Raw genomic sequence first — 70699 nt, forward strand, 5'->3', positions numbered from 1 at the left:
TTTTTTAATTTCATCTAGTTGTGCCTTATGAGCACGACGAGCATGGAGGGCGAAAAGTCTCTACTAGAATCATAGTTGATGGAATTTTTTTTGAAATACCAGCGTTTGAATTAGCTATTTTTTGGGGTATTTTTGAAAAATTTTGTTGTAACAGAGTTTTTAGAGTATATTTTGAGATATTTTTAAAAAATATTTTAGAATATTTAAGAGTAGAAGAGTTTCTGAATATATTTTGAGATATTTTTTAAAATTTTAGAAAAATTTAAACTAATTTTTAGATTATCTTTTAGAGTACTTTTTAAAAATTTTTATTGTATTTGAAAAACTAATTTTTGAAAAACACTCCCGTCCAAACAAAGTCTCATTTAATTATTTTAAAAAGTGCCTGCGGTGTTAGACATGGTGGTCACAAAATTGTTTTTAGTGGTAAGGACCAAAATGTAAATAAGAGTGAACCTTTTTTGAGCGCGGCCAAGAAGCGCTACCGTGCGACCAATGGATACGATGGGCACTTATGTACATTTTGATCCCTACCGTCTGGCAAGGAACTAAATACAACGGGCATGTTTGGGCACTTTTGAAAAAATAAATAAATCAAATATCCCTAAACGTGAGCCTTGCATGTGGGATTACAATAATTCACATATATGTGAGGTGATGTTGGGATTTTGGCTAATTTTTCTATATATTGGCAAACAAAAAAAAGAGTTGAGATCTAGTTCATTTTTTTAAAATATAAGATCTGGCTATGGAATTTTTTTCAAATTCCATAGCAATTCGTAAATTATTTTAAAAAATAAAAATAACTTCTTGTATCTTATCAGTATGTCGGTATTTCTTATTTGGTTGTTGTGCATGGTCACCATGGCAGCCAAGAATAATTTAAAAGAAAAAATATAGCAGTTGGACTAATCGTTGATCAATGGCTAAATCAATTGTTAGTACCAACGGCTATTATATTATGGGCTTGAGGGCAATTTTTATAAAAATTATTCTTGGCTGTTGTACTTGTAACATGGTGACCCATTAAAATTTAAAAAAAAAAAGAAAGAAAAGAAATAGTCTGTCATATTGATAAGGCATGGATAAGGCGCGGTGGGGGTAGGGCTAATTACTCGGAATATTGATGAAAAAAAGAAAAATCGGACATATATTCGTTTGACAAGTATCGTATCTAAAATTATTGCTATCGAGTTGACATAATCTGGCAGCAAAAGTGGATTTTTGTTTTTAAAGGCTGTCGGTCCTGTCAATTTGGCAGCACTTAAAAAATTTTAAAAAAAAAAACTTGACTGGCTGTCGGGTTGTGTCAACCTGGCAACCATTGTTGTCAATGCTAGCCATTGCTATCAATGCTGTCGGGCGGAAATAGCCTGGCAGCATCTGAAAAAAGTTAGAAAAGCTGGTTGTCGGGCTGTGTCAGCCTGACAGCCGGTCAATTTATTAAAAAAAAAAAATTTCTTTCACTACTGCCGAGCTGTCAACCTGGTAGTAGCTACTTGAAAAAAAAAAAGCTGGCAGCTCAATTAGACGTTAACAGTCGTAGCTACATAATTGGACAAAAGAAAAAGGCTCTTTTTTTTTTCTTTCCCCTTTTGTGCTTTTTTATTTTCTTTGCTTCTTTATTGTTTCTTTAATTGTTCCTCTTTCCCACAAAAATCTTCATTTTAAGGATTGAAATTTAAAAACAGTAATTGTAGAAATCTATCTTTTTCTTAAATGATTAAAAAATTTCAAATTATTTTTGTAAAATACAATTATTTAACATTTCAATTCTTTTAATTTTGGTTTTTTCCTCTTTCCTTTCTAGGTTCTCATTTTATTCTCAAGAAAATATCATAAAATGAAATTATGATTGATTAATAATTATCAATTGAAATTTGTGACACGTGGCATCATACAAGAGATCAAAATTAGTTTTTGATACATTTTAATACTTCACCTAGAAATGCAATTACAGCATCAAGATTTATTAAAGCAATAATTATTCTTATCTTATGTTAAACTAAAAAAAGGTTTTGTAAACAAAAAATCTCATTCAATTTGCAATCAGATGCAAATCTCAAATCGTTGCAAAATAATCGTTAAAATTACAATGTATAAGATTTGATATTAATTTTTCGTTATAAAATGTATAGAAAAATTGGGAAAATGTATAAATTTATTTTGAAATATAAAAACAAAAAAGGCCAAAAAAAAGAAGAAAAAATTTTTTAATTAAAAACTTACGCTACCTGACGTATTAAACCCGACAGTCTTGTAAGTTAATTAAATCACGTTTCAAAGTTGAAACGTGATTTAATTAACTGACAAGAAAACGTGATTTAATTAACTTACAAGACTGTCGGATTTAGTACGTCAGCTAACATAACTTTTTAATTAAAAAATGAAAAAGATGAAAACAGATTTGTTAAATCAATAATTATTCCTATAGGATATTAAACAAAAAAAAGGTTTTTTAAACAAAAAATCTCACTCATTTTACAATAAGGTGCAGTTCTCAAATTGTTAAAAAATTATTTGTTAAAATTATTATGTAATTTTTAATATACACTATAATTTTATAAATATAAATTTATTGTGCAATATAAAAACCAAAAAAAAGGCAAAAAAAAAAAAGAAAAGAAGCAAAACATTTCAGTCGTCTCACACGTCCAGGGCAGCTTTTTTTTGGTCCAATTATGTAGCTACGGCTGTCAACGTTTAATTGAGCTGTCAATCTCTTTTTTTTTGGTCAGGTAGTTACTGTCGGACTGACAATCCGATTGCAGTGCAAAAAATATATTTTTTTTTTTATAAATTAACTGGCTACCGGGTTGACACAGCTCGACAGCCAGCTTTTCTAACTTTTTTCAGATGTGCTGGGTTGTTTCAACACGGCAGCCAATCAATTTTTTTAAATTTTTTTTAAGTGCTACGGGACTGATAGGGTCCGGCAGCTTTTTAAAAAAAAATTCACTTTTACTGTTGGGCTGTGTCAGTCCGGCAGCAATATTTTAAACACGGCACTTGTTAGATCAATATATGTCCGATTTTTCTTTTTTTCATCAATATTCCCAATAATTAGCTGTACGGTAGGCTATTTTTACTGAAAAAATTGAGGCCGTCGACAAGCATGGCGACCCTTTATATTTATATATATAAAAAAATTATCTGTTGCATATATTCAGATCAACTATTGTCCAATTTATAAAAGAAAGTTTTTGAGGTCAAATTATAATTTTTAAAAAATTAGGGGTTAAAATTGAATAAAAGATAAAGTTTAGGGATCAAATTGTAATTAAATAAAGGATCTAATTGAAAGAATTTTAATATTTATAGGATCATAGTGAAATTATTCAGAAGATCAGGGATTAAATTGTAATTTCGTATCAGATTTCTTAAGGAACTAGGTCTTTGGACCATTTTTGTTAATTTCTTGGAACGGAAACAATCTTGGCTCAACTAAAGTCTAAAGAAAAAATACGGCCAGTCTATTCTTTTGATCAAGCAAAACCAACAAAAAAAAAAATCAAATTGGGATTTAGCCTCCTAAGCCCATATCATAATTCAAAAATAAAATCAAATTTTTTACCAAAAATTCAATCAAAATAACATTACCCAAATCTTAAATTTTTTTTACTAAAATCCAACAAAATATTAAATCTTCCAAAAATTATTAAGCCTTAATTTTGTTCTAAAATCCAAAAAAAAATGCTTAAAATATACAAAAGAGGATTAAGGCTTGAAAGGGGCAAAATTGATTCAATTTCACAAGTTTTGGGGCCATAGCGGATTTATTTAAAAGGTCATGGGTCAAATTAAAATTTCAAAAAAAATTCCATGCATCTAGTTCGAAGCATTGCTACATTTTTGGGTTCATTCATCAAATAAAAATACTATCAACAATTATCAAAAATTTGGACCAAAACAAGATTATGTAGCCTGGAACTCAAGCAAAACTCATCACTTGAATATCATATTTAATCACATACAAACATGATAGAAATCCCAAGCCAACAGTTTACAAGAAACAAAAGAAAAAGCAGAGAGCAAAAATGGGAGAAATCTGTTACAGATTCTAGCTTATACGAAGGGAGAGAGTTTAAAGGGTTACCTTTGATGTTTTAAAAGGCAAAACAATGTGTTGCACCATAAAAGAAGCAGATCCCAACATGGGAAAATCGCAGATGGAAGCTCAGTTTTTGCTGCGAAATTTCTTTAAAGACTGACGACACCACGACTTTGGGTCTCAAGTTGATGGACTTGGAGTTGTTTTTCCTAAATTGTTTCTGAACTTTCCTGTGATGGATTGGAATGAAAATTGTTCCAATTAGGGTTTAATAATTTTTGAAAGATTTAATGTCTTGTTAGGTTTTAGTAAAAAAAAGTTAAGATTTGGGTAATGTTATTTTGATTGGATTATTGGTAAAAGGTTTGATTTTATTTTTGGGCTATAATATGGGCTTGAGAGAATAAATTCAATTTTTTTTGTTGGTTTTGCTTGGTCAAAAGAATGGACTGACCTATATTTTTTCTTTGGATTTTCGTTGAGCCAAGATGGTTTCTAGTCCAAGAAATTAATAAAAATGGTTCCTTAAGAAATCTGATGCAAAAATTGTAATTTAGTCCCTGATTTTTTGAATAACTGCACTGTGATCCTAAAAATTTTGAATTTTTTTTAATTAGGTCCCTAACTTAATTGCAATTTGATCTCTGGATTTTATCTTTTATTAATTTTGACCCCTAATTTTTAAAAATTATAATTTGTTCGTTAAAATTTTCTTAATTTTTGCAATTAGGTCCCTGACAGTTTTGATTTCTTAAACATAATTTGTCTATCTTCTTTAATTGTTAATTATACTTCATTTAAATACTTTTATTTGGTAAATTTCATGGTTATTTCCATTTTTTTATAATAATAAAGTGAATTTGCCATATGTTTACATTTTATTCTCTTTATTTGTTAATTAAATTGGTGTCTTAACTATTTTGTTGAATTGGAGTATAAATAGGGCAAATCCAACCTCATTTAACCACTACTTCAAGGGAAATATCTTCTAGTATCATTTTAAATCCTTTTATGTGCTCCTATGTGTCTTTTATGTGTGGTTGCATGTTTTGAGTGCTTTTTCTTGTATTTACTCATTTTTATTCATTTTTTAATTTTCCATTTATTATATTTAATTTTTAACAATTATTTGGAGGGCATTTAAATGTCAAATTGTATTAGATTGGTACTCAAGACATGTATTTAGTTAGATTATGTAATAGATAGTTTTTTTATTTTTGACAAAAAATATAATTAGTTGGATGAATGTAATAGTTAGGTTAATATTTTTCAAATTTCCCTCTTAGATTGTAGTTAGGGCATCGAATGTAATAGTTTGGGTCTTTATGTGCATTTATTTGCTTGTGTGTCTGTATACTTGTGTGCTTATGCGTTAATTCATTTTTTTTAGGGTTTTGTATCTAAACATCATGCTTATGTGTTTATGTATTATGTGCTATATGTGTTTTATGTGTTTACTTGCTTTAATTATGCTTTGTTTATTTATAATAAATGCATAACATCACTACACTAATCCAATGCTAATTATGCTTTATATGTGCTCTATGTGCATCTAGTTGTGGATTAATCCAATGCTTATGTGTTATGTGCCTATATGATTTACACCAATTAAATTTTAAAGAGCCATTCCGACCTTGCCGATACCCCCTAGGTCTAGATTCATATTCATATAAAAGCATCCTAATTTGATAAGTTTTATAGGTTAGATTAGAAAAATTTTTGACTAAATCTCACAACTAGTCTTGGCTAGATTGAAATGGTGCTTTAGGTTTTAGTCTATCAAATCTTTGCTTTCCCTTCTTTCAATCGTGACTCCCGAACCCCCTTCTCTTGTTTTCAAAGACCTGGAATCGTATAAATGTGCTCTATGTGCATCTAGTTGTGGATTAATCTAATGCTTATGTGTTATGTGCCTATATGATTTGCACTAATTAAATTTTAAAGAGACATTCCGACCTTGCCGATACCCCCTAGGTCTAGATTCATATTCATATAAAAGCATCCTAATTTGATAAGTTTTATAGGTTAGATTAGGAAAATTTTTGACTAAATCTCACAACTAGTCTTGGCTAGATTGAAAGGGTGCTTTAGGTTTGAGTCTATCAAATCTTTGCTTTCCCTTTTTTCAATCGTAACTCCCGAACCCCCTTCTCTTGTTTTTAAAGACTTGGAATCGTATAAAAGGAATTTTATTTATTTATTTATTTATTTTAGATGATTTGGTACACCTAAACTCAATATCAAGTGGCGATTCATATTTGTTCTTAAAAAAATCCTTTTTAGACTATTATTTTGGGGCAAAACTGTCGCATATTTTAAGTCCTATTTTAGGCCTTTCTTCTTTGTTTATTGTCTAAAAATCAAAAGACTCTTTTTTTTCAACTTTGAATTTATTATTTTTCAAAAAAGGGGCGCGAGAGTGCCGCCTGGCCATCAACCTAATGGCTAATAGTTACAATCATCAGCCTCAAAGCTGAAGGCAAGGTGGCATGTACCTACCTAGCTGGTCACGGATCGAATCTAGCTAGTTAGATTTCGGTGGGGAGGGAAATAGAGGAACGGTTAAAAAAAAAAAGACAAAAAAAAAGGCTGTCTTATGAAAAATTTCATGTATAAATCCGGTTCATATTGATCATATCATGCAGAGGAGGTGGGTAAGGTGGACCATGCATATTGACCCGGTTTTCATGTGATGTGGATCATGGGGATCATGATCTAACTCAGATTCTTCCAATTTCCTTGTCAATGGAAAGAGTATGTTTGACCAGGTAATGTTTTAGGTTCTCTTTATTGTGTGGTAGTGCCAAAGTTTCAACTTCAGTAGAGAAGAAAGTTTATAGCATGTTTCATTTTATGGCTAGGTGTCTAAACAACAATAGTAGGTTGTTAGTTTTATGAAAAGTTTGTCCAGCTATTAACGAGTTTCTTGAGTTCTCATTATCTCCAAATTCATGCTTGTGAAGTTGGAGGGAAAAACATATCAAAGGAGACTGGACTGTATCACATAAAATGTGAGCCCCATATTAGGGCACCCACATGGAACATTTTTATGGATGGTCCTAACCTAAGTCTGGATTTTGCTTGCAGGCAAGGAGGTATGGTTCCTTTACAGTTGTCATCAGAGTAATTGCACAGTACAATTGATGGTTCAGATCTGGTCACATCAAGTTGGCCTGTTCTGGACCGTCAATTGTATGGTGCGATTGTTCTGACAACCACAAATATACCACTCCTATAGCTAAATCCCTCCCAATAGACACTTAATGCAGTAGTCAAGTCTGCTAGCTAGGAATTGCTAGGTTAATTACGGTGGCTAATTTCTATGAATATTGCTGGAAAAAAATGTCGTAAAAATGGAGGATTTGGGGGACTTTCCTCCTTTTACTTTTAGGGGTCACCACATCTTCTGGATGCAAGGCCAAGATTTTTTTTTCTTGAAATGAGTAAACTACCTATGAAACCCTTAAACTACCTCAATTGTCTCAAATTAGTCCTTCATCTATTTTAAGTTTCAAATTGGCCCCTTAACAATAAAAAGTGTCAATTTTTAATCTTTCAATCTATTTTCACTGTTGGATCCATCCAATTTTACCCTTAGATCCATCAGCTTTACTGGTGGAGCTGGAATAAAGGATCAAAATTTGACACTTTTTATTGTTGAGGGATCAATTTGAGAATTGAAATAGATGAGAGACTAATTTGAAATAATTAAAATAGGGTCGTCTAAGTTGTTTACCCAAAAATTTTTCCTATAAAAAAAACTGGTATGGCCATTGCACAAGAGAGATGTGCTGGCCCTAAAAGGAAAAAAGCTCTCTCAAATCCCTTTATTCTTGTGACATTTTTTTCCATCATTATTTTGAAAAAGTTGCCGACTATTAATTCATCATGGACTAATTGGAGAAATTATTGTCGTTGAAACAGATGAGCATTTTGCGTGGCTCACGCATGGAATTTACACACTACCAATGCGAATTTCTTGAAATAATGTTGAAAAAAATTATCACAAGAATATGTCAAATTAGGGGACCAAAAAATATATTTTTTTAAATAGGGCTGCGGCGCATGGAATGTTTGGCGACCAATTTCACAAATCCTTTTTGTAATCTAGTACCTGAGGATTGGAGTGCAATTTTTTTTTTTTTAATAAAGGGAATAGTGCCACACAATTTCATAAATTTTTTTTGTACTCTAGTTCCCGAGGACTGGAGTGCAATTTTTTTAATAAAGGCAATAGAGCCACCATATGTGGATGTGGGCGGTCGTGTTGCTTAACTTTTTTTTTTTTTTTTTTTTTTTAGAACTATGAAAGCCGAAGATTAATTCTCTTGAAGATAATAGGGGTACTGCACATGAGATTTATAGCAATATTGTTGCTTAGTTTTTATTAATTTTTTTAGAGTTCTCAAAGTCCCAATTAAATTTTTTTTTTTAAGTAATAGAGCCCCCTCACATCCCTCTTACAAAAAAAATAAATAAATTTTAATTGTGACTTTCTTTTTTTTAAAAAATTAATCAACAGGGCTACTGCACATGGATTACCTTAAAAAAAATAATCTTTGGTTTTAGCCAAGGGATGTGCGGCGGCCTTATTCCCTCTGTGAAAAAAAAATTGCAATCCAGTTGTCGGAAACGATGAAAACTCAGCTCATGCGCGGCGGCCCTAATCCTAAAAAGAAAATGAAAATTTTGGTCGCAGCATCTGAAATAAGAAAACGCCAATTCAACTTATTCTTGCGATATATATATTTTTTAACATTTATTTCAAGAAATTTGCCCACTATCAAGAAATGCACCCACCCGGTTTGTGGAATCCACATTTTATATGAAGCATGGATCCGGTCGAAAATTGATCAACGTGGAAAGTGGACCTGGATCCCTTAGAAGTTTTTCCTTGTAAAGAAAATAATTTTTTTTTTTTTTTAGCAACGACATTAAACAATTTGCTGTACAAATTGGGTTATGCCTTGCATCATCTGGTTTGTGCTGTTTATTTGCATTTTCAAAATTTTGAATCCACGGTTGGAGTTGAATTCAATGAAACGCAACCTGATGTGGATCACAAATTGTCTAGTGCATTTTTCACATCTTTATACGCATGAATTAGGAGCTTTTAGCCTGTGTGTGGATGATTTTCTTTGCCTCGTGTGGTTCTTGATTGATCTATAAGTGGTAAAAAAACACATGAAGAAAAAATGGAGTCTTGCATTAAAGAAATGGCACTTTGCATGTTATCACACGAGTTAGAGGGTTTTAGAAAAGCGGTTATGAACTTATAGGATCTCGAATTTCATGCAACCATGCATACGATTCTATTTTGGGAAGAAATAAAAGCATGCAAATATTATGTGTCGAGAGAAAAATGGGCATTTCTTGTTTCATTCTTCGGTGGTGTTTACTAATGAATTTAGCAATGGCGGCTTAGTCGAAGGAGAAAAAGAAACAATTTTCAAAAAATTTTCAACAAGTTGATAAACGTAATCATGCCTTGAATTCAAGCACTAAGTGACAGGAAGGGGAAATCACTATAATTAATTGCTAATTTTGTAAATCTCCTCTACCTTCAGATTTGGTGCATCTGGAGTTATAGGTGCGACTTAGGAGTATTTTTCAATATCTAAATTGGATGATATGAGTTCGATTCGATTTGGATCGTTCATTTTTTAAAATAAATTACTCACATTGAACCGAATTAATGTAGTCTATTTTGGACCATGAAAAACATGATGTGGTTGCACCGGCAACCGTGCCAGCCTCGCATTCGCCTTCTTGCTTTCTCGTATCAAACAAGTATTAACTTACATAAAGTTTCTTTATCTTAGGCATCTGTTTCCCTCGCTGTTTTCCCACCAAATGCTTTCTGCAGACATGGTATAGTAGTGAGTCGGGTGACCGAAGTTATGACATGGAGAGGACTGCAATTAGTGCTGTTAATCAAGCCGAGTATTTAACTGTCGAGCTCGACTCATGCTTAGCTCGAGCTCACTTGACTAATTGAATGAGTCTTGAAGTGTACTCGAACTCGGCTTGTCAATAGGACATGTGACTCGAGTTCGAACTCGTGCGAAGTAATTGTAATAAAAACCTATAATTTTCAGTTTCTATTCTTTTGACTTGTGAAATGATATATATGCTTTTCGTTATCAAGTCCAAGCGAGCTAATTGAATAACAAACAATTTGAGATTACTCGATTCGTTAATTAATCGAGTAAATTTCTAACTTGAACTCGACTCGTTTACAAATTCGAGACTTATCGAGTCAAGTTCAATCAAATTTTCGAGCTGCTTGTTTTGTTTAACGGCACTAACTGCAATATTATCACATCCTTTTATATACGGCTATAACGAACAAGCTAAAAGAAGTTTACAAACCTAGCTTGTTTCCTACTTACATTTCGGATGGATATACAAGCCATCCATCCTCAGGGAAGTCCTGTTTCTTATTTCTGTGAGAGATGATCAATCCTACTGGATAATACCGCAACTTGTTTCTTATTTCAGCCAATGCATGTTGACAGTTGAGGTTCCCAAATCTGTGACGCAATCTGCTCATACAATGGCTGTAAAAACTAGAACCGTACGTCGTGTCGAATCTGCAGTTTTCTCACTCGAGTAAGAACTCAATCCATCTCTTTTTTTTTCACTTGGGTCGAGATTTATGATAAACTTTCTTAAACGTTAATAATTAAGAAAATCCTGTAGTATGATACAGTTGTAGGTTTATTTCACATTTAAGTATTGTATATACATCATCTCCATACTGAGAACCAGTGACATTACTGGATAAAAACACGGCAACTCCAAGCCAAAAGTCCAGTCTTGACCTCCCCATGTGGATGAAAGATCACAACAGAAACAAATAGAAATTGAAGTGATGGATACCTTTCCATTGGTTCATTCAGTTTCTGTTTTGTATGGTTAAACAAGTAAGGGTTCTGGTGAGTCTGTACAAAGAGTATAAGCTTCACTCTGTTGTAACATACAAGTTAAATGGCATGGCAACAAGACGAAAGGAACTTAGCCTCAGTTACACAAGTTGGCAGTCTCCAAATTGTTTCTAGTGGTGGGCAATTTAGTACAAGATGGGGGGTGGAGGTTAGCAGAATTATCCCCTTTGAGCAGCTATTTCAGAAAAGATGAATTTAAATGTTAAATCCATTATCAAGGAAAACAGTATTTACAACCAAAATTGCTATCAAGCAGCTATTTCTTGACTGATAGATAAATGCCAGAAGCTATGGCCACTCCTGCTACTGCAACTCCAATGGTCGTAAGAATTTTCCCCACAGAAACAGCAGGTTTATGCGTAGGCATAGCCAAGAGTTCCGCTACCTGTGACAGGAAAAAGAAAAAGTCATGACCATCAGAGAGGATGCGCACACCACAACCCTCAGGGCAGGCCACAAAGGACTTAGGGGCACAATTATCAAAAGATAAAGATGGATGAGTAACGCAAAGGGGTAGCTCTTCATTACCTCAAAATCTAGACTTCTCAAATTCAAAGTGAATTTATACACGAATGGCATAGGGCTTAAAGGATATTTATTGACAGGGAATGTCATCAGAAACCAATTATGCCGTGCTTCAACTTTTAAACCCTTCAGCCATGTTAAAAGCTGATCTATTGAAAAAGCTTACTTTACCATATATGATATACCATTTCATTCCAACACATTATTCTAATACATCATTTCTATGATAACCTCTGGTAACCCCTTATACCAAACATCAGAAAATAATTGCATTTCTGTGTATATCAAGTAGAATGATGCAAGTAATCAAAGAGGTGTGACGAATGAGCTAAGCATGTGATACCATATGTCTTTTAAACACAAATGTGCAGGTTAACTACTGACCTTGTTGAAAGAGTTTATTTTATATATCCATACACCTTTCTTTCTGTAAGTCTCAAGTTTTATTGCTTAAAACAGTTACACAAACTGAAGAAAACCACTTGCTGATCTACAACCCACGATTCATTCCACTGGATGATGATAATAGGGAGACAAAACAGTTACAGAATTGAGAAAGTAACAGAGGAAAATTTTACAAGTCTGTTTAGCATCCATGTAGTACAATATATGTTTGGAAACAACACCACCTCAATTGATTTTAGGATGGAAACAAATTGAAAAATTTATGCAACTTTCAGAAACTAATGAGCAACCCTATACTGTGTGAAAATACGAGTCTATCATCCAAGAAAGGAATTCATAATAGTATTAGATTTCTGAGTTTCTACCCATGTTTAGAGATAGAAAATGCTTTACAATTTATTTATTTTTTTAACAGTATACGCTCATAACTGAAATATTGGCAGTGCTTATGCACCATCTACTGACGAAGGATTACTAAGCAGGTATTATCTTGGTCCACTAATCTACTATATGAACCAGGGGAAACCTTCACTAGGCAAAGGCACCATGTTTTCGGCTCTAACACACAGAAGTTACTGACCTCTATGGGTTGCCTCCAATGCTTCTTAATCCCTGGCAAGTGCCCCTTACCAACAACCGCTACAACTGAATTATGCTCACTGGCAAGTTTTAGAAGTGAGGATGACATGTACCTGAACAACCACAATGTTCAAACAAGTACCAGCAATAAGGACAAAAGTTTAGGTGACAAACATAAGCAGTAAAATTTAATGCACAATGCTTCTGCCTCTGTGGTAGAGCATTCAGGAACTGTGAGGCATATAGCTGTGGCCTTGCATGCAAAAAGCACAAAGAAAGAGCTCAATTTTGATCATATATAAAGTTTCTTAAACAACCGTACAGGAGAACTTCTCAAAACCATCTGAATATCATTCGCTTATCGGCATTACAGTGATTATGCCAACGAAAGTTCTCAGTCAAAAATGTGCCCTCAATTCATCCATTATTATGCTTCATCTCATCCTTTAATATCACCACAACAGAGAGTTTTACATGAAATAGACAGGAGAAGATTATAATTCCTAGGAAGAAAGTGATTAGACTTGGTTCTTACTTGTACTAGTGTATAACTTAAGTAGACAGGATGAGAACACGATGGCTAAAGCCACAGGTGAAAATAGTTTTGCTTGCTTGCTACCTGTTTGTGGAAGTTACTTTGAAAAGATAGGAAATTATCATGACTGCAAGAGGAAAAATGTTATGATCTGGTTCTTGTTTGTACAGAAATGACAAGCATACGAAGCACCAAAATGATCACTTAGCATTCTGGAAACGACAAGATTTTATTGGTGTTAGTTGATCAGTTAATCGACAAACGATTCCACTGAGTTAATTGTAATGCATTCCCGTGTTGGTTGATCACTTAATGGACAGATCATCCACCTGCAACAGCCAACCAGCACTAAAGGAACATAAGAAAAACTTAACAGAACTTTTCAATTTCTGTACGAGAGAGAGAGAGAGAGAGATAATGGGTACAAACAGGAGATGAGGAGAAAGAGCAAACAGTAGATATGAAGGTATTTATTTTTGTCCATAACAAGTATGCATTCAAAAAACCAGGTCTTCACATTCCTACGTCTGACCGAACAAGAATTAAGCATCTTAAAATGAATCCCATTATTAACTCATTTGGTTCTCTTACTAATAATTGCAAAAACTCACAAGAAAACCAGTTTTGATGATTAAAACCATTAGTATATTTCTAGGCATCTCCATGAAGCTACTAGCATATTTCAACTATCAAAGAAAACCAGTTTCAGGACATCAGCAATTCAGACTGCTCAAAATGTCGGGCCCCTAATACAAACTAGTAATGATGAGAAAACAGATCCTGCAGTCTGTCTTTCCATTTCTCCTCTTGCCCTCGTTTCCCTCCATGACAAGTAATAAGCAGGTCAGGATTGTGAACTGAATTGCGGGGATAAAACAGGACTTCTCCAAAAGGTATATGATATGTAAATTGTGGGAGTTAGAAATACTAACTTATCGCGCTCATGCACAAGTGTTTCCATAAGGGTAGGGAATTGCTTGCTCATCTCCTGAATAACGAGAGTTAACATGTCAACATCATCCATTTCCTTCATCTGCAAAATTGAAACCAATAACATATGAGACTCAATAATATCATATGGCTGGTTTTTCTTTGAGCAAACTATCTTGTCATTCAGATAAAGATCATAGCATAAGGAGACCTACCATTCTAGAGAGGTCCTCAGGGCTTGGCAAGGAAACTGCCTGAAACAGCAGGGAAGACAGCAATTTCGTCTTGTGCCAAAGAGGCATTTTTGCCCATGTCCTCCGCAGTGTTATCTGAGAAATACATGACAAAGAATACAACAGTTGCATTAAATCAGTCTTTGCAAAGCAATTTTACATATTATGAAACCCATTCAGTGCATTGCACAATTGAATATGAAAAGATGCAGTAAAAGACAGATGTTTGACACTTCCCGGACACAAGTAATAGACAAAGGGGAAGAAACAGACAGCAAAAGAATATGAATCTAGGTTAAGGCTGCAAGCTGGTTTCATGAATCTCGAGAGGTTTACTTGAAATAAATGAGGGATTAAATACACCAAATCCATCTTGAAGAAATAAGAATGCCATGGTCAAAGGGCCTAAACATAAAATGGATTGTGTGGATTATCCACTAAATCCACCAGATTTAGTAGACTTACATGAAGGGACCATGAATATCCATGTAGCGTTTCTAGGACATGCAAATTAATTTAATTTGGGTGGTAGGATTAATCTATATGGATTTAAATTGTGACAAGAGCACGTGTTGCTGATTTTTCCTTTTTCACTAAAACCTTCAGACTGCCACTGCCAAATGCAGTCCTAGATTTAAAGAGGACTTGACAAGAAAAGTATAGTAAAATTAACTTGCACAAGAGGTCTACTTGGTGGTAACGGAGAGAGAAGGCTGAATCCTATTGGGATTAGAACCACAAGTAATAAACAGAAAGACGAAGTACCCCATAAGTCCACAAACCAACTTCTTACTCCCAATACCTACCTCAAACCAAGGGCCACCATTATGGTACTAGCATCAGTGACTAATGTTGATGAATGAAATTAAGAGAGTCCTACCATCAAATATGTTCTGGTTCACATACATCAAAGAATAAAATAATCATTGGATAATAACAAGCAGAATGCATCAGAAGATAAGAGCAATTTCGACATCCAAACTAACAATATCTCACTTGGACAGGGCGATCACCAAGTATAACCTTGGCTCCATACTTCATTGCTTCCTCATATGCCACACGAAACTCTGCCCCAGGTAAAACTGCAAGCTGGCTGGCAACCTAGCAGAATTAACCAACACACATAGACAAACAGTAAGCAAACATGAACAAGATCAACTGCAACAAAGCCAATCACGAAAAGTTTTAATCCTAAGTTTAGTGATCAGTTCATGCCTTTGCAAGAAACCAGCCATAAAGAATTCCAAATAGATTATGATTCTTCTTCCACATTTCGACCATTTCTGCCAGAGTTGGTACCTGACAAGTTAACAAGTAGTTCTTCAGATTAGAGCTGAACTACTTTTTTGTATAGATAAAGCGTCAATATCCAATCCAAATCAAATTGTATAACTGAGAACTCAGAACACAGTAAACAACCAACTAATGTTTACTTTTTGCTTACAAAATCAAAATCTATTTGGGTAAAGCACTACAACAGATGCCAATATGTAAAAAATACGTCAAACTTCAAAACAATCTCCAATCATATCAGTTCAGAAAGAACTTAAAATTATTCAATGTGTCACATAGTTTGAACAGTCTCATAACCTTATCAGAGCTAAACATGTAACCAATCACATTAGAAAATGATGAATACATTTGACATGGATCAGTATTTAGTAAATATTTTCCAAGTTTATGTGAATAGGGCAACCCTCGTTTGTGCATTAACTATAGCACCCTACAAGACTTGACACATCATCCCAAATCAACTAATCCAGAAAACTCAGCATTTGCCTGCAGCTTGAGAGACACTTCTTCAGTATCATTAAATGAAATCTTGCATACTAGAAACATTTTTGTAGCACATATTAAATTATGAGAAGCAAGAGATCAAACATGTTCTTCCATGGGACAGCTTAGGAATTTATTTCCTTTTTCCCCAAGTTTTAAGTGGAAAAAGAGGAAAACTAAAATTAAGAGAGGAAAAAAGAAGAGAAGCACATCAAATGACTTGGTTCAAGTTTCAGTCCAAACTAAGATAAACATCTCAGGAGGACAGACAATCATAGCATGAAATATCTGATGATAGGTGGTGTGCAACATTTTTTTTTTTTAAAAGGGCCATAACAAGCAACTTAGGACACTTTTATTTGCAAAGTGTGATTAGTCTGCATGGCCAGTAGTTTAATGCTAGGCAAAGGAAAAATTGGTTATTGTACAAGTATATAGCAAATGAGCAACCTGAATAAAGGCTATAGCAAATTGATAGGAAACTCTTTCTAAAGAAGAGAGGGAATTGTACAAACTTCGTATCTCAAGGTTAAGTGGCTTACTACTGGGACATTTTCTCATTAGTAATAGCTAGGGGAAAAAGAAGAAGAAGAAGAAGAAGAAATCCTTATTCAAATAATCTGCTCAATACAGAAGAAAAACAGACAAACCTTCAAATTCTGTGGTTGAAGTACAGTTATACGACTAGAGCATAACTCTAAGAAGACAACCTGCAATAACAAATAGTAAATGTGCTGGATAAGCAAGCAACAAGCATGATAAAAGAAAGAAATTACAGCTCAACTGCTAAAATGATCATTAGATCAGGAAAAAAAAGTTTCAGATAAAAATTCACCTCTGGTTTTAAGAAATTGATCACAGCTTGAACTTCTTTGCAAGATTCCTGCAAAATTTTATATCATTTGGCTTCACTCAATTAATTATTTCTAGCATAAAAAGCCTTTGCCAAAGATAAATTACCAAAACCCCAAGGCAAAATGCAATCAAGCTTCGACCAATCTACACAAGATAGCGTGCAAATGACCCTCAAGCAGATAATTTTCAAGAAACATGCAAAGTTCAAACTAATTTGAAGAAGACAAATTGTGTTTATCAGCTCATGGTCATGGATCCAAGAAGCTATTAACAGTAGGCCCTTCTATTTGATTTGGATCACTTAGCTTTCCATTTGGATTTAAGACTTCTGATCTCACTTTTGAAATCTTGTTTGTCATTCTGAAGTAAAGAAACATGTTGTTCACATATGCCGCTAACCTCCATGTCATAGTTATTCATGTTGGAGCCACTCCATGCGCCTGCTGGTCCTCCAATCAAATTGTTTTACTCATAACCTTAAACAGATCTACCCAACATCTGCATCAAGAATTAGCATTCTTGGGTCTGCCCAACCAGCTTGATTCTTTAAAAACTTTCTTGTGTTCATCTAATGCAAAAGCTAACTAAACCAACCAAGGCCTGTAATGATATGCCATTTTCTGTATTCTAATCTGCAAAACCAACTTTTTTATCTAACTGTACATATACCTCACATAATCCTAGATAACACTTCCATTGCACTACCTTAACCACCAGTTTGTGAATGACCGCATCCACATCTTGGTGAAATCCTTGTGTACTTCTGACCACCAAATAGCCACTCTACATTGATCCCATGTTTTACTATTGCTTATAGTCCTTAACATTCTTACCTCTAACTAAACCAATTTCATCATGAAAAACAAGGCATATACTGATAGAGATAAGTGGCAAAAATCCACGAAGGTTTATAGGAGGCATGGGAAGGATGTGTCGAATGCCCAAACATTGATTTGGCATGCTTTTGATCACAAGGAACCAACTTGGGAGTTGGTTTGAATCCTATGGAGTTGTTTTTTGATTTTCACCAGCAGGGGTATTTTAGTAATTTGGTAAGCTACAGGAATTTTATGTTTATAGCAATTTTCTGTTTAGTAATTATTTTTAGTAATTAGTATTTTAGTTGTTATGGGGAATAAGAAAGCTTAGCCTACTAGCTTTCTACTAGAATTTTATTCTAGTTAGGAGTCCCAATTAGGATTGGAGTTGGCTTTGTTCTAGTATTTATAAATAACCACTTCTCCACGAAGAGAAGTCAGACTTTTTGTCATTAATAAAATTTTCCTGCAGACTCAACGTCTTTCTTAGGGTTGTGTGATACATCCCAACTTTTGGTGTTATGCCTAAAGATTCCTAGGAGTGATTCCTAGAATTATTAATCAGTTTTTCACCTTCTTAAGCATATTCTCTAGTCCTATTATAAGTTCGGGTGAAATTCAATATCTAAGCTTTTCTACAAAGCTGTTGTATCTATCAAGTTTTCGTGCTGCGTCATATACTTTATCCAACTTTGATTTCTACTTCCAACGAAAGAATAATTTTGGGGCTAATAACAAGGTAAATACATGTTCTAGATATAAGTACTTACACTTTAACATCACAAAATCATAAAAAACTAAAAGAAGGAAAGAAACTTTACTCCATAGCAAAACATAAAGGCATTACATCGCCCGATACTACTTACAAAATATGAAATTATAAGTGAACCAGCCCTAGAGACATAAACTTCACAAATTTTCTTCCCCTAAACAATTCAATGGGAATTAATTAACACCAAAAAATATCACAACCTCTACAAATACAGTAACTTTTTCCAATAGCAAAATATGAATCTCACATTACATTCCTCCCAGGCCCCGAGAAAAAAAGGACAATTAAGCATGAATCAGCCCTAAAAATGGGAACTTTACACTGTTTTTCCCTAGAAAAATTCAAACAGGAATTGTTTAGCACTTAAAATTTTGGTAATCTTCAAGAAGATTTTGACATACCGTAGAAACATGAGCAGTTCCAACTAAATAAACATCGCAAATTCCCCCCTCAACGGCCGTCGATTCACAAGTAAGCTTCAAAACACTCCTCGACAACTCCTCCGGCAATTCCTTTCTCTCATCACCACCACCACCACCATCTCCTCCTCCTTCTCCTTCTCTTTCTCCTTCTCCACCACCGCCACTACCACCGTCAGCACTCCTCAATACCACCTCATCGTTCTCCTCACCGCGCCACTCGCTATCAGTCATACTCGCCACCCCGAAAAAGCCACTGTCAGCAGCACCGGCATCGTCCACGTGAACATAGTCTTCTGAGCCGTCACCGGCGCCGGCAGCAGCGACCGAGTCGGAACGTAAGGGCTCGGATTCTGAATCCATGCGACTGCTGCGGTGGCCGGAGAAATAGGTTACTCGGTGGCGGGGGGGAGGATTATGATGGGCAAGGTGGTTTGGATAAGTGGAGAAAGGGGGGAGGGATTGGGTGTGGTTGAGGTGTAGGATGGGGACTACAGCGGGGACAGATCTGACCGTTAGATGAAAATGCAGAGGTTTTGCAATGGCGAAGAAGAAATAGGGGAATGATGAGAAGTGGCAGTGGTGGGACTCTAGCCCGCGAGCCGCGCGAAGCATTAGAGGATTTGTTTACGTTTTCTGGGATTTTAACGTTTGGGCCATTAGGTCAAATGTCATTGACACGTTACTTAGGCTCCAATTAGGATTGCGGTGCATTTATAAAAGAAAAAACGGATTTTTATATACTAAAACCGCTCTTTTAGCGTGTTTGGTAACTAATTTTACACAACTTAAGTAGCCAAACTTTTAGTAGCTTTAAGGTTCCATTTGAGATTACGGTACTTTTGATAAAAAAAAAAATACTTTTGGTACTTTTAGAATGTTTAGTGAACATTATATCACAAAATTAGGAGTGGAGTTTTGATATTTATTTTTTTAATACTAAAAGCACTTTTAGCAAAAACTCAAATTTGGTTCTTTTAGAATAACTTTTATATTTTAAAAAATTAAACATTAAATTTAATCATTTTGTACTATATTATGAACTAAATAAAGAGATAAATATATTTAAAAAGTTTTCAAGTTACGCATCATCCAACACAGTAAATACTTGCTAAACTATGTATCCAAACAATACTAAGCTTAAAGCATTTCAGCACTTAATAAGTGTTTTTATCTAAAATTTTATTGGTGAAATACTTTTCAATAAACTATTGCAACTCCAAACGGGTCATGAAGCACTTTTATTAAAAGTACATGTGTCAGATGGATTTCTTGAAAAACCACCGCAACCTCAAATGGGACCTTATAAAATCTTCATTAGAAAATGTTCATGGTTCCTCCTTTATTTGTCCCAAAAAAAATTTAACAAACTTGAATGTTTTTTGGTATGATAGAAACATGGTAAAAAAAAATTCCATTATTGGGGGTTGTTTTATAATCACAACATTTTTGTGGAGCTTAAGGCCATGCTTGGATTGCTTGTTTCCATCGGAAAATATTGTCATTTTTCGTGATCACATTTCCCTATCACTTTTTTCCCTCACATATATCAAATCGCAACAGCAATTTTTTCATGAAAAATGACGGAAAATGCAATCCAAACACAACCTAAGTTTCGAATCTCATACATGTGGAGTGGAAGTCTTTTGTTAAATATATAGAATAATGAATTCTACTATAATGCCAAATGCAAGATTGTTGAAAGCCAATAATGATATACTACACTAATGTCAAATGTGACATTACTAAAGGTTAATTATCATTCGCTATATGAGTAACTTGTCATTATTGAGTAGGGATGGCAACGGGGCGGGGTTGGGGCGGGGGACCCCTCCCCCATCTCCCGCCCCGCTGCCTACAAACTCCTCCCGCCCCCCGCCCCATCCCTCGTCCCCCGCTCCCCCCGCCCCATCCCTGCCCTGCCCCGCTTCCCTTGCGGGTGCTTCCGCGGTGCTAATAAAAAATTATTATATAATTTTATTATGGTTAAATTTTAGCAAATAATCAAGTACTAAAATATCAACACATCATCAAATTATTATTCATTGTAATTTTACAATTGAAACTTATAAAAACAATCAAATAAAAATTATTTAAATACAATCCAACATGATGAAATAAATATAACTAAAGTAGTCAAGTTTTCACTTTTGGCACAAATACAATACTAATTCATTATTGTACTTGTGCTTTTTTTAAGAAAAAAATGTTATTGTATTAAGTGTAATTAGGGATTTAGTATAAATGTATTAGTAAATTTAGTATAACCAATTAATAATTTGTATTAGTACACATATATAATTATTAGTATAATTAATAATATCAATTATATTAGATATACTAATAGACATTATATAATACATATAACTAATAATATTATTATCATAAGTTTGTAACTTATTAAATTATATATTATATATATAATTATATACATATATATTTTATATATTTATTTTTTTAAAGCGGGTGGCGGGGCGGGGTGTTCTCCCGCCCCCCGCCCCGTTTCTAAGCGGGGGGAAAAAAATTCCCCCCGTCCCCGCCCCAACCCTCTCCCCATTAGCCCCCCGCGGGGCGGGTGCCCGCGGTCACCTGCACCCGCCCCCATTGCCATCCCTATTATTGAGTAATTGATTTTAACCTTTGCAACGCTCATTTCTTGGCTTTCTAATCTACTCAATATCACTTAAAGCATACATTTCGACGCGAACAATTTTTCTAGAATAATATAATGTGAGTATAGACTATAGACGACTCTATATCATCTTTCGAACCAACATACCACACTAAAAGAGCTCTTTAACATGAGTACAGCAGTATACATGACCACGTCGCTGTATAAAAGTTTTTTGTGCTCAATTAAAATTAGGAATCTTGTACGGTAAGATGTATACAATCAGCTAACTTGGAGCATAAAATTCTTGGAAATTAGCTTGTAGATAATCAGACTTACCCAATTATAGTATTGGTGCTTAGTGAGGATCACCAAGTGACATTAATCAAACAGTGGAAAACTAACTTTGCATGCCAAAATTTTACCAACAACAAATAAATGTCACTTTAGGCCTTTTTGATACCCAAGTCAGCACTTAAATTTAATGGATTCAGATCTTAACATACTCAGACACGTTTAATAATAAAAAATTGAACATTTGAATAAATTAAATGGCATTGAATTTTTTTAGGCAAAATTTGTTCCCAAAAATATGCAATAAACTATTCACCTATTATTTAATGTGATATATGCTCAAATGTATCAAATTTAATATTTAATAATTCAATAACTTAATGGATTCAGGTTTCAAATTTCACACTTCAATTTTATCAAATGCAACCTTAGATGAGAACTAGCCTCATGAAATGTATTGTATGTTGGCAAAATATATCGATTCTTAGTTATCAAAATTTGATGATGTATTGATCAAACTTGTAGTGATGTACTTGAGATATGTACACTAGAGGTCAGAATTAGTATTCGTGAACTTGTCCAAAGGCAAATACCTATTTGGAACAGATCAAAAGAAATAGTACCATTAAATTTTACCAAGTGGTTAGACATGAATTTCAAGCACAATAGACCAATTAAACAGCTTTTTCCTCTTATAGGTATGCTCAGACTCGGTACAAATGGGAGCCTCCAAAACCAAAACCAGCCCAAGTCTAGTGGCATCAGAGAACTAGTAACCAACGGCTAAGATGCTTATAGAACTATTGCATCCGATTTCAAATTCTGAACTATAGAGCATCTTCATGAGTTGGTAAGTGGTAAGAGAGGAAAATGCCAATAGTCACAGGTGGAGACAGATTCCGAAGTTGCTCTGAAGGAGCATACAAATCTTGGTAGAAAATGGCAAAACTTTGGACCACCTTTTTCTATTGGAATAAAGCACACCCTAGTACAGAATAATTATTGTGAAAGTCTTGTGGCAGAGAAAGCTGGATTCAAGTGACAAATTTGATTCTTGAAAGACCGCAGAGGCATTGAGTATCTTTTGTTGGCAGACCAAATTAGGTTCATTTGTGTAAGGGCGCATTCTTGGCCTTGGATTACCCTATTGGTACCAAAAGAACAATGGAATAAAGAAAGAATCTGCACATTTCAACTTGTATTTTTTTTATGGTAACGATAACATTTATATAACCTAATCTATTCTAATCTAGAGAAAGGAGGGTCTAAAAAGACTGTATAAGGGACTAGTAAGTATAAGAATCTGACTAGACTAAAGGAGTGCTCTATTACCTTCTTAATCCCTTTTTAGTGGCCACTGAACCAAAACTCAGTGGTTCATTTCTACTTGTATTGTACTACTAGTTTTCTAAAATGTGCACAGTCCATTTAATGTGTCGAACCATTTAATGTATTATGCCTCCAATAGTGTGGTGAATTGGATTCTCAATGTAAATCCATCTACGTTAATGGATGCTAAATTAGATACACCTGCTTACCCCAAAAAAAAAAGATACACCTAACATACGTATTATCAACGATTTTGAAATTAGACCAAACATGCTGCAATGATATCTTTAGTCATTTATTTAGTGTAATTCGCAACAAATTTAGAAACATGTGATTCGTTATCTTGGATCTTTTTAGCATTCTATCTTTTTTGGGGTTTCAAACATATTTTTCTCCATCTAATTATTGATTTATTATTTAAATTTTTATATCAAATTCAAAAACATGTTCTTAAACTTTTTCTTTTGCGAAATATTAAACTTCTTGGAATTCTTTATGCTATTTTTAGACTTTGAAGTCCAGACTTTGAAGTCCATTTTCAAAAAATCAACTTAAAATTATATGAAAATAAGAGCTGCAAACAACCCAAATTGGATCAAGATTTGGCTCAATTTAGCCAAACATGACTCAATTTTACCAAGTTTGAACTTGAGGTTAAACTCAAATTGAGACTAGTTGAACTCGAATTCAAAGCTAATCGAGGTAAAAAAAAAAATAAAAGAGTAATTATTATATTTGCAAAATGGATAAAATATATAGTTCACCCTACTAGATAATAAAAATATTGAGGACATATATGTAATTTTACTTCATAATAAAAAATATATAGATTGAGCTACCACAATATTTCGATTTAGGGTGCGCTTGATAAAATTAAAATTTGAAATTAAAATCCATTATGTCACTGAATTGTGAAGTATTAACATTCGACTGCATATCAAATTAAGTGATAAGTGAATAATTTATCATTTATTTTTTGGAGCAAGTTTTGCCTAACAAATTCAGTGTCATTTAATTAATTTAAACATTCTATTTTTTATTATCAAACGTATTTGAACATGTGAAGATCTGAATTCATTAAATTTAATTATTGAATTGGGTTATCAAATAGCGCAGTCTACTCGAACTTGATTAACATTGAGCTCATATCTAGCTTTGATTGTGCTCACGATCCAATTTAATTATTTTTTGTAGTCCTAAATGAAAACAAGATCAATTTGCTTTTGCAATAACCTTCTATCATGATATTCCTAATGAGAGAAGTTTAAAACAAGGATAGTTAGGATACAACGGAGAATATCAAACAAAGATAGGCTAGGTATGGAGAAGGAAGAACGGAGAGAATTTGGAAGCAAAGAAAGCTGGAGGAGGAATTCATAAACTACCTGTTTAGTTAAGCACCGTTTGATAAACTAATTCAATATTTAAATTTAGTGGATTTAGATCTTGATAAGTTCATATGCGTTTGATAGTAAAAAATAGAACATCTAAATTAATTAATTAGCACATAATTTTTTAGGCAAAACTTGCTTTAAAGAATAAGTGATAAACTATTCACTTATTATTTAATATAATATATACTTAGATGCATAAGATTTAACCCCTGTTTGATAACCAAATTCAGTAATTAAATTTAATGGGTTTAGATTTTATCATGTTCAAATGCGTTTGGTAATAAAAAAAATAGAACATCTAAATTAATTAAGTGGCACTGAATTTTTTAGGTAAAACTTACTTTCAAAAATAATGTGATAAACTATTTACTATACACTCAAATGTTTATATTTGGAGATTGTTTGATAACTCAATTCAACACTTAAATTTAATGGATCCAGATCATAACATGCTCATACACATTTGATAACCAAAAATAGAACATTTGAATTAATTAAATGGCATTAAATTTTCTACACAAAACTTATTCCAAAATATAATTGATAAACTATTCATTTATCACTTAATATGATGTACACTTAAGTGTAGATTTAGTACTTAACAATTCAGTAACTTGTTGGATTCATATTTCAGATTTCAGATTTTAACTTTCAAAGTTTAGTTTTATCAAACGCACCCTTAATACTTAGCAATTCAATAATTTAATGGATTCAAATTTTAGATTTTAGATTTTATATTTTATATTTCAATTTTCAAACTTCAATTTTATCAAATGCATCCTCAGTACTTAACAATTCAGTAATTTAATTGATTTATATTTCAGATTTTAAATTTTAGATTTCAGTTTTCAAATTTCAGTTTTATCAAATGCACCCTTAGTTTTACATAAATTTATCTTGATTTTCACTTTCTATAGAAAATAAATAAGAAGTACATTAACTCTTTAATTTCCATTAAAAACAACAACACTATAGTAAATAATCTTATATTTAAGTGAAAATTAACTCGGAGAGATAAGTCAGGTGGTTTGGGGGGAGAAAGTGATATTGAATTCAATCCTTCCCATTTACATTTATATATATATATATATATATATATATATATATATATATATATATATATATATATATATATAGGTGAATATATAGAATAAACGCAACTGGTGAAGAAATACTTTGGCCCATTTGGATGGTGAGTTCTTTTTCGTGTTTGTATAAAACTTTCTTCTAGTTTATTGTAGAAATTGTAGCAACGTTTTTTATGAAGCAGAGTTTTTTGTGAAGCAATTGAACATTTTTTAATTTTTCCTTTCTTTTCTTCTTCTTTTATCTCTTCTCTTTCCTCCTTACTTCTGCCACTGCTCCAGCCACAGCTACTTCCGGCATTAGCCAGCACCTCCATCGACGCCCTTTTTTTTCCCTATCCTTCTCCTCTCATCCTCTTTCCCCTCCTCCTCCTCCTCCCCCTCCCCTCCTTCTTCTCTCTCCCCTCATTTCCGTGTCACCCCTCTCCCTCCCCTTGTCCCTTGATTTCATGACCAAAGTGGTCATCCAGTGTAGCTCATGCGACTAGTAAGAAGCTGAAACAGAGAGGTATTGGTTGGAGCAATTTTATATATCATCTCATTCATTGTAACCCAATATATATACACGTATGGCAGCACAAAGGTGGGAGAGTTACACCAGAGATAGGAACCTACACTAGACAGAGTTCTATATGTACTCAGCAGCTAGAGTTCTACCTTCTATCTAGTATTGGTTTGTGGAGGATGAGGATTCTTATCATGCCCCCGCAAGATGGACGGCGGTGAGGCAAGTCCTATCTTGAGCTTCATGGAATCAAAGTGAGAGCGAGCAAGGGGTTTGGTGAGAACATCGGCAAGTTGATCAGAGGCAGAGACGTGGGACACACGCAGCAGACCATTTTGAACTTGGTCTCGAATGAAATGATAGTCAATGGCCACACGTTTCATGCGTGAGTGAAAGACCGGATTGGAGCACAGAGTCGTGGCACCAATATTATCACAATAAATGACTGGTTGATACGGAAGAGTGACACCAAGCTCGCTAAGAAGAGAGCAAATCCAACGAAGTTCGGCAGCAGCGGAGGCCACTGATCGATATTCTGCCTCAGTGGAGGAGCGAGCCACAGTCCGTTGTTTCTTGGAGCTCCAAGAAATAGGATTATGACCGAGATAAATAATGTAGGCACTTGTAGAGGTGAAGTCATCTTTGTCACCCCCCCAATCAGCATCAGAGAAGCCATGTAATGCAAGAGGGGAGGCGCAACGAAGCGTGATGCCGTGGTCCAAGGTGCCACATAAATACCGAAGAAGGCGTTTAAGGGCAATCCAATGATCAGTTGTCGGGCGGTGCAGAAATTGAGAGAGCTTGTTCACCGTATAAGCGATGTCAGGTCGAGTGAGTGAGAGATATTGAAGACTACCAACGACCTTGCGATACTCAGTGGGATCAGATAGAACGGTTCCAGAGTGTAGAGTGAGAGGCGGATGTGTTGCCAAAGGCGTAGAGGCAGGCTTTGCTTCAGTCATCTTGGTGCGATGAAGGAGATCAGTAATATATTTGCGTTGACTAAGGAAGAGACCACCTGAGTGAGAGAGAACTTCAACACCAAGGAAGTATGACAAGGGACCAAGGTCCTTGAGGGAGAACCGGTGAGACAGCTGCTCAATAAAGGTTTGCACAGCCCGAGAGTTGTTGCCGGTGATAATGATGTCGTCAACATAGACCAGGAGATAAAGGACAACGCCGTGACTGGAGAAGATGAACAATGAGGGGTCGGCTGCAGAGTTGGTAAAGCCAGAGGATAGAAGAAATGTGCGCAGCTCGTGATACCAGGCACGGGGTGCCTGTTTGAGACCATAAATGGCCTTGCGTAGCTTGCAGATGTGATGAGGATGATCACGATCAACGAAGCCTGGAGGTTGGGACATGAACACATCCTCAGTGAGACTGCCTTGAAGGAAGGCATTATTGACATCAAGTTGTTTGAGCAACCAACCTCGACTAACCGCAAGACTAAGGACTAGTCGAACGGTAGTAGGCTTAATGACAGGACTGAAGGTTTCGGAGTAGTCAACACCCGGACGTTGGTGAAAGCCTTTGGCGACCAATTGAGCTTTGTACCTGTCCACCGAACCATCAGGTCTATATTTAGTGCGAAAGACTCATTTGCAGCCAACCACATTGTGATCAGGGTGGGAAGGGACGAGTTGTCAAGTGCCATTCCGAAGGAGAGCATCAAACTCCTCAGACATAGCCTGTCTCCACTTGGGTTCCTTCAAAGCTTGAGTGATGGTAGTGGGTTGGAGCTCAGCTGAGAGATTAAGTTTGAGAACTGGTTTACGGATGTTATTTTAGGAACGGGTAACAATGACACGGGGAGAGGTTGGTTGGGGAGCTGCCGAAGAGGAAATGGGTTGTGTAGGAGATGCGGGGCTAATGGAAGAAGTTGCAATTGTCGGGGTGGGCAGCGAGAGGGTGGAAGTGTGAGGCTGAAAATTTGGTCCCGAAGGTTGATGGGGGGTGGTGATAGGAGACACAGAAGAAGAGGAAACAGAAGAGTTAACGGGTAGAGTTATAGAGCACCACTCGGATAAGGTGGAGGAAGATCCACAAGGTAGGGAAGTGTGAGATGATACAAAGGAAAAAATTGTTTCGACAAACCTCACATAACGAGTAGTATAGAGACAATGAGTAGACGTGTCAAGGCAAAGATAGGCACTTTGAGTGGGAGAGTACCCAACAAAGACACACGGCACAAATCGCGGCGCAAGTTTGTGGGATGTATATGGGCGAAACCAAGGATAGCAAAGGCATCCAAAGCTGCGAAGTTTAGTGTAGTTAGGAGGAGTACCAAAGAGTTTAAAGAATGGGGAGACATTTTGTAGAGTAGGCGTGGGAAGGCGGTTGATGAGGTAGACAGCGGTGGAGAAGGCAAATGGCCAATATGACAGAGGCATGGAAGCATGAGAGAGCAGAGAGAGACCGGTTTCAACAATGTGACGATGACGGCGTTCAGAGTACCCATTGTGTTCAGGTGTGTGAGGTGGAGTTGTAAGATGAGAGATTCCGTTAATGGTTAAAAGGAAGAAAGAGCTTGATATTCTCCCCTATTGTCAGAGTAAAGGGTGATGATTGGGCGAGCAAAGAATTTTTCAACAAGAGCCTTAAATTTGATGAAAACGTCACGTGTGTCAGATTTGCGTTTGAGGGGATATAGCCAAATATATTTGGTGAAGTGATCAACAAAGATGATGTAGTATTTGTAGTTATTGACAGAAATAATGGGTGATGTCCAGACATCAGTAAAGACAACCTCAAGAGGGGAGGAGGTAGAGAGTGAAGAGGAAGAGAACGGTAATTTATGGCTCTTATTGCACTGACAGGAATTACAATTAAAATGGAGATCATGTGGAGATGAGACATACAAAGGAGACATGGATAGAATATGCTTGAAGGTGGACGAAGAGGGATGCCCGAGCCGATGATGCCAAGCAGGGAGGGGAGCCTTGACACTAGAAAAAGCAAGCAATGATGACTTCGAAAGAGAGGTCGGCCATTCATAGACCCCATTCTTGGTCTGGCCTTCCAAAAGGAGTGCCCCTGTGCGGAGATCCTTCACAAAAAAAGAAGAGGGTAAGAATTCAATGGAAGTGTTATTAGTTTTGCATAATTGGGAAATAGAAATTAAATTTCGTTGCATGGTTGGAACGCATAGGACATTAGAGAGAGTAAAAGAGGAGGAGGGAGTGTTGAAAGAGATGGAACCCGTATGGGATATGGGAAGACCAGAGCCATCTCCAATCATGATTTCATCAGTGCCATTATAAGGACTATGGAGAGCGAGGTTGTGGAGGTCAGTGGTGACATGATGAGTAGCCCCACTGTCAAGCAGCCAAGGTGTGTTGGGAGTGGCGGACGTTGGACGGGTTGCTACATGGGCCTGTGCTTGCCAAGGAGGAGATATGACAGCGGAGGGTGAAGCAGTGTGACGAGAAGGTGGTTGCGCATGAGAAAACTGTTGGCGAAATAGAGGGCAGCGGGAGACAACATGGCCTTGGGTGCTGCACCATTGGCATCTGCCAAGGAATGGGCGAGCAGCACGGCTGGTCCGAGAGTTTGGCGGGCCTTGAGGCTGGGCAGGCGCTGGTGTAGGCAATTGAGAAGACTGATTGTTAACAGACCAGGGAGGTCGTTTGGTACCATACCACGGAGTGGAACGAACAGCGGTACCATGAGCGGATGCCGGTAGGTGTGATGAGCTTGACAGGTTACGTAAAGACAGCTCCTTGTTTAAGAGTTTTTCATGAAGTTCATCGAATGAAATGGTGGAGTCTCGACCATTGACAACATCAATGATGGACTGATAGTTTTCGTCAAGGCCATCCAGCACTTTTTCAACCAAATCTTCATGATCAAGTGGCTTCCCAAGTGCAGCAAGTTCATCAGCCTGGGTTTTGATGGATTGCATATATTCTGTAACGGACTGAGCGCCTTTGGTGGTATGTTTCAGTTTGTCTCTAAGTTGCTTGATGTGACCGCGGGATGGGCGAGCATACGTGTTGGCTAGAGTCTGTCAGGCTTCAAGAGAGGATTGGGATTGAGTGATAAGAGGGACAAGAGAGGGTGAAAGGGTGCCTACGAGGGTACCAAACAATAGCTTGTCCTGACGTAACCAAGTTTGGTATGCAGGATTGGATGAAACTGTATCATTGATGTTGATGGTGGGAGGAGGGGGAGAATAGGAGCCATCAATGAATTTCTGTAGGTCATATCCAATGAGGATTGCTTCCAGTTGTGTTTTCCATGATAGATAGTTGGTTGGGGTAAGTTTGATTGAGTTGTGGATAGTGATCATGGTTAAGGGATGAGTGGGTTCCTGAGTATTTGGAATGACGACTTGAGTATTTTCTGCAGCCATTGAAGTATAGAGAAGAGGAAGAATTTGCTTGAGATGGAGAGGTGTGACCGAATGTTTAAAGAGCCCGGTATGGCTCTGATACCATAAGAAGCTGAAACAGAGAGGGTATTGGTTGGAGCAATTTTATATATCATCTCATTCATTGTAACCCAATATATATACACGTATGGCAGCACAAAGGTGGGAGAGTTACACCAGAGATAGGAACCTACACTAGACAGAGTTCTATATGTACTCAGCAGCTAGAGTTCTACCTTCTATCTAGTATTGGTTTGTGGAGGATGAGGATTCTTATCAACTAGGGGGGAGGGGATGGGGTGTGGGGAGAGGAGAGGGAGAAAAGTAAAAGGAAAAATGGACGACAATGGCTAGTTGAGGTAGAGAGAGGAAAAATAGAAAGGACAGAAGGAAATTTTTTTTTTTGGTGTGTTTCTAGATATTTTGAAATTTGTATTTTAAAAACTTTGAGGAGTTTCCTATACATATATAAAAAGCACTTTGCAGCTATCTTTTGGGAAATTTTTCATTTGACATCTGGGGGGATAAATATGGAATAGAAAAAGTATAATGCAAATGGTTAAGCGTTTTGTACAACTTAGTCATGCTTGCATTGGTGTGTTATGTCGATAATACCCTTTGAAATGTGAGTGGGGATGACCGTTCGGGACCTGGTGGAAGAGTTATAAATAATACAATACAAATAGGGGAAAAGACGTTAAGACAGAGGGAAATGTTATTAAGACAAAATAGTAGAGAAAATGTCTTTTGAGAACTTGGCGGAAAGAATGGAATTGTCTTTCAATGAAAAATGCAAAGAACTCAAATTAGCAAGGGAGCTGTGTTTGAGAAGGTTTTCGTGCCATTTAAAAGAATAATGGAGTTTTGATTATTGGTTTCGATAAATGGCCCTCTTGACAAGAACTCTTGCTGAATCTTTACTTTTCTCTCGTAACTGATGAGGATTGCAGCGGATGTGAAGAGTATGGTTTATTGAAAACACTAATTAATAGATCTTTTAACCAACTGTGAATGGATAATGGATGAGCAATGATTGTTATTCCATTACAAAAAGCATTGCAATACTCTTGAGATTCATAACAATCATGGGGCACTTCGATATTAAAGAATGTTGGCTCAAGGGGTTGGGTTTCATGCCTTTTTCAAGCGTTGGGTCAAGTATTTTTATTTCCTATGTCCATCTTTGTACTTTTTTTTTGCCTTCAATTGGTTCATTAGGCATGGTTAATTCTTTTCTACAATTTGCTCTTATTAGCTAGGCTATGAATTTGAATATTTTGTGATGCAATAGATTGTTTTTATGCATTTTCACATCTTCTAATTGTGTTCTTAAACTTTGATTCCCATGCTTATATGCTGTTGAAGGGTGAGAAAAAAGTTATTTGCTTATAGCTAGTTTGGGAGGAAGGAAATGGATAGAAAAGAAATGTTTTGAAAGGATTATAAATTTTTTCCATCGTTTGAGAGCCAAAAGAGAAGGAAAAGAAAGGATTTGGAAAGACTTCACTTCTTTCCGTGTATTTGGAAAACTTTCCACCCAAAGTTGGACTGAAAAGGAAGGAAGGACGGTGATTTAGGTGAATTTTTCAATATGACAATATTGCCTTCAAAATCATGATACAAAAATTTTTAATTCCTAATGAGTCCCTTAGCTTACTTAATTCACATTTATTTACAAAAAGGGCAATTTTGTAAAATAACCTATTTGAACATCTTTTTTTTTCACCTGTTTTCAACTCCCAAATAAAAGAAAATCACTTACCTTCTTTTCTTTTTTAAAACTCCCAAACAACTTAGATAGAAACTTAAATCCTTTCCCATTCTTTCTTTTCTTTTCTAACCCTTTCTCTTCTTTTCTTTTCTACTCTAAACTCCCAAACTAGCTATTACAGAACTTTGTACTCAAGGTAAAGCCTCAATCTTCATTCTTAGTTAGCATGTTTATTGTGGAGAGTTAATTGGATGTGAATTAATGTTTGGTAAAATTTCTGAATGTTTTTTACATGGGACAAATAGTTTCTATTCTGTTGGTCTTAAACATTTGTTGATTAGTTTATCAGCACCTTTTCTTGAATTTGTTGGAATGCTTGTCCGTCTATTAGTTGTGTGTTTATAAAAAATTTTGTCCATTAGTTAAGCACAAAACATAAATAGGCACTAATTAACAAATGCACACCAAAAATTCCTAGAACTTTTTTTTACCAAAAATTCCTAGATATCTAAGCATATGATAGTTGTATGGCTAGGGGCTGCTGTTTGTTAATTACTTCAGGAGAAACAATTTATAAGATGAAATATAGTTCAATCTTAAAATAAAGGATTTACAATCAGTTGTTTGATTTTCTTTCTAATCATCACAAATTACAAGGATGAAAGTGATTCATTTTTTTTATAATTTTTTCCTCAGTAAATTTTGTTAAAATTCCTACTGACTTATGATTATGTGATTAAATGACTATTTGGTTATTTTTACATTTCTCCACTTAATCAAATTAGTGTATTTGATTCTATTTATACATTTAAAAAATCACTATAATTTCTCATTTTTTACCGATATTGATAGTATTTTTTACTTTCTTAATTTCATGATACTTAACAAATTATAACACATGTACAGATGTACTCACTCCTACGCGTTGCGCAGGTTTCTCCTCTAGTTATAAGGTATAAATTAAAGTTGTTAAAAAACCAAAAACTGGCTAAAAAGCTGGCCATTCAAACAGGCCTTTATGTTAATTTTTCTTCAAATAATATACATAAATAAAACTTTTACAATGATAATTATTATGGGCAACCCCTTTAGTTTGTTTAATCATGTAAAAAATCTTAAAATTCCTCATCTTTATTTGCAACTAAACCATATATTAATCCTATACTATAAAGTTTATAATTATCGGAATCCTTAAATTCTCGATAATTCGGAAGCAGTCACTACTATATCCTTTATTTATTTCAATTTCACCCATTTTCTGCTATTTTTCACGTGGTTCGACTTCCACAGACTGAAGAAGTAGAAGAAGAAGAAGGAGGTAAGGGAAAAATGGTGGAGAGAAAGCTTTACAAAACGAAGCTATGCGTATTATACCAGAAAGGCCACTGCCATCGCCAGACCTGCTCCTTCGCTCATGGAAGCACCGAGCTCCGCCGCTCCTTCAATGGTATACTCCAATTTTCGCTTATTTTCTCTTTTTTTTTGGGATTTTTATCGAAGTTGTATCAATGTTTTTCATTTTACTGTAATTTTTTCCTTTCTATATTGGCTTTGTTATTCGTGGATTAGGAGGACGACTTTTGGTACCGTCTAGGTTTCCAATTGTCATGTTTTGGAGGAATTTTTAGAAACTGGAAAGGAGGCCATAGGGAATTCGATAGGAATTGAACTTGAATGGAATGGTTAAAAATAATTATGGATGTAGAATTGCAGTCTTTTGTGTTTTTAATTTGTAGTTATTGAAAGAAAGAAGAAAGAAACATTAGGGTTCGTGCAATGGAATTTGATGTAAGAATCATTTTGTTTTTTGTTTTTTTTTTCTGGTAGACTTTCTTGTATCTTAGCAAAGAGATAAATTTATCTAGTATAAAGGAACTTTGTTAAAAAATCCTAGATGATGCTAGGTGACTCGAATTACGAGGTTCTTCCTCCTTTTGGAGGCCAAATTGCCGAGTATTTAGCTCTACACAGAAAAAACTTCTGTATAGACAGTGTTAATTAATGGTGGGATGTGCCCATAGTAGAACGTGGCGGTCTTAAGCAGAAAAGGATATGGTTTATAAGATGTATTGGGTCGTCTTACATATCCCTCTTGTGTCTTCGACTACCCATACGTTATTACTTTTACCAGTTATGATAATATTTACCAAACATTGTGGAAGATCGACTCGCCGTAGCCACTGAACATTCGACCAGGTTTTGAGTTGACAGTAGCAGCCGTTTTTGTTAAAGGATCTCTTTGGGAGTGTGAGATGTACCAACCAGCAGAGTGACCCCTTTTTAACTCAAGAAGTTGTATAGCTTATGTGCTGATGTGAAGGATTGGATGTAGTTTTCTCATATTCTTCAGTGCTGCATAATACAGATATGCTAGTCATCTTTTGCTTGTCTAATTATTTCTTTTTCGATATTGATCTAGGGGAATTTTATTCTCGCTTTTAATATGTTTAATTACATGAATATAATTTCTTTCACTTTTCTTTGTGGTTTTATTACCTTTATATGGATTTGAGCATACTTGTTTTATATAATATAATGTCATGCCTGCTTATTGAAGAGGCAGTGCTTCACTTCATCATTTCAACTTTTTGGTGTCTTTGTTTATTTACGTAAAGAAACTGAGTAAGATAATGACCTGTTAGATTAGCATTTTGGGTTTGCTTTTTTTTTGCTTTAAAAGAATTTTGTACTGGTGAGTTTTTCTTGTTTTGCATAATCTAGATTTTAGCTTTGCTTGTTGCCATTTATGACTTATACCTCTTCTGTTAAGGCCCATGTTGTGTAAAAATAACATCATACCTGAGGACTTTGAGCGGTCATTCAGTCTAATCATCCAATTCTATCTCTCTTTTGGAGTTGCCTTTTAATTGCGGATAATATTCCGCATTATGAACTTCGAGTTGGTGAAAAAGGTGTCACTGTGCATGGAAGAATTAGTGGGTATCTGCAAGCTTGGATTTGATCTTGCTCATTTGCTTGACTTGGAGATATGGTTGAGTTTCAAATTAAAATGTATCTCATGTGACACTGATCCCTTCAGCCTGGTACCAACTGGCAGATTTAGCTATGATTGTTCCGGATGGATAATTACTCTTGCTTTGTCTATGTGCTGGTTTTGGTGTTTTTTCTCGGCATTCATTCTTTTGCATCTTGTTACAGCAGATGAAGCTTCAGAATTAGGTTTCTCTTGACATGATCTTATCCATGTCCTTAGTCATTCGCTATTTCGATGGACCACTCAAATGCTTTATCCTAATATATGCCTCAGTGTGTTTGTTGTTCGAGAATATGGTATTTCATTCTCTTGACTTCCTTCAACTTAAGACAGCAATGGATCTGTTGGATGGGAATGTTGTCCAAGGAGGCAATATATTGCTTGTGGGCTTTTAGGTTTTTCATTTGTAGTCCCATAAGACGATTTCTGGGCCACGGTGGTATTATTACTCCTTACAGCAAAGGATGTCTACTGTTCTTTATCAGTTGCTGCTGTGGTTTTGTATGGTTTTCTTCTATGTGGAATTGAGCTCAAGGACTGGTATATATTTCTTCAATGGTTCTCTCTATGGATAAATATCTCAAATATTGGTATTTCATTACTCTATGTATGAGACCGGTAATTTCTGTGGCTCGTTTGGAACTTCCAAGATGGCACTATTACTGTTCATTATTTTATTACTCATAATGTTCCATGTGATGGTAAGCTTAGTTTTGCTAATCATAATTGGATTCTTGGCATTTGGTTATTTTGGCTTTACTGATAAATGTGTGTATTTTACCTGCAATGCTTCTTCCAACTTTCAGGTAGGCGAGACAATCGTGTTAGTGACTTGAGAGATAGGCTTGATAGAAGGCGTTCGCCACCCCACAGATACTCCCCTGGTAGAGATGCACAAGGGAAGCATGCTTCCCATGGTCAGAAGTTTCTCCCTTTTGTTTGACCTTTCTTCTTCTTTTTTTTTTTTTTTTTTCCTTTTCGAAGATGTGATGATCTGCAATTTACTGAATTTCTTTGTTATCTGATGAAAATATGAATACGAGGATTACTTGGTTTAACAGCTAACAGTAGGCCCTTTCTTAATTGATGTTTTGTATCATGACGGATATGTATTTAATTAGGTTTTTTTTAAGTTATGAGTGATTTGATCTTTGAGAGCCCTGCTGTTCTTACTTCTTGTGGCTTTTGGCAATAAGCTTCTAATGTTGATTTTTTTTAATATTTATTATCTGTTGCGCAGGAGATAGTCCTCGAGGACGGGAGGGAATGAGGTAAATCTATCTAATTGCAATTGGCCTTGATCAATATTTTGTTGTTGCTCTTTTATGAGTCACAAATGAGCCTAGAACCTAGGAACTTCAGCATAGCTCTATCTTGTGTAAAAGTTTGATATTTACTTTCTTAATGTACCATTTTCTTATTAGGACTGCTGATCCTACAGTTTGGGGTACCATTAATTAATTAGCATTATTGACAATATTGACAATATTTTTTCATTGTTTCTGAATTCGGGGTTAATTCTTATCACAGTTGAATGTGTCCATGTTACTAGGTGTATCTAATCTTTGCTCCAATTGAAGAGAAGAAACTTCTTGCAACATTTTGAATTTTTTGGTTGAGATACATGGCAGTTGAATGTAGTAGAAGAAACTTAGAAGTTTGTATCTGACATCGTAATCAATCATATTGTTTGACTGCTAGAATAGACTATATTTTTTTTTACTAATCTAATTAACGCAAATTCTCAATGGTGGTCATGGTGGACCATACCTTTCCTTTTTTCTATATCTTCTTAGTTTCTCCGTTACTTAATGTTTATCCATGTATAGCATGAATCATGGACATTCATTTAATCTGTCTTCCTTTTCAGATTCTTTGTTGCTTTTAATTTCTTTAGTTTTATTGAAACTACAAAGATTGGTAGAGTTTCATTGTGAGGAACTTTTTAATAAGTATCAAAATGATTTAATTGCTGTCACCTATTTTGGTACTCATTAAAACCAATATGTTATGTTTTCATTGCAATTTTGCCATGACCAGAACATCCTATCTTTCATGGGCAGGAAACGAAGAAAGAAACAACACATAGATGGCGAAAGTGAATTTTCTGGAAGTTTGAGATTGTTTGAGGGAACCGAAGATAAAATGAAAGAGCCAAGACGGGCATCTTTTGAACCCAAAGATCTTCTTGATGAGCAGGTTTTGAAGCTATCCTTTTTGTTTCTTTTCCATCAAACTTGTACTGCTTGAGGTGGATCTCATAAATCTGTACAGGATATCCTTAAATTTGGCCCTGTTTGTGCTGTACTTATTCTTCTTTTGGTAATATGCAGCTAAGGAAAGCTCAATCTGAGTTTAAGATTCTGGAGGACCACAGAAGAGAACTGGAGGTATGTTCTAACTGTTTGCTGGTGCCTTAGTAGTGTGGACTGCCTTTGAACTCTTTCACATTTCTGCATATTCGCCAGAATTCCTGAGATTTATTTGCTTATCTTTTTTCTAGCTATTTGTTGATTGTCTTGGTGCTTTAATAAAGTATAGCTGCAAATTTATTTGGTCCTAGGATTGTATTTTAAAGTTTGTATTTTTGCCAGCTAGAAGTGAGTATTAGATTGCAATCGTTAGTGCTTCATTAAATTGAATAGTATGGAAAATCTTATGTGTCACATTTTTTCATCAATAAAGTTGTGGTTACATCTTGTATAGTATCTATTCTCTTATTTTTCTACACCTATCGTACTTTTAAACCCTTTATTTCTGTAAAAAGCCTGAAAACTTTCCCATTTCAGATCTTGTTCCAAGTATCTAATTGTAGATATCCAGCTGCTGTGAGAATAAACTGCATCACGAAGCTTCCTTCTCTTTTCTTGAAATTGCACTTCTGCGCTTGATTGTTTGTCTTTCTTCTGTATTTTTTGTGGTTAAGAACTTCTTTTGACTAAAAAAGTAGCTATTTAGTCTTTGCATGTGGTTTTAGAGATTAAATGTTCATGGACCATTCTGTTTGTTTTTAAGATTTACCTGGAAGAGAGGAATCTGGAAGCAAACAGGATAACTTCAAAAATCCAAGAGCTTGAAATGCAACTGAGCCAGGAAAAAGAGGAATCTGAAAGGTTGGTAGTTAATCTTTTCTAGGATCAGTGTATTGTGATGCATCCAATAGGATACTTTACTCTAATGAGCAATATGCTTATTTTGGTATAGTAAACTAATCTCTTTGATTGAAAATATGGTTTGTGTTCAGGGTGGCCTCAAAGATTAAGAAGTTCATCAAAGCATATAATCGGCAGATGCGTCTAGAAGATGAACTCAAAAGGCATGCATCTGCTCTGATATATCTTCTTTTATTAAATACTTTGGCAGTGTGCTTCATATTTACTGGATTGTATGAGGTGCCTTATGTACATCAAAGTTCAACATTTATAGGTCACAGACTCAAGTTCAGAAGCTTTGTGAACAGCTTTCGTTGGATTTGTCTCGATCTGGTGCCATGGAGGAGGATCCTGGCATCAAGAATAGGAGTTATGAAGGGAGTGGGAATGATGTAAGCCCAAAAGTTGAGCTACAAAAGAACATATCTCCAAGTAATAAAAGGCCACGAGTTCATTCAGAAGTGGATGATATGTCAAATCAAGGTAGTGTATAGAATCAAATATTTTGCAGTAAAGCTCTTTTCATTCTGTAGATATGGTTCCTGACATCCTTTTTGAGCAATACTGTATAGAAACATAGAAAACCTACCCATACAAAGATTAAATCAAGATTTTTTGGTTTTTGAAAAGTGGTCATATAAGTGGGCTCGTCATTTTTTATTTAAGTAATTAATGGTTTGTTACTTAAGTTAGTAATTGGTTCAGTAACTCTTTTAGCTTGTCATTCATGTGGCATTTGATGCATTTGAAAACATTTTTTTAATTATCTATTAGTTGTCCCAAATTATTTTTCCTGTTCATCTGCTTGTTCTTCCAAGTTCAAAATGTTGCATCGTAAACCAACATCAACAAATTTACCCACCCTCCCAAGCAATGAAAGCTCTCCCCTGGCCCTCCCAAGCAATGAAAGCTATACTGGCTTCTGCTTTTACCTGCAGGAGCAATAAAGAAGGATCTTTAAACATTAGTATCCTCAGGTTCCATGATGAAGATCTGCATATGGTTGCCTACTTTGACATTTCTTCTTTTGCTTGTCGCACAGTCCAGGGAATTGTGTTTCTCTTCCTCAGTTCATCATGCCGTTTTGCATTTGGATATATTTTTAATGTGTTAAACCTTCCTTTGTTTCTTTAAGGATCAGCTTCAAAGAATCTGAGTTCCAGATGTTTTTTATTCCCATTATATTGTGAGCTATTCTTTAGCTTTTTAAATGTTCATTGGTAGTCATTAAAGATTCAACAGAGAACTAGTTAGTTAACAATTTCATGTGCACATCTTGGACTTCTGATATGTGATATTAGGGATAACTGTTATGAACTTTACTACAGTGATCTCAAGAAAAGATCAAGGATTGGTTATGGGGAAAGTCAGATTGGAGAAGATGTCTAGATGGAATCCTCAGTCCAAAAATTATAAGAAAGCTGAGATAAGTAGCACGGGAAAGAATGCATCAAGGCCCTTAGCAGATGAATACAAGTCCAAAAAGGCCAAAACTTCTTCAGCTGATATTTCTGTATTTGATAAGGTTACCTACTTCTAGTTTTGCTATTAGAAGCAGATCTTTCTTTTCATATACTTTTATCCTTTTTTTAGTTTTTTATTATGTTGTGTAACTTTTGAAGTTGGTGACCTAATTATTTTCCAATTTGGTGGTAAATGTTAAAATGCATCTTGCTGCTTTGTTTTTGCAGTCAAAGGTTTCTGAATCAGGTCTTGCTTTGCCCTCTACCAGCATGGCTGCCCATGCAATCGATGACGTTGCTGATATTGTTGAAACAGAGGAGAAGTTTGAGGGAACTGGAAACTTGATAACAGATGAAAAGGAAGCTGCATTTAAAATTCCACCATCGCCTTTACCACCTCCGCCACCTCCTCCTATTCCTCAAAATGCTCATGTACAGGTTAGTTCAATACAAAGTTATCATGGGTTTCTCCTTACAGGTTTGTGGGATTCCATGCATTCTTGTCCAAAAAGCTGCTAGAATGAATTTTGTGGGTTAATTATTCAATTCAGCATTTAAGAGCTTAAGCATCGAAAATGAATTGCACAGTTGACGTTTGAATCACCGGCCTTGGTTTTGTAGTTATGCTTATATGTTTGAGAGAGAGAGAGAGAGAGAGAGATGCCTAACCGCGTGTGCATTTTATATTGGCGAAAAATATTCCTAGGGGAATTGGCAATTGCTGAGCATGGGATTGTTGTTGGAATAGTTTTTAACAGTTTATTTATTTTTTTTAAATATCTGATGAAGTCTTAGTCCGATATGATACTAGAGCAGGCAAAAGTCTTCAATACAATTTCTTACCACCACCAATGATTTTTCATGTGTTCTGGCATTATCAAAATCAACGGACTATTTTTATATTTGTCCGCTGTTGACCTCATTTGTTTTTTAATATTACTGACACTAATTCTACCATACTGCTACTTCCATTCGGGAGTCAGCTTTGTGGTGATGATGTACTCAGCTTTGCCGGAAAGGTAATATGTGCTTTAAAATCAATTAGTCTGTTCACTTGCAACGGATACAACTGCTAGTAAATTTTCTCCTAGACTCCGTGCCTGATCAGAACTTTCTGAAATGGGCGTGCCACTATTGCTAATCTTTGTTATATTCTCCCTTTTCACTTGCGATTGTTGCAGAGTATTGTAGTGGTTCTGGTCCTTTTTGTCGGTCATATTGTTTCTTTTGGTAAATTGCTCTTTATCATCATCAGAAGCAAAATCCCTTCTATTATTGTTAATATTTTTATGAAGCTGCTATGAGGTATAATGCTGCTTTACTTGTTTGCAGTACCAGGGGGATGATGAGAACGTAGATATAGACGGTACTGAGGAGGAAACAGTAGAAGTGGATGTTGTCTGAGTTTTTACCTTTTTTAGCCCTTATATATCATGTACCAGGGTATCAACCATGTCGTAGCTGTTTTACCCAGACATTGGGCATTTGCTATCTAATCTGTAAAGGCTGTAGGAATTTATTGAAACGTCTGATTAGCTTTCCATGTGATCTTTCTGGGATTTATTCAGTATAAGGAGTAAACATTAGCGAAAGCTATGCAAATTTTTGACTAGTCAATTTTCATGTGCTTTGTTGCCAGATGGAGGGAGAATTCATATAATCCTGGCGGATAGAATATTCTAGCTGGGAATTTTCCAACGCTATTCTTTATGTGCAGGTTTCTGGTTATTTGTTGCCCAGTAGTACTGCTTGATGAATAGTAACGTGTAACATCCGTGAGTTTTTGCTGGTTGCTGCTTTCCTGGAACCCCTCTTCTCAAGTACCCAAAACAAAACAGGAAGACTAACGATGCCCCGACCAATCTGTAAATATTAATATCGTATGCCCCATTAATAGATCAGATCAGGTTGCCATTCTTATTAAACACTAGAGAATCAGCATTTCTTCTTTGTAAATGCTTCTCTCCCTCTCTCCATGGAAACTTCCAATCTTGCCTTGTGACAATGTCTGTAACTGCTTTCATAAATTTGCTCATCCTTGAGCATTGATTTGAGCGGCCATACCGAAGGAATAAACATTGCTCTTGACTATAGCTGAAAAGGGTATTCAAAAGTCCTTAAGTTGGTCCATAGCATAGGAAAATTTGCAGTCCTGGCTTTCCTACAGCAATGTTACTGATGGAATAAAAAATGACCAAAAGTGCGAATATTGCTACCCCAAAATCATTCCTAATAAAGATTCTATCAAAATTCAGAACTGAATAATTTAGTGCAGACTCAGAAAAATGAACATCACACTGATCTATCGACTAGTTGGCATTCCAAAATTTAGCAAAGCAAGGTGTTAAGCTTCCAGATAGAGTTCTTGCCACCACATGCATTTTGCTATGCAGGTGAAAAATGAGCATTGCACTATAGTTTGCTCAAACTACAATGTCAGCTCATGTCCTTGTAGACCTCAGTTCCACTATCTGAGCTTTTAAAGAGGTATATTTCTCTGGAGCACTTGGACACTGTCTCATCCAATGAGCTGAGATCAAAGACTGGATTTACATCAAGATGGCAGCTCTTCATCCAAACATTTTGGGCATCTACATCTAAAACCATAATCTGCAAGTAATGACTGCCTTTCTTCATAAGGAAGCTCCTCATCTATATATGATATGGTAACCTGGAAATTAAGATATGTTAGCAATGTATAAATCTCATCACTGAAAGTGGCATCAAAGTTTGTATGTAGCTGAGCCTCCATGGCCATTTTTTAAATATATCAAATCTTTTAATTGAATGGAAAGTCTAAATCACCTCTTCTCCCTTGTGAATTGGTTGGAGGGCAACAAGGACTGCTTCGCCATCTCTATCCTGATAAAACATGAAAATAGTTTCCAGCTCTAATTAGATAGAAAAACTGAGTATAGTTCCCAGAATAGCAACCAAAAAACTTGAATGATAGGTACATAGTGTGCTTAAGTAAGTGAATGATGGTGCTAGGTTCTGAGACAGATGAAACATGACTTCTTCCTACTATAGTAACTAAGAACATAGGATGTCAACCATGCAGCATTCCCCTTTGAGTTAAAAACTTGTATAGGAACCATTTACATGTATTACTCTACTTGAACATTGGTGACATGCATTTAGTAATTTTGGCTCTTCTATGAAGACAGTATTCAGTATAGTAAGAGACACCAGGGAAACCTACCCAATCCAATTCAAAATTTCTCTACTTAATTTTTGATCAATTTACACCATCATGAAAAAACTAACGTGCATTTATCTATTATCTTCTCCTCAAGAGGTTGCAATCATAAGACACGTTGAACAATTGTGGCCATAACCAAAGAAGATGAAGTTATTATGTAGAAAAATAAATCAACAACTAAACCCTGTGATACATACCTCTTCTCGTTTAAATGCTTTGGCATTAGGATTACAGGAGTGGTTCATACAACTCTGCAAAGGAAAGAATGCAGTCCCTGACACAAAATGAACACACTTGTTGGATCTCAATATGAGATAGTGGAAACTAGAGATTGAACCCCCACCCATCCCTCAAAGCAAAAAGTTGAAAGGGGGAAAAAAGACCAATTAACTATCTTTCAATGGAACTGCATTTCAGAACCCTTGCCTCCTCTCCAAAAGAAATAAGAGCAGCTTTCTATAAAGAAGCTAATTCAGCATTTTAAAAAAAAATTCAGCATGTTTGATACAATGAAAGGCTCTTTTGATACATAGTACAACTTTACACTCAATCTGAACCTTTTGATGTTGATGTGCGTCTATATTCATAGTATAGACCTGATCGAGATTCTACCAAGAAATATTAATTGCCTCTTATAAGCAATAGCAGCTCCATAAGTAAATACTATATTGGAATCTCATATGTGAACAACAAATTAAGTCAACATACTTCAAAAGCAGCATGACCTCATTCATCCAAATTTCCACTGACCTTCACAACAACCAGAATACTCGTCACCAAGAGCATCCAGAAAAGACTCTGTAACTTTTTCAGCTTTTTCCTACAATACATTGTACAAGTTGGTATTAAAGTTTGATGTGCCAAAATTTTGTATATATCTGCAAGGGACACAATCTGACCTTTTCTGAGTCTGGAAGATCATCAATATACAGGAAATAGTTCTCTACCGGTGATTCTACAACCAAATCACTGTGCGAGGGGAAAAAAACAAGTATAAGATGAGAAAAATATCAGATTTTTATATCCATCAGTAACAGAAGAACTCATGCAAAGTATGAAGTAATATTAGTTTTGGGTCAAATAATATAATGGAAGAAGATCATTCTTCGTGCATGTGGCTATCTTCTTTTACTGAGTAGTAAACAGAAAAATAAATCGCTATGAAAGGGAAACTTACAGGTTATTTAGCTCAAACATGCCGATAATGTGACCGTAGATTTCAAGGGAAAATACTTTGACAATTAAGGACCTCAATTGTTGAACCACCATTACTATGATTAGTCATTATGCACAAAAGTATGCCAATGATTGGCAGAAAATTAGGATACATGGTTCACATTCCTTGTCAAATATAGCTGCCTTTAGGAGCTGTAATGACTGGACATCCAAATCGAATAATTAAGAGATTAGTATTCAGAGAAAAGAGCAAAACTCTATGTTTACTATTACTTTCATCATGCTGCAATTGAATTCCGGAAAGAAGAATAGCAGGCAGTGTCAGTTAGTGCCTGTCTCAAAGGAAGCAGATAAAAGCTAGATAAAAAAGTAAAAGCAGCCACCAGTGATTTTAGAGTTTTCCAGATCAAGTTGTCCATCAATTGAGAATCAAGGGTCTTTGGAGCACTAAAAGTCCATGTTATGTTAACAAATTTTAGCAATATCATCCACTTTCGCTAAGAAGGAACATTTTTTGTTACCCCTCTTTGTAAGATATCCTGGATTCCATAATAAGCCTGAAAGGATGCACTACAAGAACGGCTTTGATTAAAGATTAAGTCAACTACAGATTCCTCATGCTGACTTTGAAAATTCAAAAATCACACATTTCCATAAGAATTCCACATGAATAAACTGATGTTCCACTCCAAAGCAACATATTGCAATAATGAATGTTAAGCGAGAGAGCAACCAATGGAATTATCAAGTATGAAATTTTGTGCCTAAAGACTTGAAGAACTCAATCAAGCTCACTTCTTTCTCTGATAGTTTTTGACATCAAGTTCTATCCTACAAACAGGAATAGTTTGGGATCATTTAAAAATGTCATAGGTTTTATTTCTTTCAATCCAGAATCAGTAGTAGCTCATCTCTGCTAGTGGCTTGCTGGACAAACCACCAAGCTATTCAGAAGCGAACGATAACAACAGTATTTAACTTTCCATCTAATCAAGGACTGAGGTTAAAAGACCAAGAACTTAAAGTCTTAAAAAAAACACATGTTGCACATTATTCTAGCTGCACTAATTTTACTAAACAATCTAAAGTATGCAGGAATATTTTTTGATGCATCTTTGTCTATGCAGATGTAACCTCATCACTCTCAAGGGAATTACCGTAAATGCCAGCTTTTTTATTTGCAACCTAAATGCAACCTCGTCATGGCAATCGACATCATCGGGCAAGGAAATGCAGTTCCACCACCTAAATGCACACTTGAGTTGAGTGCAAAACATAACAAGAAAAAGTGCTGTAGAATATATACCAACAATGCAAACAATCTGAAGGACCTTTTACATAGAGTAAGTTAGAAGTTCTTAGATCTGTGAAGTTTATCTAAATATAGTTGTAAACATTTGCATCAGCTGATATCCATAAGCTGGAAAATTCCAGCAAGTTCTCATATAACAATAGTCAACTTTTCAAAGACTGATAAAAGTGAAACTTAAGTATCTAAACAAAGCACTAATTGCATAAATTTTCTTTCCAACAAAAGACAAAATACAGCATTGACACCATATTCTAAAACCAAATGAAAACTCAGAAACTATTCTTGAATTTGGGAAACAACCAATAGAGCATATGCAACATTTTTGAATCCAATGTTGAAAACCTTTCTTCATCCATACTAGTGGTATTACACACTTGAGAAGTGCAAGTGATCATGAGTCTCCCATGAATAAAATTCAATTCCCTCAAATCATAAAAAGAGATCTATGTTTTTTCTTTTGGAGCATTAAGAAACATTACTCTTCACACAATGGACAGAAGAATGCAAGTAATAAATGAAGACCAGAAACGTTTTCAACTAGCTCCTGATAATATGGTAAAACACAAAAAGTAAAGCTAGTCAAAAATTTTTCTCAACAGCAATACGCATATATTTGGAGAGTAAAAGTTTTTGGTACCTTCTCTTATATCCCATTGACACAGGCTCCCATGCCTCTAACAAGAGAGAAAAGTTACAACTGCCCAAAATACTGGGAGCATCATGCTTTTCTTTTTCTTCAAAATAAACCGTCTTCAACTTCCTATACCTCAAAATTGTGAATGAGATCACCTAAAAAAGAAAACCCAAACCATACAATGATCCTCTTGTCTAATGTCAACAGCATGCTATTCCTCAATTAATTGAAATTGTAAATTGCATATTATTCCTTTTTATTCTATTGAATGTGCCCTCAGATAAAGAAAAAGAGGGAAAATTGGAGACATTCAACTTGTGCAATCCATTGTTGGGAATTAAGTTTCATCCTGCTAACCAACTTTATTTCATGAAGCTCTAATTGCAATATCATCTATAGGCTTAAGTTTTTCTCCTTATATCTTCAAAAACACATTGATCATTACGTTATGGTATTTTGATTGTGAGCCCACCCAAGTCACCATATACGCTTAATTTCACCACCAGGCACCTACACATGCTTGTCTCTAACAGCATATGATATTTGCAAGGAAATCTATAAGTGGAAAATAAAGGCAGGTGAAATAAATAGAGAACCTACCTTGGCAGCAAGAAGGAAGATATCGTTTGTTTCTGGAAATAGGAAAGAGATGAGCAAATATGATGAAAGTAGTAAGAAAACATATTTAATAATGTTAGTGCTAACATGCTATCAGCCTGTTACCATTAGCATGTTGTATGAATACTGAAAGTGCCTCAGTGCTCAATGATTTGGATCCCTTCCCAGTACAAAGCAAAGAGTGATACAAGTTCCAATCAGCCTCAGCACATGATTGGCTTTAAAAGTTTGGCACCATGGGGACAGTTGAATGAGTCAGTACTACTTCACAAAAAATAATAGCATAGATTACAAAGATTGACAAGAAAAACAAGATTGGTCCCTAAATACAATTAGATGCAGTGCGTGGTTTGATCTTTCAGGTGAAAGAATATACATTACAATCTAAGGTAATTTACATTGTCAATAACTGGATTAGCAACCTGGAATTTACCTTTATTTCCACACTTCGGATTATAACTGTTTTAAACAAAACTAAATGTTTGCTTTTGATTCTAGACTTTCTGCAAACTGACAAATAACCATTGTCTGGATCATTCTTATCTTTTCTTCCTTGTGTTTTAACCATGAAATCTGAAGCTCTATAGCTGATCTTGTTGTCTCTACTGGAGGCAACATCCAAAATTCCATCTCGATGTTTACAATATTTAGCATGTTCCTAAACAAGATGTTATGATAATATGGCAATTGCAAAAGGGCATACCACCCAAAATCCATATCTTCAAAATATTTGCCATTTGGGATGGGAATTATTATATCATTAAATACATCAGTAAATTCCAGAGGCTTACGTTTCTCAGTTGTTTTCATATGTATTTGTAAAATGCTCCTTAGGGACTCTTTCTGGTTCATATAGACATGCCCTGATAACCATTTGGATTTCAGATCTCTATGTCATAATTTGCGTTCTATCATTTAAATCTCATAAACCTTCTTGCTAGATACTAGTATTTAAAAACTAGCATTACCCAGTCATCATCAATCTGCCTTGACAAATCAAAAAATAAAAAAAAAGGTAAGAAAATTTCAGACTGGATATAATTTGAAACCAAATTGGAAGTCCAAATACTAATTGAAACTAGACCTTAGTTGATTAACATTTTAATCGGTAAGTAACACAGAATTGACAATTAATCCTCAAAATGCACATTAATATGGGTAGTATTTTCATCAAGCAGTTAAAAAATATCAAAATACATACCTGCAATAGTATGCTTCCTTGCATTTACCAGGACAAGACACAACCGCAGGCAATGAGACAATATCAGAATGAGGCAATTTTAGGCCGCCCTCCATAAGCGAGTCTATAACATCTTTAGGTATAACATTAGTATTACTTTTGGAATCGCTCAGACCACATCGGTCCACATCATATTCTTCAACATCTGAATCACCATGATCACGTGATTCATTACATTGACCGCTACAATCTTTTAAAGCGCTTGAAAATTTTCTCTTTCCACTATTACTTCCTGATGCATCAGCTAAATTTCGTAGATACAGTTTCCTCCCTATTTGAAGCTCTACTGAGCCTATAAACTGAAAACAGTGACTGCATACTAAACAATCCATCTGCAACATTCAAGAAACAACAAAAAAAAGAAACAAATATTATAAAAAATGACGAAAGAATATAACTTTTAACTTTTTTTTATTCCTTCGATAATTGAACCTTATTTGAAGAATGTTGGATTCCGAAGAGCACTGGGTCCTTCAAAACAAGGTCCCCTTCTTTGAAGTCTACCTTAGCATAAACCCCTGAAAATTTGACAAATTTCTCATGGGGTCTCCAAATAGTGAAGAAAAAACCACAAAGAAAGGAGTAAACAATAGTATAAATCACACCTTTTCCATGCTTCCCATTGGTTCTAACTTCAAGCCCACAAGATTGTCTAGTCTTTATAAGCTCCTCAAAATATTTCTGCAAATCTCTCACAAGAAAACAATAAGTAACAGAAACAACATGAGATATAATGCATAAAGATACATAAATATTCGTTGATAGATAGAAATAGAGATTGAGGGTCAGTGCCTGGACTTGGGGAGGAGAAGGGGGATTGAGAAGAAGTGAGATTTGGTTGGAGCAGCTGCTATCAATTGGGCATATGGGTTCCATTCAGTTTCAAGAAAAGAAGCTTCTTCTTCTCTGTACAAAATTGATAGCAATCAGCAAGAACAGTGATTTGCACTTGCTGCTGAGTGCCTGCCTGTATGTAGCTGCTGTAAAAGGTTTTGTTAAGGTTTTTGGGCTCTCGGTTTTGTTAAGCATAAGGTTATGACGTTATGTTTGTGTTGTGAGTTTAGGCTCGGAAGGTTTATGAAGAAAGAAAGTATTTTTTTCCTTTACTCTCTTTTTTGGTCCTTTTGCATTAAAAAGCAAAAGTTTTTCTTCCCTTTTTTGGTAGATGGTTAAATTGGCATTTGTGTTTATCTTGAACTCCACACAAAAAAAAAAAAACGTGTGTTTGAACCCAATTTGTATGTATTTAGGCACGTTTGAGATCGAGGTAGGTTGTTACAAAGTACTTTTTTAATAGAACTTTTAATAAAATTATTTATTAAATATTTAAATGATTTTAAATATATTATTTGAAAACGTAGTTTAATAATAAGTACTTATTATATTGAATAATGTGTAATTTAAAAAAATTTTAAATTATTTATCTCTTTATTTGGTTTATAATATAGTATAAAATGATTAAATTTGATATTTTATTTTTTAAATTACCAAAGTTATTTTAAAGGTATCAAATTTCAGCTTTTGCCAAAAGTGCTTTCAAGATCTAAAGTTCTACTATTATTTTATGAGATGATATTCACCAGACACTTTAAAAGTTCTTTTAGCGCGTACAAATACTTTTTTATCAAAAGCACCGTAACTTCAAAGAGGGCTTTAGTATCATTGTAATCTCCCATACATCTTGCTTTTCTTATCATTTATTTGTATTTTCTTTAGCATCCCAATGGTATATAATACGAAGAAAAGCATCTAATAATTTTTCTTAAATCTTCAAATATTATTATGATTATTTTTTTTGGCAAATTCTATGTTAACTTCAGTCTATTTCCTTATGTTTGATCACTTCCGACCCTATAATAGATGTGCCCTAAGCTTCACATTTTTTTTTCTTTAAAGGTGATTAGTAAATCTTAAATGCCAAAAGATTAGAAATCATGCATATTGTTTTAAAATTTCAATATGTTACTAATGGTTTCTAAAAGCATTTTTAGGGATTGAAGTTCTGATCATTATCCTTATTTACTATTAAGATTTCAATATGTTACTAATGGTTCTAGAGCAGTTTTAGGGATTGCATTTTCATCACTATCCTTTTTAGCATATTAGCTAAAGAGAGCACCGTTTTTCTTAGATGTGTGTGTTTATATATATATATATATATATATATTTTTTTTTTTTTTTGAGAAACAGCTGAAAGATCACTTTAGAAAAAATAAACTTTTTAATTATTATAAAAAGTGGTGTATTATCTGCTAGTATTAAGTACATTGGCCAAGAATCTTGGGTGCAACCTCCCACTGGTGAGCTAAAAAAGCCTTAAAACCTCCTTAAACCCCACCGAACAACTCCCCAACCATGTTCCCTCACCGGCAACTTCCACTCCTCCACCGCTTCTACTCCTCCACCACCAGTTCACCCACCTCTTTCCTCCCCTCATTCAGTTCCACTCAGTTTCTCTCCACCAAAAACTCCCCTGATAGTCAAGAAAACAAAGAAACTGATGACCCCTTCAAGTCCCATCCATCATTTCACCACCTATCCCCCATCAAATCCAAGTCCCAACTCCTCCAGTCCTACACCATCACTCCCCCAATCAATCCCTGGCCAAAGGACCTCTCCCACAAGCGCCTAATCTCCCTTATCTCCCGTCAGCATGACCTTAACCTCGCCCTGCAAATTTTCCACCATGCCGGAAAATATCACCCCAAATTTTCGCATAATTACCAGACCTATCAGTTCATCATCCAGAAGCTCTCCCGCGCCCGTGCCTTTCAGGATATGGAGACCCTTTTGGATGAACTAAAAAGGGCTGGAATCAGTTGTGCTGAAAATCTATTCATTGTTGTGATCAGGAATTATGGGATTGCAAGTAAGCCCAAAAAAGCCCTTAAGATATTTCTGAAGATGAATGAGTTTTCGGGCGTTAAAAGGTCGGCGAAATCGTTTAATACTCTGTTGAATGCTTTGGTTCAGAATAAATATTATGATTTGGTGTATGGTTTGTTTAAGAATTGTCGAAAGAAGTTTGATATTGTGCCTAATGTTTCTACTTGCAATATTTTGATAAAGGCTTTGTGTAGGAAAAATGATGTTAATGCTGCTATTAGAATTTTAGATGAAATGCCAGCAATGGGTGTGGTGCCAAATGTGGTTAGTTATACAACTATTTTAAGTGGATACGTAGCGAGGGGTGATTTGGTTGGTGCCAAGAGAGTGTTTCATGAGATTCATGACCGTGGTTGGTTCCCTGATGTAATGACTTACACAATATTGATTGATGGGCATTGTAAGCAAGGGCAGTTAGTTGATGCTATTAAGGTAATGGATGATATGGAGGAGAATGGTGTTGAGCCAAATGATGTTACTTACGGGGTGATGATTGAAGCTTTTTGTAAAGAAAAGAAGTCTGGAGAGGCGGTTAATTTGCTTAATGATATGCTTGACAAGCGGAATGTGCCAAGCTCAGCTCTGTGTTGCAAATTAATTGATGTTCTGTGTGTGGAAGGAAAGGTTGAGGAGGCAAGTGAATTGTGGAAGAAGTTGATGATAAAGAATGTTACTCCGGATAATGCAATATTGAGCACACTTATATTTTGGCTATGTAAGGAGGGGAAGATATGGGAAGCTAGGAAGTTATTTGATGAATTTGAGAAAGGATCGGTTCCTAGTGAGTTGACATATAACACGCTTATTGCAGGAATGTGTGAGAGAGGGGAATTGTCTGAAGCTGCGAGGTTATGGGATGACATGGTGGAGAAGAGATTGAGTCCCAATGCTTTTACTTATAACATGTTAATTAAGGGATTTTGCAATGTTGGTAATGCAAGTGAAGGAATAAGAGTTCTGGAAGAGATGTTGGAAAGAGGATGTTCTCCTAATGAATCTACTTACTCTATCTTAGTCAAAGGTCTGCACAGTTCAGGATGTGTATCAGAAATTCCAAGAGTACTTTCCATGGCAGCTTGCAATGGAAAAGAAATTGAAATTGTTACTTGAGTGTATTTTACTCTGAAACCAGTTAGAATCTCGGTGGAGCTTGCCATTGCAGATCAAATAGTCTTGGAAAAGTTTTCACTTAAGTTTCATTCTTGCAAGGTTTTCTGCAGCTGTTTCTTGTATGACTATAGATCAGTTGCATGCTGCAAGCTAGTGTTTCCTATAGTCGCTGATGTAACAGAATTGGATGTTGCTTCTGATTGAACCTTGGGGCTTAGCGTCCTTTGAGGATTTTGTTCTCATTTAGCCAGTGATTAAGAAATTTTCACCTCTTCCATTTCCTGGGTAACTTGAAAGGAGTAATGCAAGTTGTACTAGACAGGCCACTGCCCTTGAGAGATACAATCTTTTGCTCACAGCAATAAGGAACTCCATTCATGCTTCAATGGTATACCCTGATCTTTCGTTGCTTTCATATTTATATTATAGATATCTGATGTAATTTGTAGGGTATATCATTCTAGCCTTTTGTCATTGACTCTAATTTGATTAAGTGCTCTTAATGTGAACGATAAATAATTAATAGGAGGGAAGCTAGCATATATAAAGGTTTGATGTGTTATTTAGAGTATCATCATAGCCATTTGTGAATATACTCAGTTTAAATATACATCTATGCCATACAACACTAGAAGTTAAGCAAACATATTTAACCATATGATTAAGCATTTAAATCCTTTTTCAAAATTTTTACTACTTTCTTTCTCGTCCAATTATCATCCAAATCCAATGGTTAAATATAATGGGGTTGAATTTGCCATATTAATTATTTGGTCATCAAGATAAAACTAACAGTGGTCAGCATTGTGGTAGCTTTTTATAATTTGGATATGAGTAAAGGAACAGTGGAGATTTTCCAGATCCATTCACTTGAACAAACATGTGATACTGAGAAATCTTTTTAAGTGTTGCTCCAAAACTTGAAGAAACGTGTTTTGAAGTTTGATGGCAAATCATTATTGGACAGTTGAAGAATATCCTGTTTGTATCCTGTTTTACAGACGAAAGGCAATAAGGAAGGGGAATCAAGTTGAGGTCATGTTTTTGCCTGACTTCCAAGCCAATGATCTGAGTCATGCTTAGTTCTTGTCTCGATTGACCAGGGAGTTTCCAGTTAAAGTGGTACAACAATTGTGCAAGTGGCAGCTCCATTAGGTACAACAATTGATGTTCCAGGACATACCCTTGTTCTGGCACCAAATGGATGAAGTTAAAAGTTGTACCCCTTGAAATTGATTTTAGAATCAAGAAATTAATCTGGATTAAATTTCTCAGGTTCTTTCATTGTTTAGGATCTCTTCAATTATCCAGGCATTGACAAGGACTATGGTCTTTGGTATTGCATATCAATTGATTTCAAAATTTTCACTGCATAACAGTGGAACCGCAGGGTCCAATCTCAGTGTTCCTTTGATGACTACTTGCAGGTTATTTAATTTATGAAGTCGCAATCCATCAATATTTTCGTTTCGCGAAGAGATTTGCTTTACCTCCTCTTGGGCTTTCTTCATTACTCTTGGATTTCTAGTCATTTCAGACATTGTCTATGTGAGAGTTGTTGACAATGTCTTGCCTCCAGCACTGCAATTTCATCAAGCTGCAGATGCGTCAGAGGTCCATAGTTCTTAGCCAAGTCTGTTAGGATTCTATGAGGGTAGGAAACCATTAAGCCGATGCACATTTCTGTTCGAGTAAATTAAGACTAAAGTGAAAATAGTTTGCAGAATATTTGGCATTGTTGAGTAGTGAAGATGACAAAATTTTCTTTGCTTCGCTTCACAGACATTTTATGAAGCACTGATAACCTCAAATTGGCCTTTGTTAAGCAGTGATAGGAATTATACAGAGGTTCCTGGTCCTTTGTAGTAATTGATATCTATAGATCAGCATACCTGGTTAGCCGCTGTTTGGTGAATGTAGTCAAGTGAAGAAGTGGTGGTTGCTTTTCTTGAGTGTGAGAGTAAATTAAGACTAAACTGAAAAAAGTATTGTTGACCAGTGAAGATGACAAAATTTTCTTTGCTTGACTTGATAGACATGATAACCTCAAATTGGCCTTTGTTAAGGACTGATAGGGATTATACAGGGGTTTCTTGTTGTATGTAATTAGCCACCATTTGGTGCATGTAGTCAATTGAATAAGTATACGGAAGTGCTATTTTGAAAAGTTGTGGTTGCTTTTCTTGACTATTTTGTAAATTAAGACTATAAGTGAGAATAGTTTGATGGATTAATCTTTCCTACACTACATTGTCAGCATCGAATGAATGACAATTATGCAAAATTTGAATTTGAACTCCAACTTTTGCATACGTGTCATGGATCCAATGGTGATATACACTGTCAGTGGATATAAAATTTACTCATATTTGACTTGTGAAGATGACAAAATTTTCTTTGCTTCACTTGATAGACATGCTATGAGGCATTGATCACCTCAAATTGGCTTTTGTTAAGCACTGATATTAATCTTGTCTATGGATTGATTATCTAGATTCGCTGACATGATTGCGAATGCAGCTTTAATGAATATCATTCTCAACTCTTCTCTCAAATACATTTCGTTTGTATTGTTTGAACAAGTCTTGTTAGTAGGGCTACATGAATCAACTGTACAAGGTTAAACCTCATTGATAGAAGCTAGGATTGAGTCATTGAGGCTTTGTCGGTGCTACAAATTATCAATTTCATGGATGAGATGTCTGATTTTGAGTGATGCAGCATGAAAACTTGGTAGGCACACCAGCTTTGTAGAAAAGTTTAGATATTGAACGTCACCCGAACTTATAATAGCAACTTGGAATAGGATGGGAGAACATGCTTAAGAAGGTGAAAACTGATTGGTAATCCTAGGAATCACTCCTGGGAATCTTTAGGCCTCACACCTAAAGTTGGGATGTATCACACAGTCCTAAGGAAGATGTTAAGTCTGCAGGAAAATTTTATTAATGACCAAAAACTGACTTCTCTTTGTGGAGAAGTGGTTATTTATAGACCTTAGAACAAAGCTCATTCCAATCCTAATTAGGACTCCTAACTAGAATAGAATTCTAGTGGAAAGCTAGAAAGCTAAGCTTTCTTATTCCCTATAACAACTAAAATACTAATTACCAAAAATAACTACTAAACAGAAAATTACCATAAACATAAAATTCCTGCAGCTAATTCAAATTACTAAAATACCCCTGCCGGCGAAAATCAGAAAATAAACTCCATAGAATTCAAACCAACTCCCAAGTTGGTTCCTTGTCATCAAAAGCATGCCAAATCAATGCTTGGGCATTCGACACATCCTTCCCATGTCTCCTATAAACCTTAGTGGATTTTTGCCACCTAGCTCTATCATTAAGCTTTTCTTTTATTCAGTCTACAGGAAGAGCTACATGCTCCTAATTACACAGAACAAAACGAGGGATGGTTGCCCTGATAACATCCTCCCCGATTAGCTGCCTGATGGCTTCAGGTGGTTCTTTTAAAATCCTCAATCCCAGATCTGCATCAATGCTGTGTTTGGCTAGGAAGTCTGCCCATTGTTTCCCTCTCCCCAAATGTGTTCTAGCTGGCAGATCCAACCTTTCCTGCAACATTCTTGAATCTGCATAACCAGATTGTAATGAGGAGACTCCTGAGCAGCTTCTTGTATTAAGTTCAAGCCCACATTAGAGTCAGTTTCTAGCTTTGACTTTTTAGAACTCTGAATTCCAAGCAAACTATAGTCCACATAAGATGGCTTCCACAGATCGGCTCCATTATTTGATGCCCTGCCCTAACTAAGCTTTTCCTTTCACTTTTTCAAAATCAAATAGCAGTACACATACTAGTACAAGTAACTATGATAGTTGATATGTATACTTCCATCTTTTTTCCTTGCTTCTAATTTGTAATTGAACGATCTGAAGAACTATACAATCTAATATAACCCGAGAAATACCTCTGATCAAGTTTTACATGAAAACCGGATATTATGCAGAACCATGGCATCAATGGTTACATGAATTAGACTTGTTTAATCACTGATAAGCAAGAATTCATTTGCCTTGTAAGGCAATTTCACCAGCAGTAGCGTATACTGCATATAAACGTACATATAGTCATTAGTCATGAATCACCAAGTCGTAATTATGTCTTTATCTACTACAGTGGATGTCTGCGGCTCAGTTCTTAGGTTCTGTTGGAAAAGTAAGATGTATGATTAAATCAACTTTGGACTTGGTTCTGTGTTTATGTAATCTCATCATCCATACATGACCAACATAGCTGCTGAAGCATAGAAGCAAAGAAGACTGAATTTTGTATTAGAATATACTGATACCTGTAAAAGATCATTTCACCTCTAAGCCAAGAACATTCCAGCATCATTTTATTGATTAGCATGGAGCTTTTAGTTTTCATTTCTGTTTTCATCTTATTCTGTTTGACGATAGTTAAAATTGCAAGGAAATCTAGGCCTGTGAAGCTGCCACCGGGGCCAAGACAACTACCGATAATTGGCAACATGCATCAGCTTATTGGCTCCCTTCCTCACAGGATCCTTTCAGACTTGGCCAAGAAATATGGACATTTGATGCACCTGCAGCTTGGTGAAATGTCAACTGTAGTTGTCTTTTCTGCAGAGGCTGCGCAGAAATAATGAATGACAACGACCTTATATTTGCATATAGTCCTAATCTTGTTTCAGCAAATGTATTGTTTTATAATTCTACAGATATTGCCTTTTCCCCATATGGAGATTATTGGAGACAACTGCGAAAGATTTGTACATTGGAGCTTCTAAGTTCAAGGCAGATCCAAACGTTCCGATCAATTAGGGAAGAGGAGGCCTCAAATATGATTAGATCAATCTCTTCACAAGAGGGTTTGGCTGTCAATCTCAGCACCATGATCTCATCGCTAGCATTTAGCATCGTTGCTCAGGCTGCTTATGGTAAAAGAAGCAAATATCACAATGAGTTCATGTCAGCAATAAAGGATGTGACAAAGCTTATGGGAGGTTTCAGCATAGTAGACGTGTATCCCTCTATCAAAATACTTGAAAAGATCACTGGAATGAGGCATAAGCTACAGAGGACTCACAAGATAGCTGATAAAGCACTTGAAAACATTCTCAATGAGCACAGAGTCAAGAGAGCGGAATCAAAACCCGGTAATGGAGAAGCAAAGGAGGATCTGGTTGATGTTCTTCTAAGGATTCAACAATCTGGGGAATTTAGTGCTCCACTTACTGATAATAACATCAAAGCAGTCATCTTTGTAAGTAAATTGTATTTCATCAATGTTTGTTCTACACAATTCCATCTAGATCCCAACATGGCAAAAAACTAGTCCAAAGGGAAAACAAGACCTTGTATAGATCATTTAGAATTTTGAATTACATACAAATCCTATGCCGAAAATTTAGATCTCCTGTCAGAATAATTTACATCTATTTCTGTGTACTCTAATCCTCTCTTACTGTGGTCTAAGCTTGAGGTTTCTGATAATTCTGCTCAGGACGTGTTCAGTGGAGGGAGCGAGTCATCAGCAACAACTTTGATGTGGTCAGTTGCTGAAATGATTAACAATCCAGAAGTACTTAAAAGAGTGCAAGATGAGGTTCGAGAAATCTATGCAGACAGAGGAAACGTTGATGAATCTCGAATTCATAAATTGAAATACTTGCAAGCAGTCATCAAAGAAGTTTTTCAATTGCACCCTGCAGCTCCACTATTAGTTCCAAGGGAATGTAGCGAAAAATGTGAAATATATGGATATGAAATACCTGTGAAAACAAGAGTCATTATTAATGCCTGGGCAATTATGCGAGATCCCAAGCGCTGGATTGAACCTGAGAAATTCTACCCAGAGCGATTTCTTGACTCTGAAATTGATTTCAGGGGACAGAATTTTAGTTACATCCCATTGGTGCAGGAAGAAGGATCTGTCCTGGCATCTCATTTGCTCTGACCAGCATCCAGGTACCTCTTGCACAACTGTTGTACCACTTTGATTGGAAGCTTCCTGCAGAATTTGAGCAAGAACAACTAGACATGACTGAGACCTTTGGCTTGGCAGTCCGCCCAAAACAGGATCTGGTTTTGATTCCCATGCCTTACTTCCGCCCTCCTTCTATCTGGTTATCGAGCACGATTACTAAAGGCTCTGAACTCAACTACTCTCACCAGTCTATAAATGTATGCTCTAATGTAAGCTTTCTGATTTGTGAATTTGTTCTCCAATAAAGAGACCTGCAAAATGGTTTTGTACTATATAAACGCGATTACATAACTCTTGTTTCCTGCTACATTTCAATCCATTTCGGAAGCAGCTGTCTTAAATATGATCAGAGCTATTGCTTTACAAGAATGATTGGTTGTTTATCTTACTAGGAAGTTTTTCTCATTGACATATAGCATTATTGCCCAGGCTGCTTTTGGTAAAAGAAGCAATTGCCAAGAAGAATTCATACCGGTTATAGTGGTTGAAGTACAAATAGGAGCAGGTTTAAATGTAGCAAATTTGAATCCTTCTGCAAATTATGTGAGATGAGTTAATAGACAAAGCATGTTAGAGTACTTTGATGCAGTTCCCTCTGAGTTCCATTAAGAAGTTGATTATGGCATAACTTAAGGAAATATTACATTTGAATAAAGGGTTTTAAGGTAGGAATGTTACAAGACATGCAATTTAATTTATGGTTAGAGCTTACCATGTTATAACTCATGCCTTCCAACTCAAGGTAGGAATCAAACTTGGCTGAAATAAACAAAATTTGAGATGAAATCCTTGCTAAATGCAATGATCGATACTCAAGGTATTAATTATATTTTTGATTAATTAACAGATATTAAAATTGAAGAATCAAAGCTGCAGCAGATAAAAGAATTGGGCATATGCCTTTAGAGCAAGTAGTTGTTTAGGTGATGTAAGCTTTTCCATTTTTTTTTTCCTCTAAATAAATCTATTTAATATTTATTATTGTTTAAGCACTAAATAAACCTTTTGGGTTGAGTATTTGGTTGTTGAAACTTAGTTTCTATTCCATCTTGTACAATTCGATGTTATACCATTAACACATATCTTTTTTATTACACAAAAACACATCTGTTGTTTAGGCTCTGAGTATAACGTCCGCAAATTTGCAATTTCTTCCCTCAGGTTTTGGAAATCTCGTAGTTGTAGCCCTTCACGGATATGAAAGAAAAGAAGGACCCAACCTTGCTCAGTTGCTCTGGCCCTTTAATAGTCTATATGTAGGTTTACTAATTCTGAATTCATAATATGTAGAAAAGCTTTACATACTTTTTTTTTTTTTTTATCCTTCCATCCATCCCCACACCCTTTTTAACCTCAAGTATGAGGTACAATATTTGAATCCTGAACTTAATAGGGAGAAAGACTCTAAAAACCCTATCCTACATACATAATAATGCATTAGATAGATGAATTTAGTCACAGTAATTATAAAAACATAACTATCTTAGAGCCAATATTGTGCAATTATCCTCTTAACACTCTCTAGTCAAATATGCTAAGAATTGTCCGATAAATTAGCCGTCTTGATATGATAGTGAATAAGAATTTCAAACTAAATAGAAAATGGCATATGGGTTATCTAAAACCAGTGTTTGTAAAATCGAATCGAATTGGGCGATTCAACTAGGAACTACCCATTGCTTCAATCCGATTCTATATAAAACTCGAAAATGAATAAAAATTATTTAGCATCGGCCAAAATTGATCCGAGTTTTGGATTTCTCCAAAAGTTCGTCCAAAATTTTGGGCATTTTTGACAATGGGCCACTATCAAATATACCTTAAACACAATCTTTGGGCCTTTTGACTATTGGGTCACTTCCAAACACAACTTAATAAATCAAATATTTCTTTTGGTCCTTTGTTTATTGTGAATCACAATTTATTTCTACTGTTTTAAAACTTAAGAACCTAAACAAACGCAGATTAAGAAACCCGTTCCTTTCTATTTCTACCAGTGCCGCCATGCATCCAAGATAACTTCATCACTCGTTCTAGACTTCAGACTTTCAGTAACATCATCCTTTTTCTTTTTATGTTTTCGAAAGTTTTAGAGTGGGAAAAAAAGAAGAAAGGATAACCATTCCAACTTCTTTATTTTTAATTATATATAAAAAAAAAGCAAATACTTGCATCTTCTTCTTCTTTTTCTTTTTATTATCTACATGGTTTCTTCTTCTTTCTCGTTTGTGTCATTTGAAGAAGGCATTTTATTTCTGACTCTATATTTTAAAAAGCCTTATGCTTTTTTATCCAATTTGATCTATTTCCCCCCTTGTTTTGTTAAATGATATAGCATTTGCTTTGCCTTTTATGATGAAGATGACAATTTCGCTTAGAATTGGAGAAGATGTTGATTTGAAATTATTTGAACTAGAAGTAGAAGAAGATGAAGATAGGTGATTGGCCCTAATAGTGCTCATTTTCTACTGCTTCTCAACTCAAATTTCAAAAATTTATTGGGTTATTGTAATTTAAGGCATGAGATCACATTTTCTTACAAGAATGAATGGCTGTTAAACCATCCTTTTCACCTTGACTATTTTGAACACAACTCATGTCTAACATTATACAAAAAACTAGTGGTTGTCTGATTAACATTTGACTAAAATACTTCCCATTTAGGAGTAGGTGGAGAATTCTTTTGCAAGTTAGTTAATTTTTCTTTCTAAATTTCAAGATAATACTTAATTTATTTAGTGGTTTATATAAGTTGCATGGAAAATTCAAATTTAAAGTAATAATAGTTTGACACTTAAGTAAATAATCTTAATTTTTGTTACAATTTTAAAGATTTTTACATTGTTCGAGAATTTTATAGAGATTAAACTGGAAAATTGATTTTTTAATATATTAATCTATTTATCATGATAAAACAAGTGGTATATATTCATAGATTATGTTTTAAATTTTAATGATGTAGATGTAGGTAATAGACAAATATACTCTTTTTTTTTGGTAGGATAGACAAATACACTAAAAAAAAAAAGCCGAGAAGATATTAATCCAATTCAAATTGTATCACAAACACTCTTATTATGTAAAAATAAAAAACAAATCTTCTGTACAAACAATTCGAATTATAGGACTCCAATGAGTGTAACTCAGATAATAACTCCTTTTTTTTTTTTTAATTTTTCTTTGAAATTCTAAGCAGTCAAGTTTGAATCAGACTATTCCTTGAAGCCCGCATAGTCAAATAACAACTAGTAGGTTTACAGCTATCCTCGTTCAATTATCCATATTTCAACAACCTTTACCACAAGCCACTTAACTCCAAAGATCCACAGGATAAGGGTTATTATCACTTTACCCCCTTCATATTTGGTGTTACTATCAATTTTCCCTTTAACGTTATCTTTTAGTCACTTTACCCCCGAGACTAACGGTCAAATTTAACGGAGTTTGTTAATTAAAGTGAAAAGACATGTTTAACCCTTAAAATTATTATCAGTTTACCCCCATAAAATATAGTCTCATTATCAATTTACCCCCTAGAGTTATTTTTTAAACAATTTATCTTACCATTAAACCAACTTAGCAAGTTAAAAAACTTTACAAGAAAATATCCTCCTATTTGCATAATAAAAATAATAAAAAATTTAGAATGACTCTTTTCCTTTTTAGTATCAAAAAAAAAAGTCAAAGTATTAATTTCTTTCTTCTTGGAAATATTATTAATATTGAAAAAAATAGAAAGATGGAAAGGGGGAGGGGGAGAGAGAGGGCTCAATTCTTTTTTTTTTTTAAATTACAAATAAGAAAGAATTAAATACTTTTATTATTTTAAAATTATTTCACTTTTTTGTTTACTACCAAATTCCAATTCTAATTCCGACAATCTTAAAGTAATACGATAATGTTAGACTTTTCTTTATTTTCTTTTTTTTTGTAAAATCTAATTTTTCTTTCTTTCTTTCCTATCTCTTTTTCTTTTCCTAGTATTAATAAGTGTGAAAAAAGCAATTTGAGAAAAATCTTTTATTTTTATGTTTTTCGATCTCTTAAAGTGAAAAAAAAGGAAGAATAACCATTCCAACTTTTTTATTTTTAATTATATATAAAAAGGGTAAATATATTTAAAATTTTTTGACCATACTAGTTAGATTAATGATGAGGTAAAATGCCTAAAAAATAATAATATTAGTAACTAAAGTGATTGTATCATTATAATCCAAACGAATAAAGTGATAATAACAATATAATAATGCTATAAAATAAAAGGGTATTTTTGTCCAAAATTTCTTAATAAGTTGAGTTGAATTACTTATGGGGGTAAAATGACTAAAAGATAATATTAAAAGGTAAACTAATAATAGTGATATAGTTTAAGGGGGTAAAGTGATAATAACCCACAGGATAATGACGTGACTTATTGCTATATTTCTAATCAATTTGTCAACAATGTTTGCAAACAATTATTAAGAAAACATCGACTGGTGGAGTGTGTGGATAAAATATCTTCACGGATCAATTATTGATGTTTGTCACAAACTGACAGTAGATTCCACAAGTTGAATCACAGAACCAATTAAAAAAGGGCAGGCGGCCCAAGCCATCGTCTCACCTCGGATTTCATTAAAGAATTATAGTATAAAATTTCATGCGTAAGTGACATATTGAATTTCTAAGTACGTGTGTCTGCAGCTTTCAAAATTAATGTTTATTTCTCGTACCATAGATGTATCCACCTCCTATTTAGTAGGTACCTAAAGGAGGATTATCTAAGTTTCATACTTTAGAAAGTGACATTTTGAATTAATATGGGTGTCTATGAATTCCAACATTAGTGCCACTAATGGTGCTAGAGTTGATCAAGAAAATGAGCTAACAAGCTAGTAGACCAGACATATAACAAGGAGACCTCTCCTTGTTTGGATCGTGATTATTACGTTGTTCGATTACACATGTCTTAATTAACTTTTTACCTCATTTAATTATTCATATTCCAAAAATCCCTACCAAAAACAAACTTAATTCCAAAGATCCACAGGAAATGACATGACTTATTCATGCATTTCTGATCACCTTGTCTACAAATACCTGGAAAAAATTACTAAAAAATCATGGATTCGTGTGTTTGGATAAAGTTTCTTCTCGGATCACAAATTGCAATTGTACAGTAGAAATGACAAGTTGAATCACAGTAGAAAAAATAAAATAAAAAACCCGAGGGGGGGTGGGTGTGTCAAGCCATTGATTGTCTCATGGTGATTAAGATGAAGTGACACTTTGAATTAATGCGAGTGTCTATGACTTTCAAAAGGGATAATTCCAGAAACCTCCCTGAGGTTTCTAAAAATTTTACTCACCTCCCTTCAAATTTGAATAATTACACTAACCTCCTTTCGTGTAGTAAAATGACTATAATATCGTTCACTTATAAATAATTGAAATAAAAACAGAAAAAAAACCTTACAACTACATCTAGTCTTTCATTATAAAGCAATGACTGCCACACAAAATAAACTTTTATTCTTTCATTCTCTCGGTCCTATCTTCTTTCTCCTACATCTTATAATCCACTATTTTTTTTGCAACTATCATTTATACAACTATCTAATCCATCTCGAATCCTCATTATTATGGAAATAAATCCTCTCTCTTTTTTTTGTTTTCTTTTTTTTTTCTGTAAGTATTATTGAATTGAAATTGCCAAATGACAAGTTATCGGATTAGATTTATTGTCAAATTAAATGAAAGTGAAAAGGATAGTAGGATACAGAGTACAAACAAGAAAATAAAAGTGATAGCTAAAAAAAAATATAGATTGATGAAGATTATGCTATTATGCTAGTTGTGTAAAAAAGAATTTCGAGATACAAAAACTGGAATAGATTTGCCTAGAGACATTGTATGTGGTCTCTAGTGTTGCTTTTGATTGCTTCTTATTGGTATTCTTGGTGGGTTAGATTATTTTAGCATCAACAAGATTGCAACCATTTGGATCGAGTTTGGATAGCGACCGAAATTGGTCAATTTAAACATAAAATTTAGGCAAAGAAAAAAAAAATGGGGCTAAAGATTAGATTGAATGCAAACTTTAATTGTCACAATTGGTTTACATGGGAAGTTTTGGGGCGTTCATGGTGCGCAGTCAAAATTGTGAGAATATTAAACTAAAGTGGTTTATTGAGTTTGTTAGAGTGGTTGTTATGTTGTTTACAATCGTTGCAATGTGGAAGAAATTTATTAGTGAGTTTTTCCCCCTTTTAAGTAACAAAGGGGTATTTTAGGATTTTTAAAGACAAATTTAACATATTGGGTCTATATTGTTACTAAAATGCTAGGGGAGCTAGATGTAATTTTTTAAACTAGAGGGGGAGTTCATGCAATAATCAGAAACTTAAGGGGAGGTTTCTGAAATTATCCCATTCCAAAATTAGTGCCTGTAATGGTACTAGAGTTGATTACGAAAATAGACTAGCATGCTATAAGACCAGGTAATGTAGCAAGGCCTGCCTAAAATACTCTCAGTATTCTTTCTACCAACTGAGATGGAGATCATTCTTTTCCTCTTTGCTTTTCTCCTTTTTTGTTCACTGTTAACCAAACTTCAAAAGAAAACCCAGCCTCTAAAACTGCCCCCAGGGCCAAGACAACTGCCCATCATTGGCAACATTCCTCAGCTCTTTGGCTCCCTCCCTCATCGAATTCTCAGAGACTTGGCCATGAAACATGGACCTTTGATGCACCTGCAGCTTGGTGAGCTGTCAACCATTATCATCTCATCAGCTGAGGTTGCAAAAGAGGTTATGCACGAACATGATATCATATTTGCTTCCAGACCCAAGCTCCTTGCAATCAATATAATTTCTTACAATGCCACCAGCATAGCCTTCTCCCCTTATGGAGATTACTGGAGACAATTGCGTAAAATTTGCACGGTGGAGCTTCTTAGTCAAAAACGTGTCCAAACATTTCGATCAATAAGGGAAGAGGCCGTATCAAATATGATCAGAGCAATTGCCTTACAAGAGGGATCAGTTGTTAACCTTAGCAAGGAGGTTTCATCACTGACATATAGCATCATTGCCCAGGCTGCTTTTGGTAAAAAAAGCAACTACCAAGAAGAGTTCATATCGACTGCGGTGGATATTGTACAACTTGTTTCAGGTTTCAATTTGGCAGAAATGTACCCTTCTGTCAAAATACTTGAAAGAATCAGTGGAATGAGACAAAAGGTAGAGAGGACACACAGACGGCTTGATGAAATACTCGAAAACATTCTCACAGAGCATAGAGAAAAAAGAGCACAACCAGGAAAGGGAGAAGGAAAGGAGGATCTTGTAGATGTTCTCCTAAACGTTCAGAAATCCGGAGAATTTGGGGCTCCCCTAACTGACAGCAACCTCAAAGCTGTTATCTTGGTAAGTAAATGTTATTATTTGATATTTTCAATCAATTGTTGGGACTAATATTTGCAGAAAGATTGCAGAGCGATCTGCATCTTTTAAACCACGGTAAGAAACAACTTCAACATAAAAATTTGGGTGATCAAGTGTCTTCTGTAAATTCTTGGCCGTATTTTGATTTTGATTGAAGAGATTTCCAGGGTAATTAGATGACCTCAATTGCTGTTTATTCTTCTCTAATCTCTACTTTCGATGAGATAACCTCAAACATTATAACTGTCAGGACATTTTCAGTGCTGGAGGTGAGACATCATCAACAGCAGCACAGTGGACAATGCTGGAGATGATAAAGAATCCTGGAGTTATGAGAAGAGCACAAGAAGAGATAAGAGAAGTATTTGGCGAAAGAGGAAATGTTGATGAATCACGAATTCATGAACTGAAATACTTGCAAGCAGTTATCAAAGAAGCCATGAGATTGCACCCTCCGCTTCCACTATTACTGCCAAGGGAATGTAGCAAACAATGTGAAATTCATGGATATGAAATCCCTGCCAAGGCTAGAGTGATCATTAACGCCTGGGCAATTGGTCGAGATCCCAAGCACTGGACTGAACCTGAGAATTTCATCCCAGAGCGATTTCTTGATTCTGAAATCGATTTCAGGGGTACAAATTTTGGCTACATACCATTTGGTGCTGGAAGAAGGGTATGTCCTGGCATATCATTTGCTCTGCCTAATGTTGAACTGATGCTTGCACAACTGCTGTATTGTTTTGATTGGAAGCTCCCTGGTGAACTGAAACTGCAACCATTAGACATGTCTGAGCGCTTTGGCCTGGCAGTTAGGCCAAAACATGATGTGCAATTGATTCCTATTTCTCATAATCCTTCTGGAAAGTACAACGGAAAAAGAACCGATCCTTGAGAATTGGAAAGATCAAATTTTGGGATGGTCTTGGCATAGAGAAGAAATTATCTAGTAGTGATTAAGACTTGGAGATAAAAAAAGAAGAAAATTACTCTGTATTTGGTTGATATATTTAAGTGTGGTTTGTCTATCAATGACATAGAGCTCTTGTCAAATGGATATGGGGACTCTCCATTTCCGGTTATGTCTTATCGTGGAATCCATAAAACGTTCGGTATAAATGGTACAATTTTGATGCAAACGTGAATTTGTAACTAAGTTGGTGCAAAACGTCACTATTATAACTAAGGTGGCGTTTGGTTCGCACATCGGTATCGGATTCGGATTCGGAATCGGATATCTTGGGTTTGGAATGAGGTCATTCATTCCAATACATTTGTTTGGTTCAAGTACCTGGAATGTGTGTCATTACTATAGTTGATGTTTGGTTCGTCGACTCTTTCGGAATGGAATATAATAAATATATTATAAACCCCATCGTAAATGATAGTTATTGGCTCTTTGTAAATGGGATATAAGAAATCTTCACTAATTAAATATATTAGTATAAATGTATTAGTAAATTTAGTCTAACTAATTAATAATTTCTATTAGTAAACATGTATAATTATTAGTATAATTGATAATATTAATTATATTACATAAATTAATATACATTATATAATACATATAAATAATAATAATATTATTATAAGTTTGTAACTAATTAAATTAAATATTATATATATAATTAAATATAAATATACAAATGTTATAATATAAATATATAAATATATAATTACATAATATATACAAATATTAATTATAATAATATTTTATATAAATATATTATATATTACATATTAAATATAGTTATTATTATATTTAAAATATTAATTATTATAATTATATAACTTATTAATATTACATACATGTATATATTATAATTATATGCACATATAATATACATTTATAAATATACATATATATTATAAATATAATATTATATAATATTAATAAATTTATAATATATATTATATAAGTATAATTATATTTAACTAAATAATTATAATATATAATTATATAATACAATAACATCATTATTATAAGTTTGTAACTAATTAAATTAAATATTATATATAAAATTAATTATAATTATACAAACGCTATAAAATAAATACATAATTATAATTATATAATATATAAATATTAATTGTACTCATATTTTATATCAGTATAATGCATATTAATATTAGATATAGTAATTATTATATATTATTGTATTTAAAATAATAAATATAAATATAAATATAATTATATAATTTATTAATATTATATACATGTGTATATTATAATCATATGCACATATAATATGCATTTATAAATATACATATATATTATAAATATATTATTATATAATATTAATAAATTTATAATATATATTATATGAATATAATTATATTTAACTAAATAATTATAATATATATTTATATAATGTACTAATATAATAATTATAATATATTATATATATGTATATATTATAATATATAATAAATATAATATATAAATATTAATTATATCATTGTATAATTATAATATAATTATAATATGTAATTGGATTTGTTTCTTGGAATCAAACTTGGGAATCGGACAAAACCCACCAAAATACTTGGGAATAGAGAAACACCAAATTTTTAGAAATCATTCCAAGATTTCAATTCCCATTCCAGTGAACCAAACACCATTTATGGGGTTCATTCCATTCCCCGAATCCGATACCCTCTTACCAAACGCCCCCTAAAAGTGTATCAATTGATACCAAAATTACATCAATTTTTGTAATTGGACAGAACTAGACACAAGTGCAACTGGAGAGGACCTGAACCCCTTGACAAGTATACCCGTTTCCTATCACAATTTTGTTGGGTTTAGTTACATATATCTTTGGTTTGGGTATATTTTGGATAAAGTATATATATTTTTTCTCTTGTCGATTAGTACTTTATCACATAACCCCTTATTATTTAAAACCTGTACGTAAACTCCTCATAGTTTGAATTAAAATGTCATTATTAATTTTATCGGTTGAAATTAATGGTCAATATTCAAAAATCAAAGTCAAACTAATAAACTGACAAATACACTATTTCACTACTTTTTTTATATATAAATTTTTTTGCTTTTTTTCTTTCTCCTTTGGAAAGAGAAGATATGATTTTGAACAATTATACATTGGCCTACTAAATTGTAATAAATTTTAATGTTTGTCAAATACAAAAAAGAAGAAAGAGAAATAAAAAATAGATAAATAAGAAATAGAAAAGTACACGTTAGTACAAACCATTAGGGCATTATGTATAGGTCTTTAAAACATAGAAGGTTATATGGTAAAACACCCAACACAGAAGGATGGAAAACCTTTTGACAGGCTCATAATATGCCGACGACTGATTTATAGGATCATGTGAAGGAATGAGTCATGAAGGGAGAAGGAAAGGAAAAAAAAAAACAAGAAAATGTAAAGCTTCAACGCCATTATGATGGATAAATAATTTGTTACAGTATTCTAACTAGTGGAAGGAAACCAAAGTTTTTTGACATTTTGGGTTGATTTGTCCAATGTGACTGGAGTTTCTACGGACAACCTCAGTATTTATTTTGTTTCATCGACAAAATATTTTGGTTCATTCACCTAACGTACTATATGAGCATTTCAGATGTCATTAATTAGTAAACTTCTAATCAGTTGGCCTATAACATTATGGTTAATTGCCTATAATTAGTATACTTCATTCATGTGGCATCAAAGTATGGGAATGTCCCACAAATTTCTTAGCGGATAAGCAGAGAACAAAAAACAGATACATCAGACTATAATGTTCCCTCAATCAAATGCCCTGGTCAGGAAAATATGTATACCTGGGAAAGATTTAGTGACTGACTAAATTTTCAATATGTTACGTACACAAAAATTATACACCACATATGTTAGATACATACTTGATTATATATGCTGCAATTTTTCTTTTGCCTGATTTCTTATTGCCACAAGTCCCTTGAAACCATATTGACACAAAGTGTAAAAATTGGTTTACAATCAATTCCAAGACAAGTTCAGGCCCAGATTTTAAAAAAGGATTAAAAACAAAAAAGGTCCCTGTGGTATATTTAATATACCAAAAAATCCCCAGTAGTTTCAAAACATACAAAACGACACCTCATGTTTTGAACTAAATTGTAAACTAATAGAATTCGTTAAAGTTAACGAAAATGATGGTTTCGGTTGTTAAGTTTACCGGATTCCGTTAAGTTTTTTGTTAAGTTTACCGGATTCCGTTAAGTTTAACGAATTCTGTTAGTTTACAAATTAGTTCAAAACATGAGGTGTTGTTTTGTATGTTTTAAAACTATGGGAGACTTTTCTGTGTATTAGGTATACCACAGGAGGCTTTTTTGTTTTTAACCCTTAAAAAAAATAATAAAAAGAAAAAAACTGATTCTACATCAAATCCACTTATTATTTATAGTAAATGAAAATTCACAGAGAACTAGTACTATTAGTACTATTACTTTAGTGATTATAGCATGTGATGTTCACTACTCAGACTTGTTTATTCTAACAAGCCACCGAATTATTAGAAAAAGGGTGGTAAGGAATTGGAAGCAACTCCAAATCCTGTGTTCTACCGGTTGTCAAGCCAAAGGTCTCAGACATGTCCAGTTGTTCTTGTTTCACAACTGCACCTGGCAGCTTCCAATCAAAGTGGTACAACAATTGTGCTAGAGGTAGCTCAATATTAGGCAAAGCAAATGATATTCCAGGGCATATCCTTCTTCCAGCGCCAAATGGTATGTAATTAAAATCTGTCCCTCTGAAATCAGTTTGAGAATCAAGAAACCTCTCGGGGTTGAATTTCTCAGGATCGGTCCAGTAGTTGGGATCTCGACCAACTGCCCAAACATTGACGATGACTCTAGTTTTAACAGGGATTTCGTATCCATAAATTTCGCATCGTTCGCTGCATTCCCTTGCAGGTAAAAGTGTAGCAGGAGGGTGCAGTCTAAGTGTTTCTTTGATGACTGCTTGTAAGTATGTTGAATCACGAATTCGCGATTCATCTACGGTTCCTCTTTCACCAAAAATTCTACGTACCTCATCTTGTGCTCTTTTCATCACTCTTGGATTGTTAATCATTTCAGCAATTGCCCACTCTGCAGTAGTTGACGATGTGTCTCCACCGCCACTAAACATGTCCTGAACAGAATCAGGAACATCTAATTGAGAAAAATAAATCTAATTTCTTGAAGAGCCGATCAACAAATTATACATTCCTGATCATCGCAAGACTTGTTTGTCTGTCCTTGTTGGAATTACTTACTAAAGGAAAATTGTCTGAAAACGATGGAAATACTTACAAAGATGACTGCTTTGAGATTGTTGTCAGTAAGTTGTGCTCCAAATTCTCCTGAACTCTGAACTTTGAGAAG

The 70699-nt window shown here is 34.8% G+C and overlaps 7 protein-coding genes across 21 annotated transcripts in view; 4 read left to right on the plus strand and 3 right to left on the minus strand.

Annotated features, from left to right (window-relative positions):
- Positions 1-11004: 11004 nt before the first annotated feature.
- Positions 11005-19523, minus strand: LOC113688200 (uncharacterized). Its single transcript, XM_027205940.2, has 9 exons — positions 18828-19523; positions 16817-16864; positions 16632-16691; positions 15421-15504; positions 15202-15306; positions 14188-14301; positions 13975-14075; positions 12509-12620; positions 11005-11383 (listed from the first exon to the last, which is right to left on the minus strand). The coding sequence occupies exons 1-9, from the start codon at positions 19458-19460 to the stop codon at positions 11255-11257; spliced, it is 1386 nt and encodes a 461-aa protein (XP_027061741.2). The 5' UTR covers positions 19461-19523; the 3' UTR covers positions 11005-11254.
- Positions 19524-33225: 13702 nt separating this feature from the next.
- On the plus strand, positions 33226-41358 carry LOC113687930 (zinc finger CCCH domain-containing protein 13). Of its 3 annotated transcripts, none has more exons than XM_072048740.1 (12): positions 33436-33593; positions 35306-35842; positions 35948-36058; positions 36382-36412; positions 37205-37340; positions 37475-37531; positions 38157-38254; positions 38386-38457; positions 38568-38776; positions 39622-39818; positions 39985-40194; positions 41089-41358. In XM_072048740.1, the coding sequence occupies exons 4-12, from the start codon at positions 36408-36410 to the stop codon at positions 41158-41160; spliced, it is 1056 nt and encodes a 351-aa protein (XP_071904841.1). In that variant the 5' UTR covers positions 33436-33593; positions 35306-35842; positions 35948-36058; positions 36382-36407; the 3' UTR covers positions 41161-41358. The 3 variants fall into 3 exon arrangements, with proteins under 3 accessions (XP_071904840.1, XP_071904841.1, XP_071904842.1); XM_072048741.1 differs by having other exon boundaries at positions 33441-33593; positions 35309-35842; XM_072048739.1 differs by lacking the exon at positions 35306-35842 and having other exon boundaries at positions 33226-33593.
- A 467-nt stretch (positions 41359-41825) lies between these two features.
- On the minus strand, positions 41826-49015 carry LOC113690274 (histone-lysine N-methyltransferase ATXR2). 2 transcript variants are annotated; one of them, XM_027208110.2, is made up of 15 exons: positions 48731-49012; positions 48544-48619; positions 48371-48456; positions 47900-48270; positions 46804-46916; positions 46681-46712; positions 46084-46235; positions 45292-45379; positions 44287-44335; positions 44136-44190; positions 43858-43927; positions 43709-43778; positions 43156-43232; positions 42562-42618; positions 41826-42427 (listed from the first exon to the last, which is right to left on the minus strand). In XM_027208110.2, exons 1-15 carry the CDS (start codon positions 48812-48814, stop codon positions 42311-42313), a joined length of 1497 nt encoding a protein of 498 aa, XP_027063911.2. In that variant the 5' UTR covers positions 48815-49012; the 3' UTR covers positions 41826-42310. The 2 variants fall into 2 exon arrangements, with proteins under 2 accessions (XP_027063911.2, XP_071904839.1); XM_072048738.1 differs by lacking the exons at positions 41826-42427; positions 42562-42618 and having other exon boundaries at positions 43159-43232; positions 43667-43778; positions 48731-49015.
- Positions 49016-50195: 1180 nt separating this feature from the next.
- Positions 50196-58276, plus strand: LOC113688052 (uncharacterized). Of its 12 annotated transcripts, none has more exons than XM_072048743.1 (4): positions 50196-52322; positions 52936-53361; positions 56372-57184; positions 57425-58276. In XM_072048743.1, the coding sequence occupies exon 1, from the start codon at positions 50294-50296 to the stop codon at positions 51932-51934; it is 1641 nt and encodes a 546-aa protein (XP_071904844.1). In that variant the 5' UTR covers positions 50196-50293; the 3' UTR covers positions 51935-52322; positions 52936-53361; positions 56372-57184; positions 57425-58276. The 12 variants fall into 12 exon arrangements, with proteins under 12 accessions (XP_071904844.1, XP_027061453.2, XP_071904845.1 ...); XM_027205652.2 differs by having other exon boundaries at positions 56381-57184; XM_072048744.1 differs by having other exon boundaries at positions 56640-57184.
- On the plus strand, positions 56564-57877 carry LOC113687486 (tabersonine 16-hydroxylase 1). Its single transcript, XM_027205087.1, has 2 exons — positions 56564-57184; positions 57398-57877. Exons 1-2 carry the CDS (start codon positions 56564-56566, stop codon positions 57875-57877), a joined length of 1101 nt encoding a protein of 366 aa, XP_027060888.1.
- Positions 58277-64411: 6135 nt separating the features above from the next.
- On the plus strand, positions 64412-66366 carry LOC113687819 (tabersonine 6,7-epoxidase). The gene is made up of 2 exons (XM_027205344.2): positions 64412-65316; positions 65585-66366. The coding sequence occupies exons 1-2, from the start codon at positions 64444-64446 to the stop codon at positions 66227-66229; spliced, it is 1518 nt and encodes a 505-aa protein (XP_027061145.1). The 5' UTR covers positions 64412-64443; the 3' UTR covers positions 66230-66366.
- A 3342-nt stretch (positions 66367-69708) lies between these two features.
- The window catches only part of LOC113743649 (tabersonine 16-hydroxylase 2-like), a 1875-nt gene continuing 884 nt past the window's right edge, over positions 69709-70699 (minus strand). The window contains exons 1-2 of the mRNA XM_027271692.2: positions 70628-70699; positions 69709-70466 (exon numbers count right to left, since the gene is read on the minus strand). The exon at positions 70628-70699 is cut by the window's right edge and continues 884 nt beyond it. Coding sequence (XP_027127493.2) covers positions 69828-70466; positions 70628-70699 — 711 coding nt within the window. The 3' untranslated portion in view covers positions 69709-69827. The remainder of the gene's footprint in view (positions 70467-70627) is intronic.

Source organism: Coffea arabica, chromosome 5e (assembly GCF_036785885.1).
Source record: "Coffea arabica cultivar ET-39 chromosome 5e, Coffea Arabica ET-39 HiFi, whole genome shotgun sequence".
NCBI lineage: Eukaryota > Viridiplantae > Streptophyta > Magnoliopsida > Gentianales > Rubiaceae > Coffea > Coffea arabica.

Bases quoted from the DNA above. Each gene is read 5' to 3' on its own strand.
- LOC113688200 (XM_027205940.2), bottom strand. From the start codon at position 19,460: ATGCTTCGCGCGGCTCGCGGGCTAGAGTCCCACCACTGCCACTTCTCA. The intron at 15,505-16,631 runs GTTTGTCTGTTT...TTAACTTGTCAG, and splicing joins TTCAACCACAGAATTTGAAG to GTACCAACTCTGGCAGAAAT. The intron at 12,621-13,974 runs GTTAGTATTTCT...GTGGTTGTTCAG, and splicing joins CTTGTGCATGAGCGCGATAA to GTACATGTCATCCTCACTTC.
- LOC113687930 (XM_072048739.1), top strand. From the start codon at position 33,476: ATGGTGGAGAGAAAGCTTTACAAAACGAAGCTATGCGTATTATACCAG. The intron at 36,059-36,381 runs GTCAGAAGTTTC...TCTGTTGCGCAG, and splicing joins AGGGAAGCATGCTTCCCATG to GAGATAGTCCTCGAGGACGG. The intron at 38,777-39,621 runs GTAGTGTATAGA...ACTTTACTACAG, and splicing joins GGATGATATGTCAAATCAAG to TGATCTCAAGAAAAGATCAA.
- LOC113690274 (XM_027208110.2), bottom strand. From the start codon at position 48,814: ATGGAACCCATATGCCCAATTGATAGCAGCTGCTCCAACCAAATCTCA. The intron at 48,457-48,543 runs GTGTGATTTATA...TCAAATTTTCAG, and splicing joins CAATGGGAAGCATGGAAAAG to GGGTTTATGCTAAGGTAGAC. The intron at 43,233-43,708 runs GTCAGTGGAAAT...ATTTTGTGTCAG, and splicing joins GTATTCTGGTTGTTGTGAAG to GGACTGCATTCTTTCCTTTG.
- LOC113688052 (XM_027205650.2), top strand. From the start codon at position 50,294: ATGTTCCCTCACCGGCAACTTCCACTCCTCCACCGCTTCTACTCCTCC.
- LOC113687486 (XM_027205087.1), top strand. From the start codon at position 56,564: ATGAATGACAACGACCTTATATTTGCATATAGTCCTAATCTTGTTTCA. The intron at 57,185-57,397 runs GTAAGTAAATTG...CTGTGGTCTAAG, and splicing joins ACATCAAAGCAGTCATCTTT to CTTGAGGTTTCTGATAATTC.
- LOC113687819 (XM_027205344.2), top strand. From the start codon at position 64,444: ATGGAGATCATTCTTTTCCTCTTTGCTTTTCTCCTTTTTTGTTCACTG. The intron at 65,317-65,584 runs GTAAGTAAATGT...TATAACTGTCAG, and splicing joins ACCTCAAAGCTGTTATCTTG to GACATTTTCAGTGCTGGAGG.